Consider the following 69,022-nt stretch of genomic DNA (forward strand, 5'->3'; position numbering starts at 1 on the left):
AGTCCTATGACCGACATTGCCGATTAAATCCCTCAACACTGAATTAAACCGTAAAGTGCGCTCCGTAGTCTCTCTATGCACACAAACAGCCACAGCAGCCCTCTTGGAGTACACTGAATCACCCCGAAATGATCAAGCCTCGCTGCTCCAGCAAAGGTCTTCCGCTCCACAACTGAAGCACAAAGACTCACACAGTTCTGGGCTGTGAGCAGCACAGGACGAGCACAGGAAACGGGGTTTCCCATGGTGCCTTCCTTCCCCCAGTCCCCAGGCCCGCCAGCCCCTCCTCTAGCACAGTGTCTGCGGGAGGGGAACTGAGTGAGGGCACAGCAGCCCTTTTCTGTGGGCCATTACTAGCTAGAGCGCCCCGCCAAAGGAAAGAGCGAGCCACGTTATTCGTGGGCTCCGTTGCCGCATCCAGGCTGCTCTTTTCTGGGAGGACACCTGCAGCAGCCAGGTTCTCTGAAGGTGCGGAGGCAAACAAAGGCCAATAGATAAAGACACCGTGCTGCTGCAGCAGGGAAGTGCAGCTTTGGTGCAAGGTGAGGCAGCTGGAAGGCCAAAAGCCATTGCGGCGTAAAGTGCTGAGCGTAAGCAACGAATGGTATGCCTACGCCTCTGAGTGGCAGAGAGGCCCCTCAGCTAGCAGAAGTGGGCTCTGCCTGGCCACACAAGCATCACCTGGCAGACGATGCCAGTTGTCAGGGAGCACAGCAGGAGATGCTGGATGGGTGGAGTTTGTGGCCTTTTCCTTTTGTGTGAGAGAGGACACTCTGTGAGCCTTAGCCCTCCTGATTCCAAGAACAACCAGAGCATTTCCTGTAGCCCTGGGGCCCTGGGCCCATCCACATAGCAACTGTTGCAGTGCAGAGCAAAGCCTGTGGCAAAGTGGTGGAGCCGCAAGGGAGCTGGCGCCGATTCTGGGGGATGTGGAATTTCTGCGTCTGAGCTTTCTGGCTTTTCTGCCCGAGAGCAAGTTAGGGGCTAAGTCGGGAAGCGCAGGGGAGTGCCAAACAAGTTCTGTGTGGCTTGGGGCAACCTGGGCAAGGCAAGCCGTGCTTGCAGAGTCACCAAAGCACAGAACTGCTGCGGCTGGCAGGCCCCTGTGGAGACCACGGAGTCCAAGCCGGAGCTGGAAGCAGGCTCAGCTGCAGCAGGTTGCTCAGGGCCGTGTGCAGCTGGGTTTTGAACATCTCCAAGCAGGGAGCCTCCGCAAGCACACGGGGCAAGCTCTTCAGCTGGTCAGCCACGCTCACAGCAACGTCTGTGGCAAAGTGGTGGAGCCGCGAGGGAGCTGATCCCCGATTTTGGGGGATGTGGAATTTCTACGTCCGAGCTTTCTTTTTCTGCCCGAGAGAAAGTTTGGCCCTAACTCCACCTCGCAGGAGAGCCTGGCTCCCTCTTCTTTCCTGTCCCCCCGTCAGGTACTTAGACCCAGGGGGACAATCCCTTCCTGCAGCATCTCTTCTCCCGGCTGAGCAGTCAAAGCTCTCTCGGCCTCTGCTGCTAGCACAGATGCTCGAGGCCCTCGAACGAGGGGGCCCTTCACTGCACTTCCTCCAGGAAGGCCCCATCTCTCTGGGGCTGGGGAGCGCAGCACTGGGGGCAGCGGTGCAGGTGGGGCCTCCCCAGGGCTGAGCAGAGGGCAAGGGTCACCTGCCTCGACGCGCTGACTGCCCCGCTGCTCCGGCAGCCCCGCAGGCTCTTGGCCTTGTGAGCTGCAAGGGCACCTTGCTGGCTCACGCTCAACATCTGCAGCAGGACCCGACGAGGCCCGCCTTCTTGCGCAGCATGCTGGGCAAGAGCATCAGGTCAGCAGGCACGAGCAAGGCACATGGGGCAAGTCAGGCGACAAGCTCCCCTTGGTTCTGAGCTCGCTTCTCAGAGACCTCTCAAGGCCCAGCAACCTGAACGCCTCGCACGAGGACTCCCCAAGCCCCGTAGCCATCTGGGCCAGCACAACGGCATCAGCTCCCTGCTGTTGCCTACTGCCAGTAAGCCTGTGGTGCGCCTGTTCAAGCCTCCGGGTTTTGCATGTGGAGGGGTGATGACCGCCAATGTGTATGAGCCAAGCAAGAGCAAGAAGCATGCTGCTAAGGAGCAGCTTCGGGAAGGTGCAGTGTTGGGCAGTTCAACACTGGCCCGACGTGTCGGTGTTCAGCCATGAAGCACAAGAGTGCCCTGAGTGCTCTGCTCTCTCATTGTCTCCGACATGCAGCTGTGGAGCTGCAGAGGTGCAATGGGTTGCAGGGCTGCCGTGCGGAGCAGTAGCTCTGCCAGGTGGGGAGCTGAGGGATGCTAGCAGGGCTGCTGCAGCCCGCGCTGACCGAGGCTGCACTGCCGTGGGGGCGGCCATGCGGCGGGGACAGCGCCTGCGGGCGCCCCGGTGACAGCCGCCTGCCTTTGTGACCTGGGCACGCAGGGCCCTCGGCTGCCCTGGGCCCGTGGCCAAAAGCACCCACCAGCCCCGAGACGGGACAGGAGAAAAACAGGCCCTGCAGAAGGATGTCCTCGCCAGAGCAGGACAAGGTGAATCCTTGTTGAGCCGGCCGGCCGGCCTCCAGCTTGGCTGCCAAGCAACAGGCAAGAGCCTGTGGCAAGGGGCCCCCCAGGGACAGGCCCGCTTGTCCTTCCTCGCCCGCAGTTGCTCCTTCGCACCCTTCTGCTAAGAGCACCGAAGCAAAGAGCCGCAGCCTGGCCCAGGCAGCACTTCTTCCAGGTTGCCAAAAGAGTCTTTGCTGCGTTGCATTGCCAGCAGTTTTCTTCTCCCGTCTTCTGCCAGCCCGATTCTCGCCCCATGACAGGAGTTCTGGGGAGAACTCCAAGGACTGGGCTCAGCCCAGGCTGGCACCTACCGCCACTCTTGCTCCTCAGTGGTCAGCCGCAGCCTGATCCTTGTCCCCTGGACGTGCCCTTTCAAAAGCTCACCATTTCTTGAGGACAAATCCCTCTGAGGAGGAGAATGAATTCTTTCGGAGCTTGGAGTAGCTTGGAGCCTTTCGGGAGGCAGTAGCTGAACATGACAGCTACTGGAGAAGGAGCCAAGCCGTGTGGCCACTTGTGACCCTTTGGCAGTCTCTGGAGGACGCTTGGTGGTTTGGATGCCAGCAGTGCACTTCTCCATGCGCAAGTCTCTCCTCCCTCCCTCGCCTAGCTCTCTGAAGACAGCAAGTGCAAGGTGAGCTCTAGGGGCCTCTTCTACTGCCGCTTCAGTCAGCCCACCTCGAAGGGCTTCCTTTCCGTGGCTCTTCCAGGCTGCCGTGGCTGACCCCTTCAGCACAGAGACGCTCCTAGCTCCTAGAAGCTAGAGATGCTTGCTGGGCTCCTCATGCCACCTCCTGGCTAGGGGCTGCAAGAGCATGAGTTACACTCCAGTCTGTCCTACGGACAAGGTCGCAAACGGGAGCGGCAGGCGCTTGCTCTCGCCTCCTTCTGCCGTGCCTCTCACTGCTTCTTCCCAAACGGCGGCGTCTTCCTTTGGCTCGCATCAGTCGGGCTTCTGCACTTTCTCTTGGTCAGCCTCTTTCTCCTCCTCGGCGGGCTCCCGCAGGCTTTGCCACCTTCTCCGCTCCCTCTAGCCTCGCCCCGGCGCCTTCTCCTCAGCAGCAGAACATCCATCAGCCCTGCTCTGCTCTCTTCACATGCACCTTCTCCCCCCACCCCACGTGCCTCGCCTCTGCAGCGGATTCTCGAGCGCGGGCATTTCATCCTGCTTGCCTCAGCATTTCTTTGGAAAAGCAGCGGTCTTCTCTTGCTTTTCCCAGCCTCTGCCTGCTGCTTCCTTTGCTGCTTCCTTCATGTGCTGGGACTTCCAACCCCTCAGGCCCACAGCCTGTATTTCCTCTTCAGCCTTGCACCTTTCTGTAGAGACCCACCTCCTAAGGTCTCCCGAGGCCTCTACAGACTTGTTCTCCTTAACATGCCTCAGCGAGAGCATTGCCTTTCTCTCCCCTCAGCAAATGTCTCACCCTCTCCTTCCTCAGCATCCTCCAGCTCCTGCGCTTGACACGTCCTCTCTCCTCGGAGAGCACATCAAATTCTTGTGGCATTCCCATGCCAAGCCAGGTAGATTGAGGGCAGAAAGGCCCTAACAGGTCTTCAGAGGAAAAGCAATGTGTCTCCTGGGTATTTCCAAGCCGTCTTTTCCTGTTAACCAAATTGCCTGTGCTTATTGCCCAGTCCTGCCAAGTTTCAGACAGGATCTTCTTTCCTGAAAGCAGAAAAAAGGAAAACAAAGCGGAAGAAGTCATGAGAGGCACTGTGCAGCCTCCTTCCTGGCAGAGAACACCAAGTTCTTTTTGCCCCACCGGGCTCTCTTTAACTTTCAAGGACTTGGGCCTGCTCTTCTGAAGCAGCTTGACCTAAGAGTGCTTTTGCTTCAAGCTGCTACGCCTGGGAAGAAGACCACAGGGAAGAGGAAGAAGACTGTATGAAGGTGCTGGTCCTGGCATTCCTGACAGTGGGAAACCATCTACTGCAACAGATACTTGACACCTGGAACAGAAAACAGCGACGGACTTGTCTAGGAAAACGCCACACACCTCTGGTCGGCGAGCGGGCAAGGCCGGACAAATCGCCTTCCCCACAGTGCGCAGCCCTGCTTCACAGACAGTACGCTGAATGCTCTTTGGGCAGCGGTTAGATTCTTTGCTTCTGAGCCAACGGTTTGCCCACGTAGGCTATGAGCCAGGTCACCTCAGCCTTGACCTGGCGAGCAGGTGAAGTAGCATCCTGCCACCAGCCTGCAAGCCCCGCTGGCCAAGATCCCCTTTCTGATGCGGAAAGTGCATTAACGGCATCACTTCCCTACCAATGGTAAGCCAGCTGAGATGATCAAGCCTCTTTCCGCCTCCATCACACCGACAGGCTTCGCCCTGAGCCCTGGAAGAGCCAGCTTGCTTTGGATTGCTGATTCGCAGCCTCAGGTGGTGCAAGTGCCAGCACAGAGCTCATGCGAGAAGAGAAGTGGCGAGCGCGCACCTCCAGCAGGATGGGAGCAGAGTCGCCCAAGCTAGTTCGCTCTGGCAGCCGGCAGCCGGCAGCCGGCAGCGTGCAGTTCCCTCGGCCAACGGAAAGCCAAGAGATGGCAGACCCGCTAGAGGGAAGGTGGGAGAGGGGGGGAGCCAGGACTGTGGAGCTGAATGGTGAAAAGTGCGCGCCGCTGCTCTGTTGGGGCCCACCACTGGATCCTGAAAGAACTTCTGTTGGCTGGCGTCTGGAGTCACGGAAACATAAGAGCTGTACCAGAGAGCTGTGTTCACTGTCAGTCATGTCACCGTGCTTGCTGAGCTCCCCTCACCCCACCTCCAGTACTTCAAGGGTAGGGACCAGGAAGGGCAGCTGATGTCCATCTCCAGAGCTGAATTCACTTCCCGGGACTTCCCTGCCAGCTTAGCACATGCGACGATCCGCTCTCCCGCGACTTCCAGAAGCTCGCCATAGCCAGCGAGCCGTATTGTGTACCCGTATTGCTCGGGTGGGCGTGGGCCTCAGTCGTCGATGGGCAGCGCCACCCCCGCAGTGACAAGGGTCCTGTTGTCTGCAGAGACATTGCCCTGTGGCAAGCCAGCTGTGTTCCCCTGCGGAATGTCATAGGCACCTCCCCAGATGCTCATTGGAGCGGAGCCTCGACTCTCTGGAGGCTCTCAGCTTGGCCATTTCTTGACCCAAGGGTCTCTCTCTTTCTCGGCCGCACAAGAGAGAGGGCTGTTGAACAAGAGGCCAAGGCACTGCGTAGACGCCTTGCGGACAAGAGGGTCTTGAAGATAAACCTCGTGGGGACTGAAAGCTACTGCCATGGGCAGGCCCTGGCCTGCAGCAGGAAACCAAAAGCTGGTGGCTTCCTCGCAGGTCAGAGAAGACAGCTGTGTGCGGCTGGCTGAATGAGAAGGAACAGCACGCTGAGCAGCGCCGGCTCAGCTGGGCAGGCCTGCTTAGTTTGCTCGGCCCAGGCCTGGGGACGGAACGGTTCCTGTTCAAGTGCTACCAACGGACCTTGCCTACCTTCCACGGGAACTTTGGAGGCAGAAAGCACAGGAAGATTCTTCGCCCTCAGCAGCTTGCTGCCTAGCGCGGGCCAAACCCCACAGTAGGCCCCACAAGCAGCTGCCAGCAACACATTGGCTGTGCTGGCTGAACTGTCGCTTGCCACATCCTTGACGCTCTCCTCCTGTCGAACCTGTTCGCCGCCCTGTGCAACTCCCAGCTTTGCAGCTCGGATGTGACGAGCTGCAGCAAGTGGCATGGCCCTTGCGAAGCAATTGTGCAAACACCAGCTGGGGCTTTTTTTCAGGAGACAAGGCCGTTCGTTTGTTTGCTGACAACTGTATTTGCTAAGCTGCTGCTGCAGCCACCCTTGGCTCTCATGTTTCTTCCCAACCTCACCAGTAGGCGAGTGAGCGCTCCTGTTGACCGCCACGTTTTGCTTCCTTCTTACGGACAGCGAGAGGCAGACTGGAATCCATGCCTGCCGTTCCTCTCCCCTTCACCTTCCCAGCTCTTTCTGGCCCTACTATGCTTACCACAGCATTGGCTGTGGGAATCTGTGTGGGCCGGAAGAAGGTGTGGAAACAGCCGTCGGCTTTCGTTAAGCAGCAGCGGATCACCAGAAACGGGTGAGAAGGCCCGTGTGGAATCCGGCCTGGGAAGTCCCAGGATTCCCCTGGGAAGTCCCAGGGAAGTCTCCTGATTTTTGTGCCGTGGACTCAGGATTCGTGATGTTGTGAGACTGCCTGCAGGAGAGCTCCTGGGGCCGGAGGGGAGCATGGCCTGCTCGCGAGGTGCTCCAAGTACGAACAGGAAGGAGTTGTGTGCGACTTTAAAAGTGGGTCTCTACTTGTGGACACCAGCAAGCCAAGGCAAGGAGTGGCCGTCCGGCGGCGGCGAAGGGAGGCGACTCTTCACAGCAAGATAGAAGACGTGCAAAGAGGGAAAGGGGGCAGCAGCTCCTCTTTCCTCACCGGAAGCATCACCTGAAGGACGGGTATCACCGCTCCAGCTTTGCAGGAACCCGGGCAGACCTCGCAGAGGCAACCTGCCAGTGTGGCTTCTTCACTAGCAGAAGAGACCTTACGGCTTCCTGAGATGAACAAAGAATCTGCTCTCTGGAGACCGTTTGTTAACCAAAGGATTGGGCTTTGGTTTTCCTTCCCAGAAACATTGGGCATTTCTTAGCCTGCTTGCCGCACTCGAGAAAAGCAACAGTCGCATCCGGTCCGACTGCCCGCGTGGAGTCTAAGCTTTCTCCCAAGTTCCGCAAGCCGTGTGGAAAGCGGAATGGCCTGAGGTGAAACGCAAAGAGCGTCCGACTAGCGCTGCTGCCCTTTGGCCAAGGCGTGAGAAAGCGCTAAAGCCATAACGAGGGGGCAGGAGTAGCCCTCTTCTTGTGGCCCTGGTCTCCCGTCGTTCTCTCTTCTCTCCAGCAACACTTAGGAGTAGCACCGAGCGGCCAGGTTCAACGGCTGTGCCTGCTTTGCATGGGAATTGCTTCCATGAAGATTGACATTACACTGTGGACTGAGCGAGAACATTTGTGGACAACCTGCCTGTAGTGCAACAGAGGCCAGCCGTTGTGGAGACGGGCGCTGCAAAACCTTTTTCTCCTAGTACCATTGGTGTCTGAGGAAAGAAGGCCCGCAGTGGAGGCCAGGGCCGTGTCCTCCGCATGGCGGGGGAAGAATGGCTGGAGTGACTGAGCACAGCGCTTGCAAAGGAAGCCCAACTCCTCTCAGCACAAAGGGAAGCAGAGGGCGGCCGTCGTTGCTTGAGAGAAACGGCTGGGTCAGCTGAGGCAAGCGACCGGTGGTGTAGCTGTTCATCGCGGAGTGGATCGGAAGACCACCTACCTTCCTGAGTTAGCTGGGTGCGGCCGGGGGCTGGGGCTGTGTGACTAGAGGGCTGAGGCCAGTACGGAGACTAAAAGAAACCTGAACAAGCGCAAAGAAGAAGCTTTGAAGAGAGCAATCCTTCTGCTTCTGGCAGGCAGGACCAACGTGTTCTCCTCTAGTAAGTCTTGCCATGCGGCCATGGGAGAGGCTGCCCCCTCACAGCCCATGAGGAAATCACTGACCGCCTTCCCAACGCGCTTCCCTGGGGCAGGAAAGTAGTGCTGGAAAACGCTTCCGAGACTGTCCAAATGGAAGAGGCCTTTTGGCCGCTTTCTAGTCCTATGACCGACATTGCCGATTAAATCCCTCAACACTGAATTAAACCGTAAAGTGCGCTCCGTAGTCTCTCTATGCACACAAACAGCCACAGCAGCCCTCTTGGAGTACACTGAATCACCCCGAAATGATCAAGCCTCGCTGCTCCAGCAAAGGTCTTCCGCTCCACAACTGAAGCACAAAGACTCACACAGTTCTGGGCTGTGAGCAGCACAGGACGAGCACAGGAGACGGGGTTTCCCATGGTGCCTTCCTTCCCCCAGTCCCCAGGCCCGCCAGCCCCTCCTCTAGCACAGTGTCTGCGGGAGGGGAACTGAGTGAGGGCACAGCAGCCCTTTTCTGTGGGCCATTACTAGCTAGAGCGCCCCGCCAAAGGAAAGAGCGAGCCACGTTATTCGTGGGCTCCGTTGCCGCATCCAGGCTGCTCTTTTCTGGGAGGACACCTGCAGCAGCCAGGTTCTCTGAAGGTGCGGAGGCAAACAAAGGCCAATAGATAAAGACACCGTGCTGCTGCAGCAGGGAAGTGCAGCTTTGGTGCAAGGTGAGGCAGCTGGAAGGCCAAAAGCCATTGCGGCGTAAAGTGCTGAGCGTAAGCAACGAATGGTATGCCTACGCCTCTGAGTGGCAGAGAGGCCCCTCAGCTAGCAGAAGTGGGCTCTGCCTGGCCACACAAGCATCACCTGGCAGACGATGCCAGTTGTCAGGGAGCACAGCAGGAGATGCTGGATGGGTGGAGTTTGTGGCCTTTTCCTTTTGTGTGAGAGAGGACACTCTGTGAGCCTTAGCCCTCCTGATTCCAAGAACAACCAGAGCATTTCCTGTAGCCCTGGGGCCCTGGGCCCATCCACATAGCAACTGTTGCAGTGCAGAGCAAAGCCTGTGGCAAAGTGGTGGAGCCGCAAGGGAGCTGGCGCCGATTCTGGGGGATGTGGAATTTCTGCGTCTGAGCTTTCTGGCTTTTCTGCCCGAGAGCAAGTTAGGGGCTAAGTCGGGAAGCGCAGGGGAGTGCCAAACAAGTTCTGTGTGGCTTGGGGCAACCTGGGCAAGGCAAGCCGTGCTTGCAGAGTCACCAAAGCACAGAACTGCTGCGGCTGGCAGGCCCCTGTGGAGACCACGGAGTCCAAGCCGGAGCTGGAAGCAGGCTCAGCTGCAGCAGGTTGCTCAGGGCCGTGTGCAGCTGGGTTTTGAACATCTCCAAGCAGGGAGCCTCCGCAAGCACACGGGGCAAGCTCTTCAGCTGGTCAGCCACGCTCACAGCAACGTCTGTGGCAAAGTGGTGGAGCCGCGAGGGAGCTGATCCCCGATTTTGGGGGATGTGGAATTTCTACGTCCGAGCTTTCTTTTTCTGCCCGAGAGAAAGTTTGGCCCTAACTCCACCTCGCAGGAGAGCCTGGCTCCCTCTTCTTTCCTGTCCCCCCGTCAGGTACTTAGACCCAGGGGGACAATCCCTTCCTGCAGCATCTCTTCTCCCGGCTGAGCAGTCAAAGCTCTCTCGGCCTCTGCTGCTAGCACAGATGCTCGAGGCCCTCGAACGAGGGGGCCCTTCACTGCACTTCCTCCAGGAAGGCCCCATCTCTCTGGGGCTGGGGAGCGCAGCACTGGGGGCAGCGGTGCAGGTGGGGCCTCCCCAGGGCTGAGCAGAGGGCAAGGGTCACCTGCCTCGACGCGCTGACTGCCCCGCTGCTCCGGCAGCCCCGCAGGCTCTTGGCCTTGTGAGCTGCAAGGGCACCTTGCTGGCTCACGCTCAACATCTGCAGCAGGACCCGACGAGGCCCGCCTTCTTGCGCAGCATGCTGGGCAAGAGCATCAGGTCAGCAGGCACGAGCAAGGCACATGGGGCAAGTCAGGCGACAAGCTCCCCTTGGTTCTGAGCTCGCTTCTCAGAGACCTCTCAAGGCCCAGCAACCTGAACGCCTCGCACGAGGACTCCCCAAGCCCCGTAGCCATCTGGGCCAGCACAACGGCATCAGCTCCCTGCTGTTGCCTACTGCCAGTAAGCCTGTGGTGCGCCTGTTCAAGCCTCCGGGTTTTGCATGTGGAGGGGTGATGACCGCCAATGTGTATGAGCCAAGCAAGAGCAAGAAGCATGCTGCTAAGGAGCAGCTTCGGGAAGGTGCAGTGTTGGGCAGTTCAACACTGGCCCGACGTGTCGGTGTTCAGCCATGAAGCACAAGAGTGCCCTGAGTGCTCTGCTCTCTCATTGTCTCCGACATGCAGCTGTGGAGCTGCAGAGGTGCAATGGGTTGCAGGGCTGCCGTGCGGAGCAGTAGCTCTGCCAGGTGGGGAGCTGAGGGATGCTAGCAGGGCTGCTGCAGCCCGCGCTGACCGAGGCTGCACTGCCGTGGGGGCGGCCATGCGGCGGGGACAGCGCCTGCGGGCGCCCCGGTGACAGCCGCCTGCCTTTGTGACCTGGGCACGCAGGGCCCTCGGCTGCCCTGGGCCCGTGGCCAAAAGCACCCACCAGCCCCGAGACGGGACAGGAGAAAAACAGGCCCTGCAGAAGGATGTCCTCGCCAGAGCAGGACAAGGTGAATCCTTGTTGAGCCGGCCGGCCGGCCTCCAGCTTGGCTGCCAAGCAACAGGCAAGAGCCTGTGGCAAGGGGCCCCCCAGGGACAGGCCCGCTTGTCCTTCCTCGCCCGCAGTTGCTCCTTCGCACCCTTCTGCTAAGAGCACCGAAGCAAAGAGCCGCAGCCTGGCCCAGGCAGCACTTCTTCCAGGTTGCCAAAAGAGTCTTTGCTGCGTTGCATTGCCAGCAGTTTTCTTCTCCCGTCTTCTGCCAGCCCGATTCTCGCCCCATGACAGGAGTTCTGGGGAGAACTCCAAGGACTGGGCTCAGCCCAGGCTGGCACCTACCGCCACTCTTGCTCCTCAGTGGTCAGCCGCAGCCTGATCCTTGTCCCCTGGACGTGCCCTTTCAAAAGCTCACCATTTCTTGAGGACAAATCCCTCTGAGGAGGAGAATGAATTCTTTCGGAGCTTGGAGTAGCTTGGAGCCTTTCGGGAGGCAGTAGCTGAACATGACAGCTACTGGAGAAGGAGCCAAGCCGTGTGGCCACTTGTGACCCTTTGGCAGTCTCTGGAGGACGCTTGGTGGTTTGGATGCCAGCAGTGCACTTCTCCATGCGCAAGTCTCTCCTCCCTCCCTCGCCTAGCTCTCTGAAGACAGCAAGTGCAAGGTGAGCTCTAGGGGCCTCTTCTACTGCCGCTTCAGTCAGCCCACCTCGAAGGGCTTCCTTTCCGTGGCTCTTCCAGGCTGCCGTGGCTGACCCCTTCAGCACAGAGACGCTCCTAGCTCCTAGAAGCTAGAGATGCTTGCTGGGCTCCTCATGCCACCTCCTGGCTAGGGGCTGCAAGAGCATGAGTTACACTCCAGTCTGTCCTACGGACAAGGTCGCAAACGGGAGCGGCAGGCGCTTGCTCTCGCCTCCTTCTGCCGTGCCTCTCACTGCTTCTTCCCAAACGGCGGCGTCTTCCTTTGGCTCGCATCAGTCGGGCTTCTGCACTTTCTCTTGGTCAGCCTCTTTCTCCTCCTCGGCGGGCTCCCGCAGGCTTTGCCACCTTCTCCGCTCCCTCTAGCCTCGCCCCGGCGCCTTCTCCTCAGCAGCAGAACATCCATCAGCCCTGCTCTGCTCTCTTCACATGCACCTTCTCCCCCCACCCCACGTGCCTCGCCTCTGCAGCGGATTCTCGAGCGCGGGCATTTCATCCTGCTTGCCTCAGCATTTCTTTGGAAAAGCAGCGGTCTTCTCTTGCTTTTCCCAGCCTCTGCCTGCTGCTTCCTTTGCTGCTTCCTTCATGTGCTGGGACTTCCAACCCCTCAGGCCCACAGCCTGTATTTCCTCTTCAGCCTTGCACCTTTCTGTAGAGACCCACCTCCTAAGGTCTCCCGAGGCCTCTACAGACTTGTTCTCCTTAACATGCCTCAGCGAGAGCATTGCCTTTCTCTCCCCTCAGCAAATGTCTCACCCTCTCCTTCCTCAGCATCCTCCAGCTCCTGCGCTTGACACGTCCTCTCTCCTCGGAGAGCACATCAAATTCTTGTGGCATTCCCATGCCAAGCCAGGTAGATTGAGGGCAGAAAGGCCCTAACAGGTCTTCAGAGGAAAAGCAATGTGTCTCCTGGGTATTTCCAAGCCGTCTTTTCCTGTTAACCAAATTGCCTGTGCTTATTGCCCAGTCCTGCCAAGTTTCAGACAGGATCTTCTTTCCTGAAAGCAGAAAAAAGGAAAACAAAGCGGAAGAAGTCATGAGAGGCACTGTGCAGCCTCCTTCCTGGCAGAGAACACCAAGTTCTTTTTGCCCCACCGGGCTCTCTTTAACTTTCAAGGACTTGGGCCTGCTCTTCTGAAGCAGCTTGACCTAAGAGTGCTTTTGCTTCAAGCTGCTACGCCTGGGAAGAAGACCACAGGGAAGAGGAAGAAGACTGTATGAAGGTGCTGGTCCTGGCATTCCTGACAGTGGGAAACCATCTACTGCAACAGATACTTGACACCTGGAACAGAAAACAGCGACGGACTTGTCTAGGAAAACGCCACACACCTCTGGTCGGCGAGCGGGCAAGGCCGGACAAATCGCCTTCCCCACAGTGCGCAGCCCTGCTTCACAGACAGTACGCTGAATGCTCTTTGGGCAGCGGTTAGATTCTTTGCTTCTGAGCCAACGGTTTGCCCACGTAGGCTATGAGCCAGGTCACCTCAGCCTTGACCTGGCGAGCAGGTGAAGTAGCATCCTGCCACCAGCCTGCAAGCCCCGCTGGCCAAGATCCCCTTTCTGATGCGGAAAGTGCATTAACGGCATCACTTCCCTACCAATGGTAAGCCAGCTGAGATGATCAAGCCTCTTTCCGCCTCCATCACACCGACAGGCTTCGCCCTGAGCCCTGGAAGAGCCAGCTTGCTTTGGATTGCTGATTCGCAGCCTCAGGTGGTGCAAGTGCCAGCACAGAGCTCATGCGAGAAGAGAAGTGGCGAGCGCGCACCTCCAGCAGGATGGGAGCAGAGTCGCCCAAGCTAGTTCGCTCTGGCAGCCGGCAGCCGGCAGCCGGCAGCGTGCAGTTCCCTCGGCCAACGGAAAGCCAAGAGATGGCAGACCCGCTAGAGGGAAGGTGGGAGAGGGGGGGAGCCAGGACTGTGGAGCTGAATGGTGAAAAGTGCGCGCCGCTGCTCTGTTGGGGCCCACCACTGGATCCTGAAAGAACTTCTGTTGGCTGGCGTCTGGAGTCACGGAAACATAAGAGCTGTACCAGAGAGCTGTGTTCACTGTCAGTCATGTCACCGTGCTTGCTGAGCTCCCCTCACCCCACCTCCAGTACTTCAAGGGTAGGGACCAGGAAGGGCAGCTGATGTCCATCTCCAGAGCTGAATTCACTTCCCGGGACTTCCCTGCCAGCTTAGCACATGCGACGATCCGCTCTCCCGCGACTTCCAGAAGCTCGCCATAGCCAGCGAGCCGTATTGTGTACCCGTATTGCTCGGGTGGGCGTGGGCCTCAGTCGTCGATGGGCAGCGCCACCCCCGCAGTGACAAGGGTCCTGTTGTCTGCAGAGACATTGCCCTGTGGCAAGCCAGCTGTGTTCCCCTGCGGAATGTCATAGGCACCTCCCCAGATGCTCATTGGAGCGGAGCCTCGACTCTCTGGAGGCTCTCAGCTTGGCCATTTCTTGACCCAAGGGTCTCTCTCTTTCTCGGCCGCACAAGAGAGAGGGCTGTTGAACAAGAGGCCAAGGCACTGCGTAGACGCCTTGCGGACAAGAGGGTCTTGAAGATAAACCTCGTGGGGACTGAAAGCTACTGCCATGGGCAGGCCCTGGCCTGCAGCAGGAAACCAAAAGCTGGTGGCTTCCTCGCAGGTCAGAGAAGACAGCTGTGTGCGGCTGGCTGAATGAGAAGGAACAGCACGCTGAGCAGCGCCGGCTCAGCTGGGCAGGCCTGCTTAGTTTGCTCGGCCCAGGCCTGGGGACGGAACGGTTCCTGTTCAAGTGCTACCAACGGACCTTGCCTACCTTCCACGGGAACTTTGGAGGCAGAAAGCACAGGAAGATTCTTCGCCCTCAGCAGCTTGCTGCCTAGCGCGGGCCAAACCCCACAGTAGGCCCCACAAGCAGCTGCCAGCAACACATTGGCTGTGCTGGCTGAACTGTCGCTTGCCACATCCTTGACGCTCTCCTCCTGTCGAACCTGTTCGCCGCCCTGTGCAACTCCCAGCTTTGCAGCTCGGATGTGACGAGCTGCAGCAAGTGGCATGGCCCTTGCGAAGCAATTGTGCAAACACCAGCTGGGGCTTTTTTTCAGGAGACAAGGCCGTTCGTTTGTTTGCTGACAACTGTATTTGCTAAGCTGCTGCTGCAGCCACCCTTGGCTCTCATGTTTCTTCCCAACCTCACCAGTAGGCGAGTGAGCGCTCCTGTTGACCGCCACGTTTTGCTTCCTTCTTACGGACAGCGAGAGGCAGACTGGAATCCATGCCTGCCGTTCCTCTCCCCTTCACCTTCCCAGCTCTTTCTGGCCCTACTATGCTTACCACAGCATTGGCTGTGGGAATCTGTGTGGGCCGGAAGAAGGTGTGGAAACAGCCGTCGGCTTTCGTTAAGCAGCAGCGGATCACCAGAAACGGGTGAGAAGGCCCGTGTGGAATCCGGCCTGGGAAGTCCCAGGATTCCCCTGGGAAGTCCCAGGGAAGTCTCCTGATTTTTGTGCCGTGGACTCAGGATTCGTGATGTTGTGAGACTGCCTGCAGGAGAGCTCCTGGGGCCGGAGGGGAGCATGGCCTGCTCGCGAGGTGCTCCAAGTACGAACAGGAAGGAGTTGTGTGCGACTTTAAAAGTGGGTCTCTACTTGTGGACACCAGCAAGCCAAGGCAAGGAGTGGCCGTCCGGCGGCGGCGAAGGGAGGCGACTCTTCACAGCAAGATAGAAGACGTGCAAAGAGGGAAAGGGGGCAGCAGCTCCTCTTTCCTCACCGGAAGCATCACCTGAAGGACGGGTATCACCGCTCCAGCTTTGCAGGAACCTGGGCAGACCTCGCAGAGGCAACCTGCCAGCGTGGCTTCTTCACTAGCAGAAGAGACCTTACGGCTTCCTGAGATGAACAAAGAATCTGCTCTCTGGAGACCGTTTGTTAACCAAAGGATTGGGCTTTGGTTTTCCTTCCCAGAAACATTGGGCATTTCTTAGCCTGCTTGCCGCACTCGAGAAAAGCAACAGTCGCATTCGGTCCGACTGCCCGCGTGGAGTCTAAGCTTTCTCCCAAGTTCCGCAAGCCGTGTGGAAAGCGGAATGGCCTGAGGTGAAACGCAAAGAGCGTCCGACTAGCGCTGCTGCCCTTTGGCCAAGGCGTGAGAAAGCGCTAAAGCCATAACGAGGGGGCAGGAGTAGCCCTCTTCTTGTGGCCCTGGTCTCCCGTCGTTCTCTCTTCTCTCCAGCAACACTTAGGAGTAGCACCGAGCGGCCAGGTTCAACGGCTGTGCCTGCTTTGCATGGGAATTGCTTCCATGAAGATTGACATTACACTGTGGACTGAGCGAGAACATTTGTGGACAACCTGCCTGTAGTGCAACAGAGGCCAGCCGTTGTGGAGACGGGCGCTGCAAAACCTTTTTCTCCTAGTACCATTGGTGTCTGAGGAAAGAAGGCCCGCAGTGGAGGCCAGGGCCGTGTCCTCCGCATGGCGGGGGAAGAATGGCTGGAGTGACTGAGCACAGCGCTTGCAAAGGAAGCCCAACTCCTCTCAGCACAAAGGGAAGCAGAGGGCGGCCGTCGTTGCTTGAGAGAAACGGCTGGGTCAGCTGAGGCACGCGACCGGTGGTGTAGCTGTTCATCGCGGAGTGGATCGGAAGACCACCTACCTTCCTGAGTTAGCCGGGTGCGGCCGGGGGCTGGGGCTGTGTGACTAGAGGGCTGAGGCCAGTACGGAGACTAAAAGAAACCTGAACAAGCGCAAAGAAGAAGCTTTGAAGAGAGCAATCCTTCTGCTTCTGGCAGGCAGGACCAACGTGTTCTCCTCTAGTAAGTCTTGCCATGCGGCCATGGGAGAGGCTGCCCCCTCGCAGCCCATGAGGAAATCACTGACCGCCTTCCCAACGCGCTTCCCTGGGGCAGGAAAGTAGTGCTGGAAAACGCTTCCGAGACTGTCCAAATGGAAGAGGCCTTTTGGCCGCTTTCTAGTCCTATGACCGACATTGCCGACTAAATCCCTCAACACTGAATTAAACCGTAAAGTGCGCTCCGTAGTCTCTCTATGCACACAAACAGCCACAGCAGCCCTCTTGGAGTACACTGAATCACCCCGAAATGATCAAGCCTCGCTGCTCCAGCAAAGGTCTTCCGCTCCACAACTGAAGCACAAAGACTCACACAGTTCTGGGCTGTGAGCAGCACAGGACGAGCACAGGAGACGGGGTTTCCCATGGTGCCTTCCTTCCCCCAGTCCCCAGGCCCGCCAGCCCCTCCTCTAGCACAGTGTCTGCGGGAGGGGAACTGAGTGAGGGCACAGCAGCCCTTTTCTGTGGGCCATTACTAGCTAGAGCGCCCCGCCAAAGGAAAGAGCGAGCCACGTTATTCGTGGGCTCCGTTGCCGCATCCAGGCTGCTCTTTTCTGGGAGGACACCTGCAGCAGCCAGGTTCTCTGAAGGTGCGGAGGCAAACAAAGGCCAATAGATAAAGACACCGTGCTGCTGCAGCAGGGAAGTGCAGCTTTGGTGCAAGGTGAGGCAGCTGGAAGGCCAAAAGCCATTGCGGCGTAAAGTGCTGAGCGTAAGCAACGAATGGTATGCCTACGCCTCTGAGTGGCAGAGAGGCCCCTCAGCTAGCAGAAGTGGGCTCTGCCTGGCCACACAAGCATCACCTGGCAGACGATGCCAGTTGTCAGGGAGCACAGCAGGAGATGCTGGATGGGTGGAGTTTGTGGCCTTTTCCTTTTGTGTGAGAGAGGACACTCTGTGAGCCTTAGCCCTCCTGATTCCAAGAACAACCAGAGCATTTCCTGTAGCCCTGGGGCCCTGGGCCCATCCACACAGCAACTGTTGCAGTGCAGAGCAAAGCCTGTGGCAAAGTGGTGGAGCTGCAAGGGAGCTGGCGCCGATTCTGGGGGATGTGGAATTTCTGCGTCTGAGCTTTCTGGCTTTTCTGCCCGAGAGCAAGTTAGGGGCTAAGTCGGGAAGCGCAGGGGAGTGCCAAACAAGTTCTGTGCGGCTTGGGGCAACCTGGGCAAGGCAAGCCGTGCTTGCAGAGTCACCAAAGCACAGAACTGCTGCGGCTGGCAGGCCCCTGTGGAGACCACGGAGTCCAAGCCGGAGCTGGAAGCAGGCTCAGCTGCAGCAGGTTGCTCAGGGCCGTGTGCAGCTGGGTTTTGAACATCTCCAAGCAGGGAGCCTCCGCAAGCACACGGGGCAAGCTCTTCAGCTGGTCAGCCACGCTCACAGCAACGTCTGTGGCAAAGTGGTGGAGCCGCGAGGGAGCTGATCCCCGATTTTGGGGGATGTGGAATTTCTACGTCCGAGCTTTCTTTTTCTGCCCGAGAGAAAGTTTGGCCCTAACTCCACCTCGCAGGAGAGCCTGGCTCCCTCTTCTTTCCTGTCCCCCCGTCAGGTACTTAGACCCAGGGGGACAATCCCTTCCTGCAGCATCTCTTCTCCCGGCTGAGCAGTCAAAGCTCTCTCGGCCTCTGCTGCTAGCACAGATGCTCGAGGCCCTCGAACGAGGGGGCCCTTCACTGCACTTCCTCCAGGAAGGCCCCATCTCTCTGGGGCTGGGGAGCGCAGCACTGGGGGCAGCGGTGCAGGTGGGGCCTCCCCAGGGCTGAGCAGAGGGCAAGGGTCACCTGCCTCGACGCGCTGACTGCCCCGCTGCTCCGGCAGCCCCGCAGGCTCTTGGCCTTGTGAGCTGCAAGGGCACCCTGCTGGCTCACGCTCAACATCTGCAGCAGGACCCGACGAGGCCCGCCTTCTTGCGCAGCATGCTGGGCAAGAGCATCAGGTCAGCAGGCACGAGCAAGGCACATGGGGCAAGTCAGGCGACAAGCTCCCCTTGGTTCTGAGCTCGCTTCTCAGAGACCTCTCAAGGCCCAGCAACCTGAACGCCTCGCACGAGGACTCCCCAAGCCCCGTAGCCATCTGGGCCAGCACAACGGCATCAGCTCCCTGCTGTTGCCTACTGCCAGTAAGCCTGTGGTGCGCCTGTTCAAGCCTCCGGGTTTTGCATGTGGAGGGGTGATGACCGCCAATGTGTATGAGCCAAGCAAGAGCAAGAAGCATGCTGCTAAGGAGCAGCTTCGGGAAGGTGCAGTGTTGGGCAGTTCAACACTGGCCCGACGTGTCGGTGTTCAGCCATGAAGCACAAGAGTGCCCTGAGTGCTCTGCTCTCTCATTGTCTCCGACATGCAGCCGTGGAGCTGCAGAGGTGCAATGGGTTGCAGGGCTGCCGTGCGGAGCAGTAGCTCTGCCAGGTGGGGAGCTGAGGGATGCTAGCAGGGCTGCTGCAGCCCGCGCTGACCGAGGCTGCACTGCCGTGGGGGCGGCCATGCGGCGGGGACAGCGCCTGCGGGCGCCCCGGTGACAGCCGCCTGCCTTTGTGACCTGGGCACGCAGGGCCCTCGGCTGCCCTGGGCCCGTGGCCAAAAGCACCCACCAGCCCCGAGACGGGACAGGAGAAAAACAGGCCCTGCAGAAGGATGTCCTCGCCAGAGCAGGACAAGGTGAATCCTTGTTGAGGCCGGCCTCCAGCTTGGCTGCCAAGCAACAGGCAAGAGCCTGTGGCAAGGGGCCCCCCAGGGACAGGCCCGCTTGTCCTTCCTCGCCCGCAGTTGCTCCTTCGCACCCTTCTGCTAAGAGCACCGAAGCAAAGAGCCGCAGCCTGGCCCAGGCAGCACTTCTTCCAGGTTGCCAAAAGAGTCTTTGCTGCGTTGCATTGCCAGCAGTTTTCTTCTCCCGTCTTCTGCCAGCCCGATTCTCGCCCCATGACAGGAGTTCTGGGGAGAACTCCAAGGACTGGGCTCAGCCCAGGCTGGCACCTACCACCACTCTTGCTCCTCAGTGGTCAGCCGCAGCCTGATCCTTGTCCCCTGGACGTGCCCTTTCAAAAGCTCACCATTTCTTGAGGACAAATCCCTCTGAGGAGGAGAATGAATTCTTTCGGAGCTTGGAGTAGCTTGGAGCCTTTCGGGAGGCAGTAGCTGAACATGACAGCTACTGGAGAAGGAGCCAAGCCGTGTGGCCACTTGTGACCCTTTGGCAGTCTCTGGAGGACGCTTGGTGGTTTGGATGCCAGCAGTGCACTTCTCCATGCGCAAGTCTCTCCTCCCTCCCTCGCCTAGCTCTCTGAAGACAGCAAGTGCAAGGTGAGCTCTAAGGGCCTCTTCTACTGCCGCTTCAGTCAGCCCACCTCGAAGGGCTTCCTTTCCGTGGCTCTTCCAGGCTGCCGTGGCTGACCCCTTCAGCACAGAGACGCTCCTAGCTCCTAGAAGCTAGAGATGCTTGCTGGGCTCCTCATGCCACCTCCTGGCTAGGGGCTGCAAGAGCATGAGTTACACTCCAGTCTGTCCTACGGACAAGGTCGCAAACGGGAGCGGCAGGCGCTTGCTCTCGCCTCCTTCTGCCGTGCCTCTCACTGCTTCTTCCCAAACGGCGGCGTCTTCCTTTGGCTCGCATCAGTCGGGCTTCTGCACTTTCTCTTGGTCAGCCTCTTTCTCCTCCTCGGCGGGCTCCCGCAGGCTTTGCCACCTTCTCCGCTCCCTCTAGCCTCGCCCCGGCGCCTTCTCCTCAGCAGCAGAACATCCATCAGCCCTGCTCTGCTCTCTTCACATGCACCTTCTCCCCCCACCCCACGTGCCTCGCCTCTGCAGCGGATTCTCGAGCGCGGGCATTTCATCCTGCTTGCCTCAGCATTTCTTTGGAAAAGCAGCGGTCTTCTCTTGCTTTTCCCAGCCTCTGCCTGCTGCTTCCTTTGCTGCTTCCTTCATGTGCTGGGACTTCCAACCCCTCAGGCCCACAGCCTGTATTTCCTCTTCAGCCTTGCACCTTTCTGTAGAGACCCACCTCCTAAGGTCTCCCGAGGCCTCTACAGACTTGTTCTCCTTAACATGCCTCAGCGAGAGCATTGCCTTTCTCTCCCCTCAGCAAATGTCTCACCCTCTCCTTCCTCAGCATCCTCCAGCTCCTGCGCTTGACACGTCCTCTCTCCTCGGAGAGCACATCAAATTCTTGTGGCATTCCCATGCCAAGCCAGGTAGATTGAGGGCAGAAAGGCCCTAACAGGTCTTCAGAGGAAAAGCAATGTGTCTCCTGGGTATTTCCAAGCCGTCTTTTCCTGTTAACCAAATTGCCTGTGCTTATTGCCCAGTCCTGCCAAGTTTCAGACAGGATCTTCTTTCCTGAAAGCAGAAAAAAGGAAAACAAAGCGGAAGAAGTCATGAGAGGCACTGTGCAGCCTCCTTCCTGGCAGAGAACACCAAGTTCTTTTTGCCCCACCGGGCTCTCTTTAACTTTCAAGGACTTGGGCCTGCTCTTCTGAAGCAGCTTGACCTAAGAGTGCTTTTGCTTCAAGCTGCTACGCCTGGGAAGAAGACCACAGGGAAGAGGAAGAAGACTGTATGAAGGTGCTGGTCCTGGCATTCCTGACAGTGGGAAACCATCTACTGCAACAGATACTTGACACCTGGAACAGAAAACAGCGACGGACTTGTCTAGGAAAACGCCACACACCTCTGGTCGGCGAGCGGGCAAGGCCGGACAAATCGCCTTCCCCACAGTGCGCAGCCCTGCTTCACAGACAGTACGCTGAATGCTCTTTGGGCAGCGGTTAGATTCTTTGCTTCTGAGCCAACGGTTTGCCCACGTAGGCTATGAGCCAGGTCACCTCAGCCTTGACCTGGCGAGCAGGTGAAGTAGCATCCTGCCACCAGCCTGCAAGCCCCGCTGGCCAAGATCCCCTTTCTGATGCGGAAAGTGCATTAACGGCATCACTTCCCTACCAATGGTAAGCCAGCTGAGATGATCAAGCCTCTTTCCGCCTCCATCACACCGACAGGCTTCGCCCTGAGCCCTGGAAGAGCCAGCTTGCTTTGGATTGCTGATTCGCAGCCTCAGGTGGTGCAAGTGCCAGCACAGAGCTCATGCGAGAAGAGAAGTGGCGTGCGCGCACCTCCAGCAGGATGGGAGCAGAGTCGCCCAAGCTAGTTCGCTCTGGCAGCCGGCAGCCGGCAGCGTGCAGTTCCCTCGGCCAACGGAAAGCCAAGAGATGGCAGACCCGCTAGAGGGAAGGTGGGAGAGGGGGGGAGCCAGGACTGTGGAGCTGAATGGTGAAAAGTGCGCGCCGCTGCTCTGTTGGGGCCCACCACTGGATCCTGAAAGAACTTCTGTTGGCTGGCGTCTGGAGTCATGGAAACATAAGAGCTGTACCAGAGAGCTGTGTTCACTGTCAGTCATGTCACCGTGCTTGCTGAGCTCCCCTCACCCCACCTCCAGTACTTCAAGGGTAGGGACCAGGAAGGGCAGCTGATGTCCATCTCCAGAGCTGAATTCACTTCCCGGGACTTCCCTGCCAGCTTAGCACATGCGACGATCTGCTCTCCCGCGACTTCCAGAAGCTCGCCATAGCCAGCGAGCCGTATTGTGTACCCGTATTGCTCGGGTGGGCGTGGGCCTCAGTCGTCGATGGGCAGCGCCACCCCCGCAGTGACAAGGGTCCTGTTGTCTGCAGAGACATTGCCCTGTGGCAAGCCAGCTGTGTTCCCCTGCGGAATGTCATAGGCACCTCCCCAGATGCTCATTGGAGCGGAGCCTCGACTCTCTGGAGGCTCTCAGCTTGGCCATTTCTTGACCCAAGGGTCTCTCTCTTTCTCGGCCGCACAAGAGAGAGGGCTGTTGAACAAGAGGCCAAGGCACTGCGTAGACGCCTTGCGGACAAGAGGGTCTTGAAGATAAACCTCGTGGGGACTGAAAGCTACTGCCATGGGCAGGCCCTGGCCTGCAGCAGGAAACCAAAAGCTGGTGGCTTCCTCGCAGGTCAGAGAAGACAGCTGTGTGCGGCTGGCTGAATGAGAAGGAACAGCACGCTGAGCAGCGCCGGCTCAGCTGGGCAGGCCTGCTTAGTTTGCTCGGCCCAGGCCTGGGGACGGAACGGTTCCTGTTCAAGTGCTACCAACGGACCTTGCCTACCTTCCACGGGAACTTTGGAGGCAGAAAGCACAGGAAGATTCTTCGCCCTCAGCAGCTTGCTGCCTAGCGCGGGCCAAACCCCACAGTAGGCCCCACAAGCAGCTGCCAGCAACACATTGGCTGTGCTGGCTGAACTGTCGCTTGCCACATCCTTGACGCTCTCCTCCTGTCGAACCTGTTCGCCGCCCTGTGCAACTCCCAGCTTTGCAGCTCGGATGTGACGAGCTGCAGCAAGTGGCATGGCCCTTGCGAAGCAATTGTGCAAACACCAGCTGGGGCTTTTTTTCAGGAGACAAGGCCGTTCGTTTGTTTGCTGACAACTGTATTTGCTAAGCTGCTGCTGCAGCCACCCTTGGCTCTCATGTTTCTTCCCAACCTCACCAGTAGGCGAGTGAGCGCTCCTGTTGACCGCCACGTTTTGCTTCCTTCTTACGGACAGCGAGAGGCAGACTGGAATCCATGCCTGCCGTTCCTCTCCCCTTCACCTTCCCAGCTCTTTCTGGCCCTACTATGCTTACCACAGCATTGGCTGTGGGAATCTGTGTGGGCCGGAAGAAGGTGTGGAAACAGCCGTCGGCTTTCGTTAAGCAGCAGCGGATCACCAGAAACGGGTGAGAAGGCCCGTGTGGAATCCGGCCTGGGAAGTCCCAGGATTCCCCTGGGAAGTCCCAGGGAAGTCTCCTGATTTTTGTGCCGTGGACTCAGGATTCGTGATGTTGTGAGACTGCCTGCAGGAGAGCTCCTGGGGCCGGAGGGGAGCATGGCCTGCTCGCGAGGTGCTCCAAGTACGAACAGGAAGGAGTTGTGTGCGACTTTAAAAGTGGGTCTCTACTTGTGGACACCAGCAAGCCAAGGCAAGGAGTGGCCGTCCGGCGGCGGCGAAGGGAGGCGACTCTTCACAGCAAGATAGAAGACGTGCAAAGAGGGAAAGGGGGCAGCAGCTCCTCTTTCCTCACCGGAAGCATCACCTGAAGGACGGGTATCACCGCTCCAGCTTTGCAGGAACCCGGGCAGACCTCGCAGAGGCAACCTGCCAGCGTGGCTTCTTCACTAGCAGAAGAGACCTTACGGCTTCCTGAGATGAACAAAGAATCTGCTCTCTGGAGACCGTTTGTTAACCAAAGGATTGGGCTTTGGTTTTCCTTCCCAGAAACATTGGGCATTTCTTAGCCTGCTTGCCGCACTCGAGAAAAGCAACAGTCGCATTCGGTCCGACTGCCCGCGTGGAGTCTAAGCTTTCTCCCAAGTTCCGCAAGCCGTGTGGAAAGCGGAATGGCCTGAGGTGAAACGCAAAGAGCGTCCGACTAGCGCTGCTGCCCTTTGGCCAAGGCGTGAGAAAGCGCTAAAGCCATAACGAGGGGGCAGGAGTAGCCCTCTTCTTGTGGCCCTGGTCTCCCGTCGTTCTCTCTTCTCTCCAGCAACACTTAGGAGTAGCACCGAGCGGCCAGGTTCAACGGCTGTGCCTGCTTTGCATGGGAATTGCTTCCATGAAGATTGACATTACACTGTGGACTGAGCGAGAACATTTGTGGACAACCTGCCTGTAGTGCAACAGAGGCCAGCCGTTGTGGAGACGGGCGCTGCAAAACCTTTTTCTCCTAGTACCATTGGTGTCTGAGGAAAGAAGGCCCGCAGTGGAGGCCAGGGCCGTGTCCTCCGCATGGCGGGGGAAGAATGGCTGGAGTGACTGAGCACAGTGCTTGCAAAGGAAGCCCAACTCCTCTCAGCACAAAGGGAAGCAGAGGGCGGCCGTCGTTGCTTGAGAGAAACGGCTGGGTCAGCTGAGGCACGCGACCGGTGGTGTAGCTGTTCATCGCGGAGTGGATCGGAAGACCACCTAGCTTCCTGAGTTAGCCGGGTGCGGCCGGGGGCTGGGGCTGTGTGACTAGAGGGCTGAGGCCAGTACGGAGACTAAAAGAAACCTGAACAAGCGCAAAGAAGAAGCTTTGAAGAGAGCAATCCTTCTGCTTCTGGCAGGCAGGACCAACGTGTTCTCCTCTAGTAAGTCTTGCCATGCGGCCATGGGAGAGGCTGCCCCCTCGCAGCCCATGAGGAAATCACTGACCGCCTTCCCAACGCGCTTCCCTGGGGCAGGAAAGTAGTGCTTGAAAACGCTTCCGAGACTGTCCAAATGGAAGAGGCCTTTTGGCCGCTTTCTAGTCCTATGACCGACATTGCCGACTAAATCCCTCAACACTGAATTAAACCGTAAAGTGCGCTCCGTAGTCTCTCTATGCACACAAACAGCCACAGCAGCCCTCTTGGAGTACACTGAATCACCCCGAAATGATCAAGCCTCGCTGCTCCAGCAAAGGTCTTCCGCTCCACAACTGAAGCACAAAGACTCACACAGTTCTGGGCTGTGAGCAGCACAGGACGAGCACAGGAGACGGGGTTTCCCATGGTGCCTTCCTTCCCCCAGTCCCCAGGCCCGCCAGCCCCTCCTCTAGCACAGTGTCTGCGGGAGGGGAACTGAGTGAGGGCACAGCAGCCCTTTTCTGTGGGCCATTACTAGCTAGAGCGCCCCGCCAAAGGAAAGAGCGAGCCACGTTATTCGTGGGCTCCGTTGCCGCATCCAGGCTGCTCTTTTCTGGGAGGACACCTGCAGCAGCCAGGTTCTCTGAAGGTGCGGAGGCAAACAAAGGCCAATAGATAAAGACACCGTGCTGCTGCAGCAGGGAAGTGCAGCTTTGGTGCAAGGTGAGGCAGCTGGAAGGCCAAAAGCCATTGCGGCGTAAAGTGCTGAGCGTAAGCAACGAATGGTATGCCTACGCCTCTGAGTGGCAGAGAGGCCCCTCAGCTAGCAGAAGTGGGCTCTGCCTGGCCACACAAGCATCACCTGGCAGACGATGCCAGTTGTCAGGGAGCACAGCAGGAGATGCTGGATGGGTGGAGTTTGTGGCCTTTTCCTTTTGTGTGAGAGAGGACACTCTGTGAGCCTTAGCCCTCCTGATTCCAAGAACAACCAGAGCATTTCCTGTAGCCCTGGGGCCCTGGGCCCATCCACACAGCAACTGTTGCAGTGCAGAGCAAAGCCTGTGGCAAAGTGGTGGAGCCGCAAGGGAGCTGGCGCCGATTCTGGGGGATGTGGAATTTCTGCGTCTGAGCTTTCTGGCTTTTCTGCCCGAGAGCAAGTTAGGGGCTAAGTCGGGAAGCGCAGGGGAGTGCCAAACAAGTTCTGTGTGGCTTGGGGCAACCTGGGCAAGGCAAACTGTGCTTGCAGAGTCACCAAAGCACAGAACTGCTGCAGCTGGCAGGCCCCTGTGGAGACCACGGAGTCCAAGCCGGAGCTGGAAGCAGGCTCAGCTGCAGCAGGTTGCTCAGGGCCGTGTGCAGCTGGGTTTTGAACATCTCCAAGCAGGGAGCCTCCGCAAGCACACGGGGCAAGCTCTTCAGCTGGTCAGCCACGCTCACAGCAACGTCTGTGGCAAAGTGGTGGAGCCGCGAGGGAGCTGATCCCCGATTTTGGGGGATGTGGAATTTCTACGTCCGAGCTTTCTTTTTTTGCCCGAGAGAAAGTTTGGCCCTAACTCCACCTCGCAGGAGAGCCTGGCTCCCTCTTCTTTCCTGTCCCCCCGTCAGGTACTTAGACCCAGGGGGACAATCCCTTCCTGCAGCATCTCTTCTCCCGGCTGAGCAGTCAAAGCTCTCTCGGCCTCTGCTGCTAGCACAGATGCTCGAGGCCCTCGAACGAGGGGGCCCTTCACTGCACTTCCTCCAGGAAGGCCCCATCTCTCTGGGGCTGGGGAGCGCAGCACTGGGGGCAGCGGTGCAGGTGGGGCCTCCCCAGGGCTGAGCAGAGGGCAAGGGTCACCTGCCTCGACGCGCTGACTGCCCCGCTGCTCCGGCAGCCCCGCAGGCTCTTGGCCTTGTGAGCTGCAAGGGCACCTTGCTGGCTCACGCTCAACATCTGCAGCAGGACCCGACGAGGCCCGCCTTCTTGCGCAGCATGCTGGGCAAGAGCATCAGGTCAGCAGGCATGAGCAAGGCACATGGGGCAAGTCAGGCGACAAGCTCCCCTTGGTTCTGAGCTCGCTTCTCAGAGACCTCTCAAGGCCCAGCAACCTGAACGCCTCGCACGAGGACTCCCCAAGCCCCGTAGCCATCTGGGCCAGCACAACGGCATCAGCTCCCTGCTGTTGCCTACTGCCAGTAAGCCTGTGGTGCGCCTGTTCAAGCCTCCGGGTTTTGCATGTGGAGGGGTGATGACCGCCAATGTGTATGAGCCAAGCAAGAGCAAGAAGCATGCTGCTAAGGAGCAGCTTCGGGAAGGTGCAGTGTTGGGCAGTTCAACACTGGCCCGACGTGTCGGTGTTCAGCCATGAAGCACAAGAGTGCCCTGAGTGCTCTGCTCTCTCATTGTCTCCGACATGCAGCCGTGGAGCTGCAGAGGTGCAATGGGTTGCAGGGCTGCCGTGCGGAGCAGTAGCTCTGCCAGGTGGGGAGCTGAGGGATGCTAGCAGGGCTGCTGCAGCCCGCGCTGACCGAGGCTGCACTGCCGTGGGGGCGGCCATGCGGCGGGGACAGCGCCTGCGGGCGCCCCGGTGACAGCCGCCTGCCTTTGTGACCTGGGCACGCAGGGCCCTCGGCTGCCCTGGGCCCGTGGCCAAAAGCACCCACCAGCCCCGAGACGGGACAGGAGAAAAACAGGCCCTGCAGAAGGATGTCCTCGCCAGAGCAGGACAAGGTGAATCCTTGTTGAGCCGGCCGGCCGGCCTCCAGCTTGGCTGCCAAGCAACAGGCAGGAGCCTGTGGCAAGGGGCCCCCCAGGGACAGGCCCGCTTGTCCTTCCTCGCCCGCAGTTGCTCCTTCGCACCCTTCTGCTAAGAGCACCGAAGCAAAGAGCCGCAGCCTGGCCCAGGCAGCACTTCTTCCAGGTTGCCAAAAGAGTCTTTGCTGCGTTGCATTGCCAGCAGTTTTCTTCTCCCGTCTTCTGCCAGCCCGATTCTCGCCCCATGACAGGAGTTCTGGGGAGAACTCCAAGGACTGGGCTCAGCCCAGGCTGGCACCTACCGCCACTCTTGCTCCTCAGTGGTCAGCCGCAGCCTGATCCTTGTCCCCTGGGCGTGCCCTTTCAAAAGCTCACCATTTCTTGAGGACAAATCCCTCTGAGGAGGAGAATGAATTCTTTCGGAGCTTGGAGTAGCTTGGAGCCTTTCGGGAGGCAGTAGCTGAACATGACAGCTACTGGAGAAGGAGCCAAGCCGTGTGGCCACTTGTGACCCTTTGGCAGTCTCTGGAGGACGCTTGGTGGTTTGGATGCCAGCAGTGCACTTCTCCATGCGCAAGTCTCTCCTCCCTCCCTCGCCTAGCTCTCTGAAGACAGCAAGTGCAAGGTGAGCTCTAGGGGCCTCTTCTACTGCCGCTTCAGTCAGCCCACCTCGAAGGGCTTCCTTTCCGTGGCTCTTCCAGGCTGCCGTGGCTGACCCCTTCAGCACAGAGACGCTCCTAGCTCCTAGAAGCTAGAGATGCTTGCTGGGCTCCTCATGCCACCTCCTGGCTAGGGGCTGCAAGAGCATGAGTTACACTCCAGTCTGTCCTACGGACAAGGTCGCAAACGGGAGCGGCAGGCGCTTGCTCTCGCCTCCTTCTGCCGTGCCTCTCACTGCTTCTTCCCAAACGGCGGCGTCTTCCTTTGGCTCGCATCAGTCGGGCTTCTGCACTTTCTCTTGGTCAGCCTCTTTCTCCTCCTCGGCGGGCTCCCGCAGGCTTTGCCACCTTCTCCGCTCCCTCTAGCCTCGCCCCGGCGCCTTCTCCTCAGCAGCAGAACATCCATCAGCCCTGCTCTGCTCTCTTCACATGCACCTTCTCCCCCCACCCCACGTGCCTCGCCTCTGCAGCGGATTCTCGAGCGCGGGCATTTCATCCTGCTTGCCTCAGCATTTCTTTGGAAAAGCAGCGGTCTTCTCTTGCTTTTCCCAGCCTCTGCCTGCTGCTTCCTTTGCTGCTTCCTTCATGTGCTGGGACTTCCAACCCCTCAGGCCCACAGCCTGTATTTCCTCTTCAGCCTTGCACCTTTCTGTAGAGACCCACCTCCTAAGGTCTCCCGAGGCCTCTACAGACTTGTTCTCCTTAACATGCCTCAGCGAGAGCATTGCCTTTCTCTCCCCTCAGCAAATGTCTCACCCTCTCCTTCCTCAGCATCCTCCAGCTCCTGCGCTTGACACGTCCTCTCTCCTCGGAGAGCACATCAAATTCTTGTGGCATTCCCATGCCAAGCCAGGTAGACTGAGGGCAGAAAGGCCCTAACAGGTCTTCAGAGGAAAAGCAATGTGTCTCCTGGGTATTTCCAAGCCGTCTTTTCCTGTTAACCAAATTGCCTGTGCTTATTGCCCAGTCCTGCCAAGTTTCAGACAGGATCTTCTTTCCTGAAAGCAGAAAAAAGGAAAACAAAGCGGAAGAAGTCATGAGAGGCACTGTGCAGCCTCCTTCCTGGCAGAGAACACCAAGTTCTTTTTGCCCCACCGGGCTCTCTTTAACTTTCAAGGACTTGGGCCTGCTCTTCTGAAGCAGCTTGACCTAAGAGTGCTTTTGCTTCAAGCTGCTACGCCTGGGAAGAAGACCACAGGGAAGAGGAAGAAGACTGTATGAAGGTGCTGGTCCTGGCATTCCTGACAGTGGGAAACCATCTACTGCAACAGATACTTGACACCTGGAACAGAAAACAGCGACGGACTTGTCTAGGAAAACGCCACACACCTCTGGTCGGCGAGCGGGCAAGGCCGGACAAATCGCCTTCCCCACAGTGCGCAGCCCTGCTTCACAGACAGTACGCTGAATGCTCTTTGGGCAGCGGTTAGATTCTTTGCTTCTGAGCCAACGGTTTGCCCACGTAGGCTATGAGCCAGGTCACCTCAGCCTTGACCTGGCGAGCAGGTGAAGTAGCATCCTGCCACCAGCCTGCAAGCCCCGCTGGCCAAGATCCCCTTTCTGATGCGGAAAGTGCATTAACGGCATCACTTCCCTACCAATGGTAAGCCAGCTGAGATGATCAAGCCTCTTTCCGCCTCCATCACACCGACAGGCTTCGCCCTGAGCCCTGGAAGAGCCAGCTTGCTTTGGATTGCTGATTCGCAGCCTCAGGTGGTGCAAGTGCCAGCACAGAGCTCATGCGAGAAGAGAAGTGGCGAGCGCGCACCTCCAGCAGGATGGGAGCAGAGTCGCCCAAGCTAGTTCGCTCTGGCAGCCGGCAGCCGGCAGCCGGCAGCGTGCAGTTCCCTCGGCCAACGGAAAGCCAAGAGATGGCAGACCCGCTAGAGGGAAGGTGGGAGAGGGGGGGAGCCAGGACTGTGGAGCTGAATGGTGAAAAGTGCGCGCCACTGCTCTGTTGGGGCCCACCACTGGATCCTGAAAGAACTTCTGTTGGCTGGCGTCTGGAGTCACGGAAACATAAGAGCTGTACCAGAGAGCTGTGTTCACTGTCAGTCATGTCACCGTGCTTGCTGAGCTCCCCTCACCCCACCTCCAGTACTTCAAGGGTAGGGACCAGGAAGGGCAGCTGATGTCCATCTCCAGAGCTGAATTCACTTCCCGGGACTTCCCTGCCAGCTTAGCACATGCGACGATCCGCTCTCCCGCGACTTCCAGAAGCTCGCCATAGCCAGCGAGCCGTATTGTGTACCCGTATTGCTCGGGTGGGCGTGGGCCTCAGTCGTCGATGGGCAGCGCCACCCCCGCAGTGACAAGGGTCCTGTTGTCTGCAGAGACATTGCCCTGTGGCAAGCCAGCTGTGTTCCCCTGCGGAATGTCATAGGCACCTCCCCAGATGCTCATTGGAGCGGAGCCTCGACTCTCTGGAGGCTCTCAGCTTGGCCATTTCTTGACCCAAGGGTCTCTCTCTTTCTCGGCCGCACAAGAGAGAGGGCTGTTGAACAAGAGGCCAAGGCACTGCGTAGACGCCTTGCGGACAAGAGGGTCTTGAAGATAAACCTCGTGGGGACTGAAAGCTACTGCCATGGGCAGGCCCTGGCCTGCAGCAGGAAACCAAAAGCTGGTGGCTTCCTCGCAGGTCAGAGAAGACAGCTGTGTGCGGCTGGCTGAATGAGAAGGAACAGCACGCTGAGCAGCGCCGGCTCAGCTGGGCAGGCCTGCTTAGTTTGCTCGGCCCAGGCCTGGGGACGGAACGGTTCCTGTTCAAGTGCTACCAACGGACCTTGCCTACCTTCCACGGGAACTTTGGAGGCAGAAAGCACAGGAAGATTCTTCGCCCTCAGCAGCTTGCTGCCTAGCGCGGGCCAAACCCCACAGTAGGCCCCACAAGCAGCTGCCAGCAACACATTGGCTGTGCTGGCTGAACTGTCGCTTGCCACATCCTTGACGCTCTCCTCCTGTCGAACCTGTTCGCCGCCCTGTGCAACTCCCAGCTTTGCAGCTCGGATGTGACGAGCTGCAGCAAGTGGCATGGCCCTTGCGAAGCAATTGTGCAAACACCAGCTGGGGCTTTTTTTCAGGAGACAAGGCCGTTCGTTTGTTTGCTGACAACTGTATTTGCTAAGCTGCTGCTGCAGCCACCCTTGGCTCTCATGTTTCTTCCCAACCTCACCAGTAGGCGAGTGAGCGCTCCTGTTGACCGCCACGTTTTGCTTCCTTCTTACGGACAGCGAGAGGCAGACTGGAATCCATGCCTGCCGTTCCTCTCCCCTTCACCTTCCCAGCTCTTTCTGGCCCTACTATGCTTACCACAGCATTGGCTGTGGGAATCTGTGTGGGCCGGAAGAAGGTGTGGAAACAGCCGTCGGCTTTCGTTAAGCAGCAGCGGATCACCAGAAACGGGTGAGAAGGCCCGTGTGGAATCCGGCCTGGGAAGTCCCAGGATTCCCCTGGGAAGTCCCAGGGAAGTCTCCTGATTTTTGTGCCGTGGACTCAGGATTCGTGATGTTGTGAGACTGCCTGCAGGAGAGCTCCTGGGGCCGGAGGGGAGCATGGCCTGCTCGCGAGGTGCTCCAAGTACGAACAGGAAGGAGTTGTGTGCGACTTTAAAAGTGGGTCTCTACTTGTGGACACCAGCAAGCCAAGGCAAGGAGTGGCCGTCCGGCGGCGGCGAAGGGAGGCGACTCTTCACAGCAAGATAGAAGACGTGCAAAGAGGGAAAGGGGGCAGCAGCTCCTCTTTCCTCACCGGAAGCATCACCTGAAGGACGGGTATCACCGCTCCAGCTTTGCAGGAACCCGGGCAGACCTCGCAGAGGCAACCTGCCAGCGTGGCTTCTTCACTAGCAGAAGAGACCTTACGGCTTCCTGAGATGAACAAAGAATCTGCTCTCTGGAGACCGTTTGTTAACCAAAGGATTGGGCTTTGGTTTTCCTTCCCAGAAACATTGGGCATTTCTTAGCCTGCTTGCCGCACTCGAGAAAAGCAACAGTCGCATTCGGTCCGACTGCCCGCGTGGAGTCTAAGCTTTCTCCCAAGTTCCGCAAGCCGTGTGGAAAGCGGAATGGCCTGAGGTGAAACGCAAAGAGCGTCCGACTAGCGCTGCTGCCCTTTGGCCAAGGCGTGAGAAAGCGCTAAAGCCATAACGAGGGGGCAGGAGTAGCCCTCTTCTTGTGGCCCTGGTCTCCCGTCGTTCTCTCTTCTCTCCAGCAACACTTAGGAGTAGCACCGAGCGGCCAGGTTCAACGGCTGTGCCTGCTTTGCATGGGAATTGCTTCCATGAAGATTGACATTACACTGTGGACTGAGCGAGAACATTTGTGGACAACCTGCCTGTAGTGCAACAGAGGCCAGCCGTTGTGGAGACGGGCGCTGCAAAACCTTTTTCTCCTAGTACCATTGGTGTCTGAGGAAAGAAGGCCCGCAGTGGAGGCCAGGGCCGTGTCCTCCGCATGGCGGGGGAAGAATGGCTGGAGTGACTGAGCACAGTGCTTGCAAAGGAAGCCCAACTCCTCTCAGCACAAAGGGAAGCAGAGGGCGGCCGTCGTTGCTTGAGAGAAACGGCTGGGTCAGCTGAGGCACGCGACCGGTGGTGTAGCTGTTCATCGCGGAGTGGATCGGAAGACCACCTAGCTTCCTGAGTTAGCCGGGTGCGGCCGGGGGCTGGGGCTGTGTGACTAGAGGGCTGAGGCCAGTACGGAGACTAAAAGAAACCTGAACAAGCGCAAAGAAGAAGCTTTGAAGAGAGCAATCCTTCTGCTTCTGGCAGGCAGGACCAACGTGTTCTCCTCTAGTAAGTCTTGCCATGCGGCCATGGGAGAGGCTGCCCCCTCGCAGCCCATGAGGAAATCACTGACCGCCTTCCCAACGCGCTTCCCTGGGGCAGGAAAGTAGTGCTTGAAAACGCTTCCGAGACTGTCCAAATGGAAGAGGCCTTTTGGCCGCTTTCTAGTCCTATGACCGACATTGCCGATTAAATCCCTCAACACTGAATTAAACCGTAAAGTGCGCTCCGTAGTCTCTCTATGCACACAAACAGCCACAGCAGCCCTCTTGGAGTACACTGAATCACCCCGAAATGATCAAGCCTCGCTGCTCCAGCAAAGGTCTTCCGCTCCACAACTGAAGCACAAAGACTCACACAGTTCTGGGCTGTGAGCAGCACAGGACGAGCACAGGAGACGGGGTTTCCCATGGTGCCTTCCTTCCCCCAGTCCCCAGGCCCGCCAGCCCCTCCTCTAGCACAGTGTCTGCGGGAGGGGAACTGAGTGAGGGCACAGCAGCCCTTTTCTGTGGGCCATTACTAGCTAGAGCGCCCCGCCAAAGGAAAGAGCGAGCCACGTTATTCGTGGGCTCCGTTGCCGCATCCAGGCTGCTCTTTTCTGGGAGGACACCTGCAGCAGCCAGGTTCTCTGAAGGTGCGGAGGCAAACAAAGGCCAATAGATAAAGACACCGTGCTGCTGCAGCAGGGAAGTGCAGCTTTGGTGCAAGGTGAGGCAGCTGGAAGGCCAAAAGCCATTGCGGCGTAAAGTGCTGAGCGTAAGCAACGAATGGTATGCCTACGCCTCTGAGTGGCAGAGAGGCCCCTCAGCTAGCAGAAGTGGGCTCTGCCTGGCCACACAAGCATCACCTGGCAGACGATGCCAGTTGTCAGGGAGCACAGCAGGAGATGCTGGATGGGTGGAGTTTGTGGCCTTTTCCTTTTGTGTGAGAGAGGACACTCTGTGAGCCTTAGCCCTCCTGATTCCAAGAACAACCAGAGCATTTCCTGTAGCCCTGGGGCCCTGGGCCCATCCACATAGCAACTGTTGCAGTGCAGAGCAAAGCCTGTGGCAAAGTGGTGGAGCCGCAAGGGAGCTGGCGCCGATTCTGGGGGATGTGGAATTTCTGCGTCTGAGCTTTCTGGCTTTTCTGCCCGAGAGCAAGTTAGGGGCTAAGTCGGGAAGCGCAGGGGAGTGCCAAACAAGTTCTGTGTGGCTTGGGGCAACCTGGGCAAGGCAAACTGTGCTTGCAGAGTCACCAAAGCACAGAACTGCTGCAGCTGGCAGGCCCCTGTGGAGACCACGGAGTCCAAGCCGGAGCTGGAAGCAGGCTCAGCTGCAGCAGGTTGCTCAGGGCCGTGTGCAGCTGGGTTTTGAACATCTCCAAGCAGGGAGCCTCCGCAAGCACACGGGGCAAGCTCTTCAGCTGGTCAGCCACGCTCACAGCAACGTCTGTGGCAAAGTGGTGGAGCCGCGAGGGAGCTGATCCCCGATTTTGGGGGATGTGGAATTTCTACGTCCGAGCTTTCTTTTTTTGCCCGAGAGAAAGTTTGGCCCTAACTCCACCTCGCAGGAGAGCCTGGCTCCCTCTTCTTTCCTGTCCCCCCGTCAGGTACTTAGACCCAGGGGGACAATCCCTTCCTGCAGCATCTCTTCTCCCGGCTGAGCAGTCAAAGCTCTCTCGGCCTCTGCTGCTAGCACAGATGCTCGAGGCCCTCGAACGAGGGGGCCCTTCACTGCACTTCCTCCAGGAAGGCCCCATCTCTCTGGGGCTGGGGAGCGCAGCACTGGGGGCAGCGGTGCAGGTGGGGCCTCCCCAGGGCTGAGCAGAGGGCAAGGGTCACCTGCCTCGACGCGCTGACTGCCCCGCTGCTCCGGCAGCCCCGCAGGCTCTTGGCCTTGTGAGCTGCAAGGGCACCTTGCTGGCTCACGCTCAACATCTGCAGCAGGACCCGACGAGGCCCGCCTTCTTGCGCAGCATGCTGGGCAAGAGCATCAGGTCAGCAGGCACGAGCAAGGCACATGGGGCAAGTCAGGCGACAAGCTCCCCTTGGTTCTGAGCTCGCTTCTCAGAGACCTCTCAAGGCCCAGCAACCTGAACGCCTCGCACGAGGACTCCCCAAGCCCCGTAGCCATCTGGGCCAGCACAACGGCATCAGCTCCCTGCTGTTGCCTACTGCCAGTAAGCCTGTGGTGCGCCTGTTCAAGCCTCCGGGTTTTGCATGTGGAGGGGTGATGACCGCCAATGTGTATGAGCCAAGCAAGAGCAAGAAGCATGCTGCTAAGGAGCAGCTTCGGGAAGGTGCAGTGTTGGGCAGTTCAACACTGGCCCGACGTGTCGGTGTTCAGCCATGAAGCACAAGAGTGCCCTGAGTGCTCTGCTCTCTCATTGTCTCCGACATGCAGCCGTGGAGCTGCAGAGGTGCAATGGGTTGCAGGGCTGCCGTGCGGAGCAGTAGCTCTGCCAGGTGGGGAGCTGAGGGATGCTAGCAGGGCTGCTGCAGCCCGCGCTGACCGAGGCTGCACTGCCGTGGGGGCGGCCATGCGGCGGGGACAGCGCCTGCGGGCGCCCCGGTGACAGCCGCCTGCCTTTGTGACCTGGGCACGCAGGGCCCTCGGCTGCCCTGGGCCCGTGGCCAAAAGCACCCACCAGCCCCGAGACGGGACAGGAGAAAAACAGGCCCTGCAGAAGGATGTCCTCGCCAGAGCAGGACAAGGTGAATCCTTGTTGAGCCGGCCGGCCGGCCTCCAGCTTGGCTGCCAAGCAACAGGCAGGAGCCTGTGGCAAGGGGCCCCCCAGGGACAGGCCCGCTTGTCCTTCCTCGCCCGCAGTTGCTCCTTCGCACCCTTCTGCTAAGAGCACCGAAGCAAAGAGCCGCAGCCTGGCCCAGGCAGCACTTCTTCCAGGTTGCCAAAAGAGTCTTTGCTGCGTTGCATTGCCAGCAGTTTTCTTCTCCCGTCTTCTGCCAGCCCGATTCTCGCCCCATGACAGGAGTTCTGGGGAGAACTCCAAGGACTGGGCTCAGCCCAGGCTGGCACCTACCGCCACTCTTGCTCCTCAGTGGTCAGCCGCAGCCTGATCCTTGTCCCCTGGGCGTGCCCTTTCAAAAGCTCACCATTTCTTGAGGACAAATCCCTCTGAGGAGGAGAATGAATTCTTTCGGAGCTTGGAGTAGCTTGGAGCCTTTCGGGAGGCAGTAGCTGAACATGACAGCTACTGGAGAAGGAGCCAAGCCGTGTGGCCACTTGTGACCCTTTGGCAGTCTCTGGAGGACGCTTGGTGGTTTGGATGCCAGCAGTGCACTTCTCCATGCGCAAGTCTCTCCTCCCTCCCTCGCCTAGCTCTCTGAAGACAGCAAGTGCAAGGTGAGCTCTAGGGGCCTCTTCTACTGCCGCTTCAGTCAGCCCACCTCGAAGGGCTTCCTTTCCGTGGCTCTTCCAGGCTGCCGTGGCTGACCCCTTCAGCACAGAGACGCTCCTAGCTCCTAGAAGCTAGAGATGCTTGCTGGGCTCCTCATGCCACCTCCTGGCTAGGGGCTGCAAGAGCATGAGTTACACTCCAGTCTGTCCTACGGACAAGGTCGCAAACGGGAGCGGCAGGCGCTTGCTCTCGCCTCCTTCTGCCGTGCCTCTCACTGCTTCTTCCCAAACGGCGGCGTCTTCCTTTGGCTCGCATCAGTCGGGCTTCTGCACTTTCTCTTGGTCAGCCTCTTTCTCCTCCTCGGCGGGCTCCCGCAGGCTTTGCCACCTTCTCCGCTCCCTCTAGCCTCGCCCCGGCGCCTTCTCCTCAGCAGCAGAACATCCATCAGCCCTGCTCTGCTCTCTTCACATGCACCTTCTCCCCCCACCCCACGTGCCTCGCCTCTGCAGCGGATTCTCGAGCGCGGGCATTTCATCCTGCTTGCCTCAGCATTTCTTTGGAAAAGCAGCGGTCTTCTCTTGCTTTTCCCAGCCTCTGCCTGCTGCTTCCTTTGCTGCTTCCTTCATGTGCTGGGACTTCCAACCCCTCAGGCCCACAGCCTGTATTTCCTCTTCAGCCTTGCACCTTTCTGTAGAGACCCACCTCCTAAGGTCTCCCGAGGCCTCTACAGACTTGTTCTCCTTAACATGCCTCAGCGAGAGCATTGCCTTTCTCTCCCCTCAGCAAATGTCTCACCCTCTCCTTCCTCAGCATCCTCCAGCTCCTGCGCTTGACACGTCCTCTCTCCTCGGAGAGCACATCAAATTCTTGTGGCATTCCCATGCCAAGCCAGGTAGATTGAGGGCAGAAAGGCCCTAACAGGTCTTCAGAGGAAAAGCAATGTGTCTCCTGGGTATTTCCAAGCCGTCTTTTCCTGTTAACCAAATTGCCTGTGCTTATTGCCCAGTCCTGCCAAGTTTCAGACAGGATCTTCTTTCCTGAAAGCAGAAAAAAGGAAAACAAAGCGGAAGAAGTCATGAGAGGCACTGTGCAGCCTCCTTCCTGGCAGAGAACACCAAGTTCTTTTTGCCCCACCGGGCTCTCTTTAACTTTCAAGGACTTGGGCCTGCTCTTCTGAAGCAGCTTGACCTAAGAGTGCTTTTGCTTCAAGCTGCTACGCCTGGGAAGAAGACCACAGGGAAGAGGAAGAAGACTGTATGAAGGTGCTGGTCCTGGCATTCCTGACAGTGGGAAACCATCTACTGCAACAGATACTTGACACCTGGAACAGAAAACAGCGACGGACTTGTCTAGGAAAACGCCACACACCTCTGGTCGGCGAGCGGGCAAGGCCGGACAAATCGCCTTCCCCACAGTGCGCAGCCCTGCTTCACAGACAGTACGCTGAATGCTCTTTGGGCAGCGGTTAGATTCTTTGCTTCTGAGCCAACGGTTTGCCCACGTAGGCTATGAGCCAGGTCACCTCAGCCTTGACCTGGCGAGCAGGTGAAGTAGCATCCTGCCACCAGCCTGCAAGCCCCGCTGGCCAAGATCCCCTTTCTGATGCGGAAAGTGCATTAACGGCATCACTTCCCTACCAATGGTAAGCCAGCTGAGATGATCAAGCCTCTTTCCGCCTCCATCACACCGACAGGCTTCGCCCTGAGCCCTGGAAGAGCCAGCTTGCTTTGGATTGCTGATTCGCAGCCTCAGGTGGTGCAAGTGCCAGCACAGAGCTCATGCGAGAAGAGAAGTGGCGAGCGCGCACCTCCAGCAGGATGGGAGCAGAGTCGCCCAAGCTAGTTCGCTCTGGCAGCCGGCAGCCGGCAGCGTGCAGTTCCCTCGGCCAACGGAAAGCCAAGAGATGGCAGACCTGCTAGAGGGAAGGTGGGAGAGGGGGGGAGCCAGGACTGTGGAGCTGAATGGTGAAAAGTGCGCGCCGCTGCTCTGTTGGGGCCCACCACTGGATCCTGAAAGAACTTCTGTTGGCTGGCGTCTGGAGTCACGGAAACATAAGAGCTGTACCAGAGAGCTGTGTTCACTGTCAGTCATGTCACCGTGCTTGCTGAGCTCCCCTCACCCCACCTCCAGTACTTCAAGGGTAGGGACCAGGAAGGGCAGCTGATGTCCATCTCCAGAGCTGAATTCACTTCCCGAGACTTCCCTGCCAGCTTAGCACATGCGACGATCTGCTCTCCCGCGACTTCCAGAAGCTCGCCATAGCCAGCGAGCCGTATTGTGTACCCATATTGCTCGGGTGGGCGTGGGCCTCAGTCGTCGATGGGCAGCGCCACCCCCGCAGTGACAAGGGTCCTGTTGTCTGCAGAGACATTGCCCTGTGGCAAGCCAGCTGTGTTCCCCTGCGGAATGTCATAGGCACCTCCCCAGATGCTCATTGGAGCGGAGCCTCGACTCTCTGGAGGCTCTCAGCTTGGCCATTTCTTGACCCAAGGGTCTCTCTCTTTCTCGGCCGCACAAGAGAGAGGGCTGTTGAACAAGAGGCCAAGGCACTGCGTAGACGCCTTGCGGACAAGAGGGTCTTGAAGATAAACCTCGTGGGGACTGAAAGCTACTGCCATGGGCAGGCCCTGGCCTGCAGCAGGAAACCAAAAGCTGGTGGCTTCCTCGCAGGTCAGAGAAGACAGCTGTGTGCGGCTGGCTGAATGAGAAGGAACAGCACGCTGAGCAGCGCCGGCTCAGCTGGGCAGGCCTGCTTAGTTTGCTCGGCCCAGGCCTGGGGACGGAACGGTTCCTGTTCAAGTGCTACCAACGGACCTTGCCTACCTTCCACGGGAACTTTGGAGGCAGAAAGCACAGGAAGATTCTTCGCCCTCAGCAGCTTGCTGCCTAGCGCGGGCCAAACCCCACAGTAGGCCCCACAAGCAGCTGCCAGCAACACATTGGCTGTGCTGGCTGAACTGTCGCTTGCCACATCCTTGACGCTCTCCTCCTGTCGAACCTGTTCGCCGCCCTGTGCAACTCCCAGCTTTGCAGCTCGGATGTGACGAGCTGCAGCAAGTGGCATGGCCCTTGCGAAGCAATTGTGCAAACACCAGCTGGGGCTTTTTTTCAGGAGACAAGGCCGTTCGTTTGTTTGCTGACAACTGTATTTGCTAAGCTGCTGCTGCAGCCACCCTTGGCTCTCATGTTTCTTCCCAACCTCACCAGTAGGCGAGTGAGCGCTCCTGTTGACCGCCACGTTTTGCTTCCTTCTTACGGACAGCGAGAGGCAGACTGGAATCCATGCCTGCCGTTCCTCTCCCCTTCACCTTCCCAGCTCTTTCTGGCCCTACTATGCTTACCACAGCATTGGCTGTGGGAATCTGTGTGGGCCGGAAGAAGGTGTGGAAACAGCCGTCGGCTTTCGTTAAGCAGCAGCGGATCACCAGAAACGGGTGAGAAGGCCCGTGTGGAATCCGGCCTGGGAAGTCCCAGGATTCCCCTGGGAAGTCCCAGGGAAGTCTCCTGATTTTTGTGCCGTGGACTCAGGATTCGTGATGTTGTGAGACTGCCTGCAGGAGAGCTCCTGGGGCCGGAGGGGAGCATGGCCTGCTCGCGAGGTGCTCCAAGTACGAACAGGAAGGAGTTGTGTGCGACTTTAAAAGTGGGTCTCTACTTGTGGACACCAGCAAGCCAAGGCAAGGAGTGGCCGTCCGGCGGCAGCGAAGGGAGGCGACTCTTCACAGCAAGATAGAAGACGTGCAAAGAGGGAAAGGGGGCAGCAGCTCCTCTTTCCTCACCGGAAGCATCACCTGAAGGACGGGTATCACCGCTCCAGCTTTGCAGGAACCCGGGCAGACCTCGCAGAGGCAACCTGCCAGCGTGGCTTCTTCACTAGCAGAAGAGACCTTACGGCTTCCTGAGATGAACAAAGAATCTGCTCTCTGGAGACCGTTTGTTAACCAAAGGATTGGGCTTTGGTTTTCCTTCCCAGAAACATTGGGCATTTCTTAGCCTGCTTGCCGCACTCGAGAAAAGCAACAGTCGCATCCGGTCCGACTGCCCGCGTGGAGTCTAAGCTTTCTCCCAAGTTCCGCAAGCCGTGTGGAAAGCGGAATGGCCTGAGGTGAAACGCAAAGAGCGTCCGACTAGCGCTGCTGCCCTTTGGCCAAGGCGTGAGAAAGCGCTAAAGCCATAACGAGGGGGCAGGAGTAGCCCTCTTCTTGTGGCCCTGGTCTCCCGTCGTTCTCTCTTCTCTCCAGCAACACTTAGGAGTAGCACCGAGCGGCCAGGTTCAACGGCTGTGCCTGCTTTGCATGGGAATTGCTTCCATGAAGATTGACATTACACTGTGGACTGAGCGAGAACATTTGTGGACAACCTGCCTGTAGTGCAACAGAGGCCAGCCGTTGTGGAGACGGGCGCTGCAAAACCTTTTTCTCCTAGTACCATTGGTGTCTGAGGAAAGAAGGCCCGCAGTGGAGGCCAGGGCCGTGTCCTCCGCATGGCGGGGGAAGAATGGCTGGAGTGACTGAGCACAGTGCTTGCAAAGGAAGCCCAACTCCTCTCAGCACAAAGGGAAGCAGAGGGCGGCCGTCGTTGCTTGAGAGAAACGGCTGGGTCAGCTGAGGCACGCGACCGGTGGTGTAGCTGTTCATCGCGGAGTGGATCGGAAGACCACCTAGCTTCCTGAGTTAGCCGGGTGCGGCCGGGGGCTGGGGCTGTGTGACTAGAGGGCTGAGGCCAGTACGGAGACTAAAAGAAACCTGAACAAGCGCAAAGAAGAAGCTTTGAAGAGAGCAATCCTTCTGCTTCTGGCAGGCAGGACCAACGTGTTCTCCTCTAGTAAGTCTTGCCATGCGGCCATGGGAGAGGCTGCCCCCTCGCAGCCCATGAGGAAATCACTGACCGCCTTCCCAACGCGCTTCCCTGGGGCAGGAAAGTAGTGCTGGAAAACGCTTCCGAGACTGTCCAAATGGAAGAGGCCTTTTGGCCGCTTTCTAGTCCTATGACCGACATTGCCGATTAAATCCCTCAACACTGAATTAAACCGTAAAGTGCGCTCCGTAGTCTCTCTATGCACACAAACAGCCACAGCAGCCCTCTTGGAGTACACTGAATCACCCCGAAATGATCAAGCCTCGCTGCTCCAGCAAAGGTCTTCCGCTCCACAACTGAAGCACAAAGACTCACACAGTTCTGGGCTGTGAGCAGCACAGGACGAGCACAGGAGACGGGGTTTCCCATGGTGCCTTCCTTCCCCCAGTCCCCAGGCCCGCCAGCCCCTCCTCTAGCACAGTGTCTGCGGGAGGGGAACTGAGTGAGGGCACAGCAGCCCTTTTCTGTGGGCCATTACTAGCTAGAGCGCCCCGCCAAAGGAAAGAGCGAGCCACATTATTCGTGGGCTCCGTTGCCGCATCCAGGCTGCTCTTTTCTGGGAGGACACCTGCAGCAGCCAGGTTCTCTGAAGGTGCGGAGGCAAACAAAGGCCAATAGATAAAGACACCGTGCTGGTGCAGCAGGGAAGTGCAGCTTTGGTGCAAGGTGAGGCAGCTGGAAGGCCAAAAGCCATTGCGGCGTAAAGTGCTGAGCGTAAGCAACGAATGGTATGCCTACGCCTCTGAGTGGCAGAGAGGCCCCTCAGCTAGCAGAAGTGGGCTCTGCCTGGCCACACAAGCATCACCTGGCAGACGATGCCAGTTGTCAGGGAGCACAGCAGGAGATGCTGGATGGGTGGAGTTTGTGGCCTTTTCCTTTTGTGTGAGAGAGGACACTCTGTGAGCCTTAGCCCTCCTGATTCCAAGAACAACCAGAGCATTTCCTGTAGCCCTGGGGCCCTGGGCCCATCCACACAGCAACTGTTGCAGTGCAGAGCAAAGCCTGTGGCAAAGTGGTGGAGCCGCAAGGGAGCTGGCGCCGATTCTGGGGGATGTGGAATTTCTGCGTCTGAGCTTTCTGGCTTTTCTGCCCGAGAGCAAGTTAGGGGCTAAGTCGGGAAGCGCAGGGGAGTGCCAAACAAGTTCTGTGCGGCTTGGGGCAACCTGGGCAAGGCAAGCCGTGCTTGCAGAGTCACCAAAGCACAGAACTGCTGCGGCTGGCAGGCCCCTGTGGAGACCACGGAGTCCAAGCCGGAGCTGGAAGCAGGCTCAGCTGCAGCAGGTTGCTCAGGGCCGTGTGCAGCTGGGTTTTGAACATCTCCAAGCAGGGAGCCTCCGCAAGCACACGGGGCAAGCTCTTCAGCTGGTCAGCCACGCTCACAGCAACGTCTGTGGCAAAGTGGTGGAGCCGCGAGGGAGCTGATCCCCGATTTTGGGGGATGTGGAATTTCTACGTCCGAGCTTTCTTTTTCTGCCCGAGAGAAAGTTTGGTCCTAACTCCACCTCGCAGGAGAGCCTGGCTCCCTCTTCTTTCCTGTCCCCCCGTCAGGTACTTAGACCCAGGGGGACAATCCCTTCCTGCAGCATCTCTTCTCCCGGCTGAGCAGTCAAAGCTCTCTCGGCCTCTGCTGCTAGCACAGATGCTCGAGGCCCTCGAACGAGGGGGCCCTTCACTGCACTTCCTCCAGGAAGGCCCCATCTCTCTGGGGCTGGGGAGCGCAGCACTGGGGGCAGCGGTGCAGGTGGGGCCTCCCCAGGGCTGAGCAGAGGGCAAGGGTCACCTGCCTCGACGCGCTGACTGCCCCGCTGCTCCGGCAGCCCCGCAGGCTCTTGGCCTTGTGAGCTGCAAGGGCACCTTGCTGGCTCACGCTCAACATCTGCAGCAGGACCCGACGAGGCCCGCCTTCTTGCGCAGCATGCTGGGCAAGAGCATCAGGTCAGCAGGCACGAGCAAGGCACATGGGGCAAGTCAGGCGACAAGCTCCCCTTGGTTCTGAGCTCGCTTCTCAGAGACCTCTCAAGGCCCAGCAACCTGAACGCCTCGCACGAGGACTCCCCAAGCCCCGTAGCCATCTGGGCCAGCACAACGGCATCAGCTCCCTGCTGTTGCCTACTGCCAGTAAGCCTGTGGTGCGCCTGTTCAAGCCTCCGGGTTTTGCATGTGGAGGGGTGATGACCGCCAATGTGTATGAGCCAAGCAAGAGCAAGAAGCATGCTGCTAAGGAGCAGCTTCGGGAAGGTGCAGTGTTGGGCAGTTCAACACTGGCCCGACGTGTCGGTGTTCAGCCATGAAGCACAAGAGTGCCCTGAGTGCTCTGCTCTCTCATTGTCTCCGACATGCAGCCGTGGAGCTGCAGAGGTGCAATGGGTTGCAGGGCTGCCGTGCGGAGCAGTAGCTCTGCCAGGTGGGGAGCTGAGGGATGCTAGCAGGGCTGCTGCAGCCCGCGCTGACCGAGGCTGCACTGCCGTGGGGGCGGCCATGCGGCGGGGACAGCGCCTGCGGGCGCCCCGGTGACAGCCGCCTGCCTTTGTGACCTGGGCACGCAGGGCCCTCGGCTGCCCTGGGCCCGTGGCCAAAAGCACCCACCAGCCCCGAGACGGGACAGGAGAAAAACAGGCCCTGCAGAAGGATGTCCTCGCCAGAGCAGGACAAGGTGAATCCTTGTTGAGCCGGCCGGCCGGCCTCCAGCTTGGCTGCCAAGCAACAGGCAGGAGCCTGTGGCAAGGGGCCCCCCAGGGACAGGCCCGCTTGTCCTTCCTCGCCCGCAGTTGCTCCTTCGCACCCTTCTGCTAAGAGCACCGAAGCAAAGAGCCGCAGCCTGGCCCAGGCAGCACTTCTTCCAGGTTGCCAAAAGAGTCTTTGCTGCGTTGCATTGCCAGCAGTTTTCTTCTCCCGTCTTCTGCCAGCCCGATTCTCGCCCCATGACAGGAGTTCTGGGGAGAACTCCAAGGACTGGGCTCAGCCCAGGCTGGCACCTACCGCCACTCTTGCTCCTCAGTGGTCAGCCGCAGCCTGATCCTTGTCCCCTGGGCGTGCCCTTTCAAAAGCTCACCATTTCTTGAGGACAAATCCCTCTGAGGAGGAGAATGAATTCTTTCGGAGCTTGGAGTAGCTTGGAGCCTTTCGGGAGGCAGTAGCTGAACATGACAGCTACTGGAGAAGGAGCCAAGCCGTGTGGCCACTTGTGACCCTTTGGCAGTCTCTGGAGGACGCTTGGTGGTTTGGATGCCAGCAGTGCACTTCTCCATGCGCAAGTCTCTCCTCCCTCCCTCGCCTAGCTCTCTGAAGACAGCAAGTGCAAGGTGAGCTCTAGGGGCCTCTTCTACTGCCGCTTCAGTCAGCCCACCTCGAAGGGCTTCCTTTCCGTGGCTCTTCCAGGCTGCCGTGGCTGACCCCTTCAGCACAGAGACGCTCCTAGCTCCTAGAAGCTAGAGATGCTTGCTGGGCTCCTCATGCCACCTCCTGGCTAGGGGCTGCAAGAGCATGAGTTACACTCCAGTCTGTCCTACGGGACAAGGTCGCAAACGGGAGCGGCAGGCGCTTGCTCTCGCCTCCTTCTGCCGTGCCTCTCACTGCTTCTTCCCAAACGGCGGCGTCTTCCTTTGGCTCGCATCAGTCGGGCTTCTGCACTTTCTCTTGGTCAGCCTCTTTCTCCTCCTCGGCGGGCTCCCGCAGGCTTTGCCACCTTCTCCGCTCCCTCTAGCCTCGCCCCGGCGCCTTCTCCTCAGCAGCAGAACATCCATCAGCCCTGCTCTGCTCTCTTCACATGCACCTTCTCCCCCCACCCCACATGCCTCGCCTCTGCAGCGGATTCTCGAGCGCGGGCATTTCATCCTGCTTGCCTCAGCATTTCTTTGGAAAAGCAGCGGTCTTCTCTTGCTTTTCCCAGCCTCTGCCTGCTGCTTCCTTTGCTGCTTCCTTCATGTGCTGGGACTTCCAACCCCTCAGGCCCACAGCCTGTATTTCCTCTTCAGCCTTGCACCTTTCTGTAGAGACCCACCTCCTAAGGTCTCCCGAGGCCTCTACAGACTTGTTCTCCTTAACATGCCTCAGCGAGAGCATTGCCTTTCTCTCCCCTCAGCAAATGTCTCACCCTCTCCTTCCTCAGCATCCTCCAGCTCCTGCGCTTGACACGTCCTCTCTCCTCGGAGAGCACATCAAATTCTTGTGGCATTCCCATGCCAAGCCAGGTAGATTGAGGGCAGAAAGGCCCTAACAGGTCTTCAGAGGAAAAGCAATGTGTCTCCTGGGTATTTCCAAGCCGTCTTTTCCTGTTAACCAAATTGCCTGTGCTTATTGCCCAGTCCTGCCAAGTTTCAGACAGGATCTTCTTTCCTGAAAGCAGAAAAAAGGAAAACAAAGCGGAAGAAGTCATGAGAGGCACTGTGCAGCCTCCTTCCTGGCAGAGAACACCAAGTTCTTTTTGCCCCACCGGGCTCTCTTTAACTTTCAAGGACTTGGGCCTGCTCTTCTGAAGCAGCTTGACCTAAGAGTGCTTTTGCTTCAAGCTGCTACGCCTGGGAAGAAGACCACAGGGAAGAGGAAGAAGACTGTATGAAGGTGCTGGTCCTGGCATTCCTGACAGTGGGAAACCATCTACTGCAACAGATACTTGACACCTGGAACAGAAAACAGCGACGGACTTGTCTAGGAAAACGCCACACACCTCTGGTCGGCGAGCGGGCAAGGCCGGACAAATCGCCTTCCCCACAGTGCGCAGCCCTGCTTCACAGACAGTACGCTGAATGCTCTTTGGGCAGCGGTTAGATTCTTTGCTTCTGAGCCAACGGTTTGCCCACGTAGGCTATGAGCCAGGTCACCTCAGCCTTGACCTGGCGAGCAGGTGAAGTAGCATCCTGCCACCAGCCTGCAAGCCCCGCTGGCCAAGATCCCCTTTCTGATGCGGAAAGTGCATTAACGGCATCACTTCCCTACCAATGGTAAGCCAGCTGAGATGATCAAGCCTCTTTCCGCCTCCATCACACCGACAGGCTTCGCCCTGAGCCCTGGAAGAGCCAGCTTGCTTTGGATTGCTGATTCGCAGCCTCAGGTGGTGCAAGTGCCAGCACAGAGCTCATGCGAGAAGAGAAGTGGCGTGCGCGCACCTCCAGCAGGATGGGAGCAGAGTCGCCCAAGCTAGTTCGCTCTGGCAGCCGGCAGCCGGCAGCGTGCAGTTCCCTCGGCCAACGGAAAGCCAAGAGATGGCAGACCTGCTAGAGGGAAGGTGGGAGAGGGGGGGAGCCAGGACTGTGGAGCTGAATGGTGAAAAGTGCGCGCCGCTGCTCTGTTGGGGCCCACCACTGGATCCTGAAAGAACTTCTGTTGGCTGGCGTCTGGAGTCACGGAAACATAAGAGCTGTACCAGAGAGCTGTGTTCACTGTCAGTCATGTCACCGTGCTTGCTGAGCTCCCCTCACCCCACCTCCAGTACTTCAAGGGTAGGGACCAGGAAGGGCAGCTGATGTCCATCTCCAGAGCTGAATTCACTTCCCGAGACTTCCCTGCCAGCTTAGCACATGCGACGATCTGCTCTCCCGCGACTTCCAGAAGCTCGCCATAGCCAGCGAGCCGTATTGTGTACCCATATTGCTCGGGTGGGCGTGGGCCTCAGTCGTCGATGGGCAGCGCCACCCCCGCAGTGACAAGGGTCCTGTTGTCTGCAGAGACATTGCCCTGTGGCAAGCCAGCTGTGTTCCCCTGCGGAATGTCATAGGCACCTCCCCAGATGCTCATTGGAGCGGAGCCTCGACTCTCTGGAGGCTCTCAGCTTGGCTATTTCTTGACCCAAGGGTCTCTCTCTTTCTCGGCCGCACAAGAGAGAGGGCTGTTGAACAAGAGGCCAAGGCACTGCGTAGACGCCTTGCGGACAAGAGGGTCTTGAAGATAAACCTCGTGGGGACTGAAAGCTACTGCCATGGGCAGGCCCTGGCCTGCAGCAGGAAACCAAAAGCTGGTGGCTTCCTCGCAGGTCAGAGAAGACAGCTGTGTGCGGCTGGCTGAATGAGAAGGAACAGCACGCTGAGCAGCGCCGGCTCAGCTGGGCAGGCCTGCTTAGTTTGCTCGGCCCAGGCCTGGGGACGGAACGGTTCCTGTTCAAGTGCTACCAACGGACCTTGCCTACCTTCCACGGGAACTTTGGAGGCAGAAAGCACAGGAAGATTCTTCGCCCTCAGCAGCTTGCTGCCTAGCGCGGGCCAAACCCCACAGTAGGCCCCACAAGCAGCTGCCAGCAACACATTGGCTGTGCTGGCTGAACTGTCGCTTGCCACATCCTTGACGCTCTCCTCCTGTCGAACCTGTTCGCCGCCCTGTGCAACTCCCAGCTTTGCAGCTCGGATGTGACGAGCTGCAGCAAGTGGCATGGCCCTTGCGAAGCAATTGTGCAAACACCAGCTGGGGCTTTTTTTCAGGAGACAAGGCCGTTCGTTTGTTTGCTGACAACTGTATTTGCTAAGCTGCTGCTGCAGCCACCCTTGGCTCTCATGTTTCTTCCCAACCTCACCAGTAGGCGAGTGAGCGCTCCTGTTGACCGCCACGTTTTGCTTCCTTCTTACGGACAGCGAGAGGCAGACTGGAATCCATGCCTGCCGTTCCTCTCCCCTTCACCTTCCCAGCTCTTTCTGGCCCTACTATGCTTACCACAGCATTGGCTGTGGGAATCTGTGTGGGCCGGAAGAAGGTGTGGAAACAGCCGTCGGCTTTCGTTAAGCAGCAGCGGATCACCAGAAACGGGTGAGAAGGCCCGTGTGGAATCCGGCCTGGGAAGTCCCAGGATTCCCCTGGGAAGTCCCAGGGAAGTCTCCTGATTTTTGTGCCGTGGACTCAGGATTCGTGATGTTGTGAGACTGCCTGCAGGAGAGCTCCTGGGGCCGGAGGGGAGCATGGCCTGCTCGCGAGGTGCTCCAAGTACGAACAGGAAGGAGTTGTGTGCGACTTTAAAAGTGGGTCTCTACTTGTGGACACCAGCAAGCCAAGGCAAGGAGTGGCCGTCCGGCGGCGGCGAAGGGAGGCGACTCTTCACAGCAAGATAGAAGACGTGCAAAGAGGGAAAGGGGGCAGCAGCTCCTCTTTCCTCACCGGAAGCATCACCTGAAGGACAGGTATCACCGCTCCAGCTTTGCAGGAACCCGGGCAGACCTCGCAGAGGCAACCTGCCAGCGTGGCTTCTTCACTAGCAGAAGAGACCTTACGGCTTCCTGAGATGAACAAAGAATCTGCTCTCTGGAGACCGTTTGTTAACCAAAGGATTGGGCTTTGGTTTTCCTTCCCAGAAACATTGGGCATTTCTTAGCCTGCTTGCCGCACTCGAGAAAAGCAACAGTCGCATCCGGTCCGACTGCCCGCGTGGAGTCTAAGCTTTCTCCCAAGTTCCGCAAGCCGTGTGGAAAGCGGAATGGCCTGAGGTGAAACGCAAAGAGCGTCCGACTAGCGCTGCTGCCCTTTGGCCAAGGCGTGAGAAAGCGCTAAAGCCATAACGAGGGGGCAGGAGTAGCCCTCTTCTTGTGGCCCTGGTCTCCCGTCGTTCTCTCTTCTCTCCAGCAACACTTAGGAGTAGCACCGAGCGGCCAGGTTCAACGGCTGTGCCTGCTTTGCATGGGAATTGCTTCCATGAAGATTGACATTACACTGTGGACTGAGCGAGAACATTTGTGGACAACCTGCCTGTAGTGCAACAGAGGCCAGCCGTTGTGGAGACGGGCGCTGCAAAACCTTTTTCTCCTAGTACCATTGGTGTCTGAGGAAAGAAGGCCCGCAGTGGAGGCCAGGGCCGTGTCCTCCGCATGGCGGGGGAAGAATGGCTGGAGTGACTGAGCACAGTGCTTGCAAAGGAAGCCCAACTCCTCTCAGCACAAAGGGAAGCAGAGGGCGGCCGTCGTTGCTTGAGAGAAACGGCTGGGTCAGCTGAGGCACGCGACCGGTGGTGTAGCTGTTCATCGCGGAGTGGATCGGAAGACCACCTACCTTCCTGAGTTAGCCGGGTGCGGCCGGGGGCTGGGGCTGTGTGACTAGAGGGCTGAGGCCAGTACGGAGACTAAAAGAAACCTGAACAAGCGCAAAGAAGAAGCTTTGAAGAGAGCAATCCTTCTGCTTCTGGCAGGCAGGACCAACGTGTTCTCCTCTAGTAAGTCTTGCCATGCGGCCATGGGAGAGGCTGCCCCCTCGCAGCCCATGAGGAAATCACTGACCGCCTTCCCAACGCGCTTCCCTGGGGCAGGAAAGTAGTGCTGGAAAACGCTTCCGAGACTGTCCAAATGGAAGAGGCCTTTTGGCCGCTTTCTAGTCCTATGACCGACATTGCCGATTAAATCCCTCAACACTGAATTAAACCGTAAAGTGCGCTCCGTAGTCTCTCTATGCACACAAACAGCCACAGCAGCCCTCTTGGAGTACACTGAATCACCCCGAAATGATCAAGCCTCGCTGCTCCAGCAAAGGTCTTCCGCTCCACAACTGAAGCACAAAGACTCACACAGTTCTGGGCTGTGAGCAGCACAGGACGAGCACAGGAGACGGGGTTTCCCATGGTGCCTTCCTTCCCCCAGTCCCCAGGCCTGCCAGCCCCTCCTCTAGCACAGTGTCTGCGGGAGGGGAACTGAGTGAGGGCACAGCAGCCCTTTTCTGTGGGCCATTACTAGCTAGAGCGCCCCGCCAAAGGAAAGAGCGAGCCACATTATTCGTGGGCTCCGTTGCCGCATCCAGGCTGCTCTTTTCTGGGAGGACACCTGCAGCAGCCAGGTTCTCTGAAGGTGCGGAGGCAAACAAAGGCCAATAGATAAAGACACCGTGCTGGTGCAGCAGGGAAGTGCAGCTTTGGTGCAAGGTGAGGCAGCTGGAAGGCCAAAAGCCATTGCGGCGTAAAGTGCTGAGCGTAAGCAACGAATGGTATGCCTACGCCTCTGAGTGGCAGAGAGGCCCCTCAGCTAGCAGAAGTGGGCTCTGCCTGGCCACACAAGCATCACCTGGCAGACGATGCCAGTTGTCAGGGAGCACAGCAGGAGATGCTGGATGGGTGGAGTTTGTGGCCTTTTCCTTTTGTGTGAGAGAGGACACTCTGTGAGCCTTAGCCCTCCTGATTCCAAGAACAACCAGAGCATTTCCTGTAGCCCTGGGGCCCTGGGCCCATCCACACAGCAACTGTTGCAGTGCAGAGCAAAGCCTGTGGCAAAGTGGTGGAGCTGCAAGGGAGCTGGCGCCGATTCTGGGGGATGTGGAATTTCTGCGTCTGAGCTTTCTGGCTTTTCTGCCCGAGAGCAAGTTAGGGGCTAAGTCGGGAAGCGCAGGGGAGTGCCAAACAAGTTCTGTGCGGCTTGGGGCAACCTGGGCAAGGCAAGCCGTGCTTGCAGAGTCACCAAAGCACAGAACTGCTGCGGCTGGCAGGCCCCTGTGGAGACCACGGAGTCCAAGCCGGAGCTGGAAGCAGGCTCAGCTGCAGCAGGTTGCTCAGGGCCGTGTGCAGCTGGGTTTTGAACATCTCCAAGCAGGGAGCCTCCGCAAGCACACGGGGCAAGCTCTTCAGCTGGTCAGCCACGCTCACAGCAACGTCTGTGGCAAAGTGGTGGAGCCGCGAGGGAGCTGATCCCCGATTTTGGGGGATGTGGAATTTCTACGTCCGAGCTTTCTTTTTCTGCCCGAGAGAAAGTTTGGTCCTAACTCCACCTCGCAGGAGAGCCTGGCTCCCTCTTCTTTCCTGTCCCCCCGTCAGGTACTTAGACCCAGGGGGACAATCCCTTCCTGCAGCATCTCTTCTCCCGGCTGAGCAGTCAAAGCTCTCTCGGCCTCTGCTGCTAGCACAGATGCTCGAGGCCCTCGAACGAGGGGGCCCTTCACTGCACTTCCTCCAGGAAGGCCCCATCTCTCTGGGGCTGGGGAGCGCAGCACTGGGGGCAGCGGTGCAGGTGGGGCCTCCCCAGGGCTGAGCAGAGGGCAAGGGTCACCTGCCTCGACGCGCTGACTGCCCCGCTGCTCCGGCAGCCCCGCAGGCTCTTGGCCTTGTGAGCTGCAAGGGCACCTTGCTGGCTCACGCTCAACATCTGCAGCAGGACCCGACGAGGCCCGCCTTCTTGCGCAGCATGCTGGGCAAGAGCATCAGGTCAGCAGGCACGAGCAAGGCACATGGGGCAAGTCAGGCGACAAGCTCCCCTTGGTTCTGAGCTCGCTTCTCAGAGACCTCTCAAGGCCCAGCAACCTGAACGCCTCGCACGAGGACTCCCCAAGCCCCGTAGCCATCTGGGCCAGCACAACGGCATCAGCTCCCTGCTGTTGCCTACTGCCAGTAAGCCTGTGGTGCGCCTGTTCAAGCCTCCGGGTTTTGCATGTGGAGGGGTGATGACCGCCAATGTGTATGAGCCAAGCAAGAGCAAGAAGCATGCTGCTAAGGAGCAGCTTCGGGAAGGTGCAGTGTTGGGCAGTTCAACACTGGCCCGACGTGTCGGTGTTCAGCCATGAAGCACAAGAGTGCCCTGAGTGCTCTGCTCTCTCATTGTCTCCGACATGCAGCCGTGGAGCTGCAGAGGTGCAATGGGTTGCAGGGCTGCCGTGCGGAGCAGTAGCTCTGCCAGGTGGGGAGCTGAGGGATGCTAGCAGGGCTGCTGCAGCCCGCGCTGACCGAGGCTGCACTGCCGTGGGGGCGGCCATGCGGCGGGGACAGCGCCTGCGGGCGCCCCGGTGACAGCCGCCTGCCTTTGTGACCTGGGCACGCAGGGCCCTCGGCTGCCCTGGGCCCGTGGCCAAAAGCACCCACCAGCCCCGAGACGGGACAGGAGAAAAACAGGCCCTGCAGAAGGATGTCCTCGCCAGAGCAGGACAAGGTGAATCCTTGTTGAGCCGGCCGGCCGGCCTCCAGCTTGGCTGCCAAGCAACAGGCAGGAGCCTGTGGCAAGGGGCCCCCCAGGGACAGGCCCGCTTGTCCTTCCTCGCCCGCAGTTGCTCCTTCGCACCCTTCTGCTAAGAGCACCGAAGCAAAGAGCCGCAGCCTGGCCCAGGCAGCACTTCTTCCAGGTTGCCAAAAGAGTCTTTGCTGCGTTGCATTGCCAGCAGTTTTCTTCTCCCGTCTTCTGCCAGCCCGATTCTCGCCCCATGACAGGAGTTCTGGGGAGAACTCCAAGGACTGGGCTCAGCCCAGGCTGGCACCTACCGCCACTCTTGCTCCTCAGTGGTCAGCCGCAGCCTGATCCTTGTCCCCTGGGCGTGCCCTTTCAAAAGCTCACCATTTCTTGAGGACAAATCCCTCTGAGGAGGAGAATGAATTCTTTCGGAGCTTGGAGTAGCTTGGAGCCTTTCGGGAGGCAGTAGCTGAACATGACAGCTACTGGAGAAGGAGCCAAGCCGTGTGGCCACTTGTGACCCTTTGGCAGTCTCTGGAGGACGCTTGGTGGTTTGGATGCCAGCAGTGCACTTCTCCATGCGCAAGTCTCTCCTCCCTCCCTCGCCTAGCTCTCTGAAGACAGCAAGTGCAAGGTGAGCTCTAAGGGCCTCTTCTACTGCCGCTTCAGTCAGCCCACCTCGAAGGGCTTCCTTTCCGTGGCTCTTCCAGGCTGCCGTGGCTGACCCCTTCAGCACAGAGACGCTCCTAGCTCCTAGAAGCTAGAGATGCTTGCTGGGCTCCTCATGCCACCTCCTGGCTAGGGGCTGCAAGAGCATGAGTTACACTCCAGTCTGTCCTACGGGACAAGGTCACAAACGGGAGCGGCAGGCGCTTGCTCTCGCCTCCTTCTGCCGTGCCTCTCACTGCTTCTTCCCAAACGGCGGCGTCTTCCTTTGGCTCGCATCAGTCGGGCTTCTGCACTTTCTCTTGGTCAGCCTCTTTCTCCTCCTCGGCGGGCTCCCGCAGGCTTTGCCACCTTCTCCGCTCCCTCTAGCCTCGCCCCGGCGCCTTCTCCTCAGCAGCAGAACATCCATCAGCCCTGCTCTGCTCTCTTCACATGCACCTTCTCCCCCCACCCCACGTGCCTCGCCTCTGCAGCGGATTCTCGAGCGCGGGCATTTCATCCTGCTTGCCTCAGCATTTCTTTGGAAAAGCAGCGGTCTTCTCTTGCTTTTCCCAGCCTCTGCCTGCTGCTTCCTTTGCTGCTTCCTTCATGTGCTGGGACTTCCAACCCCTCAGGCCCACAGCCTGTATTTCCTCTTCAGCCTTGCACCTTTCTGTAGAGACCCACCTCCTAAGGTCTCCCGAGGCCTCTACAGACTTGTTCTCCTTAACATGCCTCAGCGAGAGCATTGCCTTTCTCTCCCCTCAGCAAATGTCTCACCCTCTCCTTCCTCAGCATCCTCCAGCTCCTGCGCTTGACACGTCCTCTCTCCTCGGAGAGCACATCAAATTCTTGTGGCATTCCCATGCCAAGCCAGGTAGACTGAGGGCAGAAAGGCCCTAACAGGTCTTCAGAGGAAAAGCAATGTGTCTCCTGGGTATTTCCAAGCCGTCTTTTCCTGTTAACCAAATTGCCTGTGCTTATTGCCCAGTCCTGCCAAGTTTCAGACAGGATCTTCTTTCCTGAAAGCAGAAAAAAGGAAAACAAAGCGGAAGAAGTCATGAGAGGCACTGTGCAGCCTCCTTCCTGGCAGAGAACACCAAGTTCTTTTTGCCCCACCGGGCTCTCTTTAACTTTCAAGGACTTGGGCCTGCTCTTCTGAAGCAGCTTGACCTAAGAGTGCTTTTGCTTCAAGCTGCTACGCCTGGGAAGAAGACCACAGGGAAGAGGAAGAAGACTGTATGAAGGTGCTGGTCCTGGCATTCCTGACAGTGGGAAACCATCTACTGCAACAGATACTTGACACCTGGAACAGAAAACAGCGACGGACTTGTCTAGGAAAACGCCACACACCTCTGGTCGGCGAGCGGGCAAGGCCGGACAAATCGCCTTCCCCACAGTGCGCAGCCCTGCTTCACAGACAGTACGCTGAATGCTCTTTGGGCAGCGGTTAGATTCTTTGCTTCTGAGCCAACGGTTTGCCCACGTAGGCTATGAGCCAGGTCACCTCAGCCTTGACCTGGCGAGCAGGTGAAGTAGCATACTGCCACCAGCCTGCAAGCCCCGCTGGCCAAGATCCCCTTTCTGATGCGGAAAGTGTATTAACGGCATCACTTCCCTACCAATGGTAAGCCAGCTGAGATGATCAAGCCTCTTTCCGCCTCCATCACACCGACAGGCTTCGCCCTGAGCCCTGGAAGAGCCAGCTTGCTTTGGATTGCTGATTCGCAGCCTCAGGTGGTGCAAGTGCCAGCACAGAGCTCATGCGAGAAGAGAAGTGGCGAGTGCGCACCTCCAGCAGGATGGGAGCAGAGTCGCTCAAGCTAGTTCGCTCTGGCAGCCGGCAGCCAGCAGCGTGCAGTTCCCTCGGCCAACGGAAAGCCAAGAGATGGCAGACCCGCTAGAGGGAAGGTGGGAGAGGGGGGGAGCCAGGACTGTGGAGCTGAATGGTGAAAAGTGCGCGCCGCTGCTCTGTTGGGGCCCACCACTGGATCCTGAAAGAACTTCTGTTGGCTGGCGTCTGGAGTCACGGAAACATAAGAGCTGTACCAGAGAGCTGTGTTCACTGTCAGTCATGTCACCGTGCTTGCTGAGCTCCCCTCACCCCACCTCCAGTACTTCAAGGGTAGGGACCAGGAAGGGCAGCTGATGTCCATCTCCAGAGCTGAATTCACTTCCCGGGACTTCCCTGCCAGCTTAGCACATGCGACGATCCGCTCTCCCGCGACTTCCAGAAGCTCGCCATAGCCAGCGAGCCGTATTGTGTACCCGTATTGCTCGGGTGGGCGTGGGCCTCAGTCGTCGATGGGCAGCGCCACCCCCGCAGTGACAAGGGTCCTGTTGTCTGCAGAGACATTGCCCTGTGGCAAGCCAGCTGTGTTCCCCTGCGGAATGTCATAGGCACCTCCCCAGATGCTCATTGGAGCGGAGCCTCGACTCTCTGGAGGCTCTCAGCTTGGCCATTTCTTGACCCAAGGGTCTCTCTCTTTCTCGGCCGCACAAGAGAGAGGGCTGTTGAACAAGAGGCCAAGGCACTGCGTAGACGCCTTGCGGACAAGAGGGTCTTGAAGATAAACCTCGTGGGGACTGAAAGCTACTGCCATGGGCAGGCCCTGGCCTGCAGCAGGAAACCAAAAGCTGGTGGCTTCCTCGCAGGTCAGAGAAGACAGCTGTGTGCGGCTGGCTGAATGAGAAGGAACAGCACGCTGAGCAGCGCCGGCTCAGCTGGGCAGGCCTGCTTAGTTTGCTCGGCCCAGGCCTGGGGACGGAACGGTTCCTGTTCAAGTGCTACCAACGGACCTTGCCTACCTTCCACGGGAACTTTGGAGGCAGAAAGCACAGGAAGATTCTTCGCCCTCAGCAGCTTGCTGCCTAGCGCGGGCCAAACCCCACAGTAGGCCCCACAAGCAGCTGCCAGCAACACATTGGCTGTGCTGGCTGAACTGTCGCTTGCCACATCCTTGACGCTCTCCTCCTGTCGAACCTGTTCGCCGCCCTGTGCAACTCCCAGCTTTGCAGCTCGGATGTGACGAGCTGCAGCAAGTGGCATGGCCCTTGCGAAGCAATTGTGCAAACACCAGCTGGGGCTTTTTTTCAGGAGACAAGGCCGTTCGTTTGTTTGCTGACAACTGTATTTGCTAAGCTGCTGCTGCAGCCACCCTTGGCTCTCATGTTTCTTCCCAACCTCACCAGTAGGCGAGTGAGCGCTCCTGTTGACCGCCACGTTTTGCTTCCTTCTTACGGACAGCGAGAGGCAGACTGGAATCCATGCCTGCCGTTCCTCTCCCCTTCACCTTCCCAGCTCTTTCTGGCCCTACTATGCTTACCACAGCATTGGCTGTGGGAATCTGTGTGGGCCGGAAGAAGGTGTGGAAACAGCCGTCGGCTTTCGTTAAGCAGCAGCGGATCACCAGAAACGGGTGAGAAGGCCCGTGTGGAATCCGGCCTGGGAAGTCCCAGGATTCCCCTGGGAAGTCCCAGGGAAGTCTCCTGATTTTTGTGCCGTGGACTCAGGATTCGTGATGTTGTGAGACTGCCTGCAGGAGAGCTCCTGGGGCCGGAGGGGAGCATGGCCTGCTCGCGAGGTGCTCCAAGTACGAACAGGAAGGAGTTGTGTGCGACTTTAAAAGTGGGTCTCTACTTGTGGACACCAGCAAGCCAAGGCAAGGAGTGGCCGTCCGGCGGCGGCGAAGGGAGGCGACTCTTCACAGCAAGATAGAAGACGTGCAAAGAGGGAAAGGGGGCAGCAGCTCCTCTTTCCTCACCGGAAGCATCACCTGAAGGACGGGTATCACCGCTCCAGCTTTGCAGGAACCCGGGCAGACCTCGCAGAGGCAACCTGCCAGCGTGGCTTCTTCACTAGCAGAAGAGACCTTACGGCTTCCTGAGATGAACAAAGAATCTGCTCTCTGGAGACCGTTTGTTAACCAAAGGATTGGGCTTTGGTTTTCCTTCCCAGAAACATTGGGCATTTCTTAGCCTGCTTGCCGCACTCGAGAAAAGCAACAGTCGCATCCGGTCCGACTGCCCGCGTGGAGTCTAAGCTTTCTCCCAAGTTCCGCAAGCCGTGTGGAAAGCGGAATGGCCTGAGGTGAAACGCAAAGAGCGTCCGACTAGCGCTGCTGCCCTTTGGCCAAGGCGTGAGAAAGCGCTAAAGCCATAACGAGGGGGCAGGAGTAGCCCTCTTCTTGTGGCCCTGGTCTCCCGTCGTTCTCTCTTCTCTCCAGCAACACTTAGGAGTAGCACCGAGCGGCCAGGTTCAACGGCTGTGCCTGCTTTGCATGGGAATTGCTTCCATGAAGATTGACATTACACTGTGGACTGAGCGAGAACATTTGTGGACAACCTGCCTGTAGTGCAACAGAGGCCAGCCGTTGTGGAGACGGGCGCTGCAAAACCTTTTTCTCCTAGTACCATTGGTGTCTGAGGAAAGAAGGCCCGCAGTGGAGGCCAGGGCCGTGTCCTCCGCATGGCGGGGGAAGAATGGCTGGAGTGACTGAGCACAGCGCTTGCAAAGGAAGCCCAACTCCTCTCAGCACAAAGGGAAGCAGAGGGCGGCCGTCGTTGCTTGAGAGAAACGGCTGGGTCAGCTGAGGCACGCGACCGGTGGTGTAGCTGTTCATCGCGGAGTGGATCGGAAGACCACCTACCTTCCTGAGTTAGCCGGGTGCGGCCGGGGGCTGGGGCTGTGTGACTAGAGGGCTGAGGCCAGTACGGAGACTAAAAGAAACCTGAACAAGCGCAAAGAAGAAGCTTTGAAGAGAGCAATCCTTCTGCTTCTGGCAGGCAGGACCAACGTGTTCTCCTCTAGTAAGTCTTGCCATGCGGCCATGGGAGAGGCTGCCCCCTCGCAGCCCATGAGGAAATCACTGACCGCCTTCCCAACGCGCTTCCCTGGGGCAGGAAAGTAGTGCTGGAAAACGCTTCCGAGACTGTCCAAATGGAAGAGGCCTTTTGGCCGCTTTCTAGTCCTATGACTGACATTGCCGATTAAATCCCTCAACACTGAATTAAACCGTAAAGTGCGCTCCGTAGTCTCTCTATGCACACAAACAGCCACAGCAGCCCTCTTGGAGTACACTGAATCACCCCGAAATGATCAAGCCTCGCTGCTCCAGCAAAGGTCTTCCGCTCCACAACTGAAGCACAAAGACTCACACAGTTCTGGGCTGTGAGCAGCACAGGACGAGCACAGGAGACGGGGTTTCCCATGGTGCCTTCCTTCCCCCAGTCCCCAGGCCCGCCAGCCCCTCCTCTAGCACAGTGTCTGCGGGAGGGGAACTGAGTGAGGGCACAGCAGCCCTTTTCTGTGGGCCATTACTAGCTAGAGCGCCCCGCCAAAGGAAAGAGCGAGCCACGTTATTCGTGGGCTCCGTTGCCGCATCCAGGCTGCTCTTTTCTGGGAGGACACCTGCAGCAGCCAGGTTCTCTGAAGGTGCGGAGGCAAACAAAGGCCAATAGATAAAGACACCGTGCTGGTGCAGCAGGGAAGTGCAGCTTTGGTGCAAGGTGAGGCAGCTGGAAGGCCAAAAGCCATTGCGGCGTAAAGTGCTGAGCGTAAGCAACGAATGGTATGCCTACGCCTCTGAGTGGCAGAGAGGCCCCTCAGCTAGCAGAAGTGGGCTCTGCCTGGCCACACAAGCATCACCTGGCAGACGATGCCAGTTGTCAGGGAGCACAGCAGGAGATGCTGGATGGGTGGAGTTTGTGGCCTTTTCCTTTTGTGTGAGAGAGGACACTCTGTGAGCCTTAGCCCTCCTGATTCCAAGAACAACCAGAGCATTTCCTGTAGCCCTGGGGCCCTGGGCCCATCCACACAGCAACTGTTGCAGTGCAGAGCAAAGCCTGTGGCAAAGTGGTGGAGCCGCAAGGGAGCTGGCGCCGATTCTGGGGGATGTGGAATTTCTGCGTCTGAGCTTTCTGGCTTTTCTGCCCGAGAGCAAGTTAGGGGCTAAGTCGGGAAGCGCAGGGGAGTGCCAAACAAGTTCTGTGCGGCTTGGGGCAACCTGGGCAAGGCAAGCCGTGCTTGCAGAGTCACCAAAGCACAGAACTGCTGTGGCTGGCAGGCCCCTGTGGAGACCACGGAGTCCAAGCCGGAGCTGGAAGCAGGCTCAGCTGCAGCAGGTTGCTCAGGGCCGTGTGCAGCTGGGTTTTGAACATCTCCAAGCAGGGAGCCTCCGCAAGCACACGGGGCAAGCTCTTCAGCTGGTCAGCCACGCTCACAGCAACGTCTGTGGCAAAGTGGTGGAGCCGCGAGGGAGCTGATCCCCGATTTTGGGGGATGTGGAATTTCTACGTCCGAGCTTTCTTTTTCTGCCCGAGAGAAAGTTTGGCCCTAACTCCACCTCGCAGGAGAGCCTGGCTCCCTCTTCTTTCCTGTCCCCCCGTCAGGTACTTAGACCCAGGGGGCAATCCCTTCCTGCAGCATCTCTTCTCCCGGCTGAGCAGTCAAAGCTCTCTCGGCCTCTGCTGCTAGCACAGATGCTCGAGGCCCTCGAACGAGGGGGCCCTTCGCTGCACTTCCTCCAGGAAGGCCCCATCTCTCTGGGGCTGGGGAGCGCAGCACTGGGGGCAGCGGTGCAGGTGGGGCCTCCCCAGGGCTGAGCAGAGGGCAAGGGTCACCTGCCTCGACGCGCTGACTGCCCCGCTGCTCCGGCAGCCCCGCAGGCTCTTGGCCTTGTGAGCTGCAAGGGCACCTTGCTGGCTCACGCTCAACATCTGCAGCAGGACCCGACGAGGCCCGCCTTCTTGCGCAGCATGCTGGGCAAGAGCATCAGGTCAGCAGGCACGAGCAAGGCACATGGGGCAAGTCAGGCGACAAGCTCCCCTTGGTTCTGAGCTCGCTTCTCAGAGACCTCTCAAGGCCCAGCAACCTGAACGCCTCGCACGAGGACTCCCCAAGCCCCGTAGCCATCTGGGCCAGCACAACGGCATCAGCTCCCTGCTGTTGCCTACTGCCAGTAAGCCTGTGGTGCGCCTGTTCAAGCCTCCGGGTTTTGCATGTGGAGGGGTGATGACCGCCAATGTGTATGAGCCAAGCAAGAGCAAGAAGCATGCTGCTAAGGAGCAGCTTCGGGAAGGTGCAGTGTTGGGCAGTTCAACACTGGCCCGACGTGTCGGTGTTCAGCCATGAAGCACAAGAGTGCCCTGAGTGCTCTGCTCTCTCATTGTCTCCGACATGCAGCCGTGGAGCTGCAGAGGTGCAATGGGTTGCAGGGCTGCCGTGCGGAGCAGTAGCTCTGCCAGGTGGGGAGCTGAGGGATGCTAGCAGGGCTGCTGCAGCCCGCGCTGACCGAGGCTGCACTGCCGTGGGGGCGGCCATGCGGCGGGGACAGCGCCTGCGGGCGCCCCGGTGACAGCCGCCTGCCTTTGTGACCTGGGCACGCAGGGCCCTCGGCTGCCCTGGGCCCGTGGCCAAAAGCACCCACCAGCCCCGAGACGGGACAGGAGAAAAACAGGCCCTGCAGAAGGATGTCCTCGCCAGAGCAGGACAAGGTGAATCCTTGTTGAGCCGGCCGGCCGGCCTCCAGCTTGGCTGCCAAGCAACAGGCAGGAGCCTGTGGCAAGGGGCCCCCCAGGGACAGGCCCGCTTGTCCTTCCTCGCCCGCAGTTGCTCCTTCGCACCCTTCTGCTAAGAGCACCGAAGCAAAGAGCCGCAGCCTGGCCCAGGCAGCACTTCTTCCAGGTTGCCAAAAGAGTCTTTGCTGCGTTGCATTGCCAGCAGTTTTCTTCTCCCGTCTTCTGCCAGCCCGATTCTCGCCCCATGACAGGAGTTCTGGGGAGAACTCCAAGGACTGGGCTCAGCCCAGGCTGGCACCTACCGCCACTCTTGCTCCTCAGTGGTCAGCCGCAGCCTGATCCTTGTCCCCTGGGCGTGCCCTTTCAAAAGCTCACCATTTCTTGAGGACAAATCCCTCTGAGGAGGAGAATGAATTCTTTCGGAGCTTGGAGTAGCTTGGAGCCTTTCGGGAGGCAGTAGCTGAACATGACAGCTACTGGAGAAGGAGCCAAGCCGTGTGGCCACTTGTGACCCTTTGGCAGTCTCTGGAGGACGCTTGGTGGTTTGGATGCCAGCAGTGCACTTCTCCATGCGCAAGTCTCTCCTCCCTCCCTCGCCTAGCTCTCTGAAGACAGCAAGTGCAAGGTGAGCTCTAGGGGCCTCTTCTACTGCCGCTTCAGTCAGCCCACCTCGAAGGGCTTCCTTTCCGTGGCTCTTCCAGGCTGCCGTGGCTGACCCCTTCAGCACAGAGACGCTCCTAGCTCCTAGAAGCTAGAGATGCTTGCTGGGCTCCTCATGCCACCTCCTGGCTAGGGGCTGCAAGAGCATGAGTTACACTCCAGTCTGTCCTACGGGACAAGGTCGCAAACGGGAGCGGCAGGCGCTTGCTCTCGCCTCCTTCTGCCGTGCCTCTCACTGCTTCTTCCCAAACGGCGGCGTCTTCCTTTGGCTCGCATCAGTCGGGCTTCTGCACTTTCTTTTGGTCAGCCTCTTTCTCCTCCTCGGCGGGTTCCCGCAGGCTTTGCTACCTTCTCCGCTCCCTCTAGCCTCGCCCCGGCGCCTTCTCCTCAGCAGCAGAACATCCATCAGCCCTGCTCTGCTCTCTTTACATGCACCTTCTCCCCCCACCCCACGTGCCTCGCCTCTGCAGCGGATTCTCGAGCGCGGGCATTTCATCCTGCTTGCCTCAGCATTTCTTTGGAAAAGCAGCGGTCTTCTCTTGCTTTTCCCAGCCTCTGCCTGCTGCTTCCTTTGCTGCTTCCTTCATGTGCTGGGACTTCCAACCCCTCAGGCCCACAGCCTGTATTTCCTCTTCAGCCTTGCACCTTTCTGTAGAGACCCACCTCCTAAGGTCTCCCGAGGCCTCTACAGACTTGTTCTCCTTAACATGCCTCAGCGAGAGCATTGCCTTTCTCTCCCCTCAGCAAATGTCTCACCCTCTCCTTCCTCAGCATCCTCCAGCTCCTGCGCTTGACACGTCCTCTCTCCTCGGAGAGCACATCAAATTCTTGTGGCATTCCCATGCCAAGCCAGGTAGACTGAGGGCAGAAAGGCCCTAACAGGTCTTCAGAGGAAAAGCAATGTGTCTCCTGGGTATTTCCAAGCCGTCTTTTCCTGTTAACCAAATTGCCTGTGCTTATTGCCCAGTCCTGCCAAGTTTCAGACAGGATCTTCTTTCCTGAAAGCAGAAAAAAGGAAAACAAAGCGGAAGAAGTCATGAGAGGCACTGTGCAGCCTCCTTCCTGGCAGAGAACACCAAGTTCTTTTTGCCCCACCGGGCTCTCTTTAACTTTCAAGGACTTGGGCCTGCTCTTCTGAAGCAGCTTGACCTAAGAGTGCTTTTGCTTCAAGCTGCTACGCCTGGGAAGAAGACCACAGGGAAGAGGAAGAAGACTGTATGAAGGTGCTGGTCCTGGCATTCCTGACAGTGGGAAACCATCTACTGCAACAGATACTTGACACCTGGAACAGAAAACAGCGACGGACTTGTCTAGGAAAACGCCACACACCTCTGGTCGGCGAGCGGGCAAGGCCGGACAAATCGCCTTCCCCACAGTGCGCAGCCCTGCTTCACAGACAGTACGCTGAATGCTCTTTGGGCAGCGGTTAGATTCTTTGCTTCTGAGCCAACGGTTTGCCCACGTAGGCTATGAGCCAGGTCACCTCAGCCTTGACCTGGCGAGCAGGTGAAGTAGCATACTGCCACCAGCCTGCAAGCCCCGCTGGCCAAGATCCCCTTTCTGATGCGGAAAGTGCATTAACGGCATCACTTCCCTACCAATGGTAAGCCAGCTGAGATGATCAAGCCTCTTTCCGCCTCCATCACACCGACAGGCTTCGCCCTGAGCCCTGGAAGAGCCAGCTTGCTTTGGATTGCTGATTCGCAGCCTCAGGTGGTGCAAGTGCCAGCACAGAGCTCATGCGAGAAGAGAAGTGGCGTGCGCGCACCTCCAGCAGGATGGGAGCAGAGTCGCCCAAGCTAGTTCGCTCTGGCAGCCGGCAGCCGGCAGCGTGCAGTTCCCTCGGCCAACGGAAAGCCAAGAGATGGCAGACCCGCTAGAGGGAAGGTGGGAGAGGGGGGGGAGCCAGGACTGTGGAGCTGAATGGTGAAAAGTGCGCGCCGCTGCTCTGTTGGGGCCCACCACTGGATCCTGAAAGAACTTCTGTTGGCTGGCGTCTGGAGTCACGGAAACATAAGAGCTGTACCAGAGAGCTGTGTTCACTGTCAGTCATGTCACCGTGCTTGCTGAGCTCCCCTCACCCCACCTCCAGTACTTCAAGGGTAGGGACCAGGAAGGGCAGCTGATGTCCATCTCCAGAGCTGAATTCACTTCCCGGGACTTCCCTGCCAGCTTAGCACATGCGACGATCCGCTCTCCCGCGACTTCCAGAAGCTCGCCATAGCCAGCGAGCCGTATTGTGTACCCGTATTGCTCGGGTGGGCGTGGGCCTCAGTCGTCGATGGGCAGCGCCACCCCCGCAGTGACAAGGGTCCTGTTGTCTGCAGAGACATTGCCCTGTGGCAAGCCAGCTGTGTTCCCCTGCGGAATGTCATAGGCACCTCCCCAGATGCTCATTGGAGCGGAGCCTCGACTCTCTGGAGGCTCTCAGCTTGGCCATTTCTTGACCCAAGGGTCTCTCTCTTTCTCGGCCGCACAAGAGAGAGGGCTGTTGAACAAGAGGCCAAGGCACTGCGTAGACGCCTTGCGGACAAGAGGGTCTTGAAGATAAACCTCGTGGGGACTGAAAGCTACTGCCATGGGCAGGCCCTGGCCTGCAGCAGGAAACCAAAAGCTGGTGGCTTCCTCGCAGGTCAGAGAAGACAGCTGTGTGCGGCTGGCTGAATGAGAAGGAACAGCACGCTGAGCAGCGCCGGCTCAGCTGGGCAGGCCTGCTTAGTTTGCTCGGCCCAGGCCTGGGGACGGAACGGTTCCTGTTCAAGTGCTACCAACGGACCTTGCCTACCTTCCACGGGAACTTTGGAGGCAGAAAGCACAGGAAGATTCTTCGCCCTCAGCAGCTTGCTGCCTAGCACGGGCCAAACCCCACAGTAGGCCCCACAAGCAGCTGCCAGCAACACATTGGCTGTGCTGGCTGAACTGTCGCTTGCCACATCCTTGACGCTCTCCTCCTGTCGAACCTGTTCGCCGCCCTGTGCAACTCCCAGCTTTGCAGCTCGGATGTGACGAGCTGCAGCAAGTGGCATGGCCCTTGCGAAGCAATTGTGCAAACACCAGCTGGGGCTTTTTTTCAGGAGACAAGGCCGTTCGTTTGTTTGCTGACAACTGTATTTGCTAAGCTGCTGCTGCAGCCACCCTTGGCTCTCATGTTTCTTCCCAACCTCACCAGTAGGCGAGTGAGCGCTCCTGTTGACCGCCACGTTTTGCTTCCTTCTTACGGACAGCGAGAGGCAGACTGGAATCCATGCCTGCCGTTCCTCTCCCCTTCACCTTCCCAGCTCTTTCTGGCCCTACTATGCTTACCACAGCATTGGCTGTGGGAATCTGTGTGGGCCGGAAGAAGGTGTGGAAACAGCCGTCGGCTTTCGTTAAGCAGCAGCGGATCACCAGAAACGGGTGAGAAGGCCCGTGTGGAATCCGGCCTGGGAAGTCCCAGGATTCCCCTGGGAAGTCCCAGGGAAGTCTCCTGATTTTTGTGCCGTGGACTCAGGATTCGTGATGTTGTGAGACTGCCTGCAGGAGAGCTCCTGGGGCCGGAGGGGAGCATGGCCTGCTCGCGAGGTGCTCCAAGTACGAACAGGAAGGAGTTGTGTGCGACTTTAAAAGTGGGTCTCTACTTGTGGACACCAGCAAGCCAAGGCAAGGAGTGGCCGTCCGGCGGCGGCGAAGGGAGGCGACTCTTCACAGCAAGATAGAAGACGTGCAAAGAGGGAAAGGGGGCAGCAGCTCCTCTTTCCTCACCGGAAGCATCACCTGAAGGACGGGTATCACCGCTCCAGCTTTGCAGGAACCCGGGCAGACCTCGCAGAGGCAACCTGCCAGCGTGGCTTCTTCACTAGCAGAAGAGACCTTACGGCTTCCTGAGATGAACAAAGAATCTGCTCTCTGGAGACCGTTTGTTAACCAAAGGATTGGGCTTTGGTTTTCCTTCCCAGAAACATTGGGCATTTCTTAGCCTGCTTGCCGCACTCGAGAAAAGCAACAGTCGCATTCGGTCCGACTGCCCGCGTGGAGTCTAAGCTTTCTCCCAAGTTCCGCAAGCCGTGTGGAAAGCGGAATGGCCTGAGGTGAAACGCAAAGAGCGTCCGACTAGCGCTGCTGCCCTTTGGCCAAGGCGTGAGAAAGCGCTAAAGCCATAACGAGGGGGCAGGAGTAGCCCTCTTCTTGTGGCCCTGGTCTCCCGTCGTTCTCTCTTCTCTCCAGCAACACTTAGGAGTAGCACCGAGCGGCCAGGTTCAACGGCTGTGCCTGCTTTGCATGGGAATTGCTTCCATGAAGATTGACATTACACTGTGGACTGAGCGAGAACATTTGTGGACAACCTGCCTGTAGTGCAACAGAGGCCAGCCGTTGTGGAGACGGGCGCTGCAAAACCTTTTTCTCCTAGTACCATTGGTGTCTGAGGAAAGAAGGCCCGCAGTGGAGGCCAGGGCCGTGTCCTCCGCATGGCGGGGGAAGAATGGCTGGAGTGACTGAGCACAGCGCTTGCAAAGGAAGCCCAACTCCTCTCAGCACAAAGGGAAGCAGAGGGCGGCCGTCGTTGCTTGAGAGAAACGGCTGGGTCAGCTGAGGCACGCGACCGGTGGTGTAGCTGTTCATCGCGGAGTGGATCGGAAGACCACCTACCTTCCTGAGTTAGCCGGGTGCGGCCGGGGGCTGGGGCTGTGTGACTAGAGGGCTGAGGCCAGTACGGAGACTAAAAGAAACCTGAACAAGCGCAAAGAAGAAGCTTTGAAGAGAGCAATCCTTCTGCTTCTGGCAGGCAGGACCAACGTGTTCTCCTCTAGTAAGTCTTGCCATGCGGCCATGGGAGAGGCTGCCCCCTCGCAGCCCATGAGGAAATCACTGACCGCCTTCCCAACGCGCTTCCCTGGGGCAGGAAAGTAGTGCTGGAAAACGCTTCCGAGACTGTCCAAATGGAAGAGGCCTTTTGGCCGCTTTCTAGTCCTATGACCGACATTGCCGATTAAATCCCTCAACACTGAATTAAACCGTAAAGTGCGCTCCGTAGTCTCTCTATGCACACAAACAGCCACAGCAGCCCTCTTGGAGTACACTGAATCACCCCGAAATGATCAAGCCTCGCTGCTCCAGCAAAGGTCTTCCGCTCCACAACTGAAGCACAAAGACTCACACAGTTCTGGGCTGTGAGCAGCACAGGACGAGCACAGGAGACGGGGTTTCCCATGGTGCCTTCCTTCCCCCAGTCCCCAGGCCCGCCAGCCCCTCCTCTAGCACAGTGTCTGCGGGAGGGGAACTGAGTGAGGGCACAGCAGCCCTTTTCTGTGGGCCATTACTAGCTAGAGCGCCCCGCCAAAGGAAAGAGCGAGCCACGTTATTCGTGGGCTCCGTTGCCGCATCCAGGCTGCTCTTTTCTGGGAGGACACCTGCAGCAGCCAGGTTCTCTGAAGGTGCGGAGGCAAACAAAGGCCAATAGATAAAGACACCGTGCTGGTGCAGCAGGGAAGTGCAGCTTTGGTGCAAGGTGAGGCAGCTGGAAGGCCAAAAGCCATTGCGGCGTAAAGTGCTGAGCGTAAGCAACGAATGGTATGCCTACGCCTCTGAGTGGCAGAGAGGCCCCTCAGCTAGCAGAAGTGGGCTCTGCCTGGCCACACAAGCATCACCTGGCAGACGATGCCAGTTGTCAGGGAGCACAGCAGGAGATGCTGGATGGGTGGAGTTTGTGGCCTTTTCCTTTTGTGTGAGAGAGGACACTCTGTGAGCCTTAGCCCTCCTGATTCCAAGAACAACCAGAGCATTTCCTGTAGCCCTGGGGCCCTGGGCCCATCCACACAGCAACTGTTGCAGTGCAGAGCAAAGCCTGTGGCAAAGTGGTGGAGCTGCAAGGGAGCTGGCGCCGATTCTGGGGGATGTGGAATTTCTGCGTCTGAGCTTTCTGGCTTTTCTGCCCGAGAGCAAGTTAGGGGCTAAGTCGGGAAGCGCAGGGGAGTGCCAAACAAGTTCTGTGCGGCTTGGGGCAACCTGGGCAAGGCAAGCCGTGCTTGCAGAGTCACCAAAGCACAGAACTGCTGCGGCTGGCAGGCCCCTGTGGAGACCACGGAGTCCAAGCCGGAGCTGGAAGCAGGCTCAGCTGCAGCAGGTTGCTCAGGGCCGTGTGCAGCTGGGTTTTGAACATCTCCAAGCAGGGAGCCTCCGCAAGCACACGGGGCAAGCTCTTCAGCTGGTCAGCCACGCTCACAGCAACGTCTGTGGCAAAGTGGTGGAGCCGCGAGGGAGCTGATCCCCGATTTTGGGGGATGTGGAATTTCTACGTCCGAGCTTTCTTTTTCTGCCCGAGAGAAAGTTTGGCCCTAACTCCACCACGCAGGAGAGCCTGGCTCCCTCTTCTTTCCTGTCCCCCCGTCAGGTACTTAGACCCAGGGGGACAATCCCTTCCTGCAGCATCTCTTCTCCCGGCTGAGCAGTCAAAGCTCTCTCGGCCTCTGCTGCTAGCACAGATGCTCGAGGCCCTCGAACGAGGGGGCCCTTCGCTGCACTTCCTCCAGGAAGGCCCCATCTCTCTGGGGCTGGGGAGCGCAGCACTGGGGGCAGCGGTGCAGGTGGGGCCTCCCCAGGGCTGAGCAGAGGGCAAGGGTCACCTGCCTCGACGCGCTGACTGCCCCGCTGCTCCGGCAGCCCCGCAGGCTCTTGGCCTTGTGAGCTGCAAGGGCACCTTGCTGGCTCACGCTCAACATCTGCAGCAGGACCCGACGAGGCCCGCCTTCTTGCGCAGCATGCTGGGCAAGAGCATCAGGTCAGCAGGCACGAGCAAGGCACATGGGGCAAGTCAGGCGACAAGCTCCCCTTGGTTCTGAGCTCGCTTCTCAGAGACCTCTCAAGGCCCAGCAACCTGAACGCCTCGCACGAGGACTCCCCAAGCCCCGTAGCCATCTGGGCCAGCACAACGGCATCAGCTCCCTGCTGTTGCCTACTGCCAGTAAGCCTGTGGTGCGCCTGTTCAAGCCTCCGGGTTTTGCATGTGGAGGGGTGATGACCGCCAATGTGTATGAGCCAAGCAAGAGCAAGAAGCATGCTGCTAAGGAGCAGCTTCGGGAAGGTGCAGTGTTGGGCAGTTCAACACTGGCCCGACGTGTCGGTGTTCAGCCATGAAGCACAAGAGTGCCCTGAGTGCTCTGCTCTCTCATTGTCTCCGACATGCAGCCGTGGAGCTGCAGAGGTGCAATGGGTTGCAGGGCTGCCGTGCGGAGCAGTAGCTCTGCCAGGTGGGGAGCTGAGGGATGCTAGCAGGGCTGCTGCAGCCCGCGCTGACCGAGGCTGCACTGCCGTGGGGGCGGCCATGCGGCGGGGACAGCGCCTGCGGGCGCCCCGGTGACAGCCGCCTGCCTTTGTGACCTGGGCACGCAGGGCCCTCGGCTGCCCTGGGCCCGTGGCCAAAAGCACCCACCAGCCCCGAGACGGGACAGGAGAAAAACAGGCCCTGCAGAAGGATGTCCTCGCCAGAGCAGGACAAGGTGAATCCTTGTTGAGCCGGCCGGCCGGCCTCCAGCTTGGCTGCCAAGCAACAGGCAGGAGCCTGTGGCAAGGGGCCCCCCAGGGACAGGCCCGCTTGTCCTTCCTCGCCCGCAGTTGCTCCTTCGCACCCTTCTGCTAAGAGCACCGAAGCAAAGAGCCGCAGCCTGGCCCAGGCAGCACTTCTTCCAGGTTGCCAAAAGAGTCTTTGCTGCGTTGCATTGCCAGCAGTTTTCTTCTCCCGTCTTCTGCCAGCCCGATTCTCGCCCCATGACAGGAGTTCTGGGGAGAACTCCAAGGACTGGGCTCAGCCCAGGCTGGCACCTACCGCCACTCTTGCTCCTCAGTGGTCAGCCGCAGCCTGATCCTTGTCCCCTGGGCGTGCCCTTTCAAAAGCTCACCATTTCTTGAGGACAAATCCCTCTGAGGAGGAGAATGAATTCTTTCGGAGCTTGGAGTAGCTTGGAGCCTTTCGGGAGGCAGTAGCTGAACATGACAGCTACTGGAGAAGGAGCCAAGCCGTGTGGCCACTTGTGACCCTTTGGCAGTCTCTGGAGGACGCTTGGTGGTTTGGATGCCAGCAGTGCACTTCTCCATGCGCAAGTCTCTCCTCCCTCCCTCGCCTAGCTCTCTGAAGACAGCAAGTGCAAGGTGAGCTCTAGGGGCCTCTTCTACTGCCGCTTCAGTCAGCCCACCTCGAAGGGCTTCCTTTCCGTGGCTCTTCCAGGCTGCCGTGGCTGACCCCTTCAGCACAGAGACGCTCCTAGCTCCTAGAAGCTAGAGATGCTTGCTGGGCTCCTCATGCCACCTCCTGGCTAGGGGCTGCAAGAGCATGAGTTACACTCCAGTCTGTCCTACGGGACAAGGTCGCAAACGGGAGCGGCAGGCGCTTGCTCTCGCCTCCTTCTGCCGTGCCTCTCACTGCTTCTTCCCAAACGGCGGCGTCTTCCTTTGGCTCGCATCAGTCGGGCTTCTGCACTTTCTCTTGGTCAGCCTCTTTCTCCTCCTCGGCGGGTTCCCGCAGGCTTTGCTACCTTCTCCGCTCCCTCTAGCCTCGCCCCGGCGCCTTCTCCTCAGCAGCAGAACATCCATCAGCCCTGCTCTGCTCTCTTTACATGCACCTTCTCCCCCCACCCCACATGCCTCGCCTCTGCAGCGGATTCTCGAGCGCGGGCATTTCATCCTGCTTGCCTCAGCATTTCTTTGGAAAAGCAGCGGTCTTCTCTTGCTTTTCCCAGCCTCTGCC

This window comes from Struthio camelus, chromosome Z, assembly GCF_040807025.1.
Source record: "Struthio camelus isolate bStrCam1 chromosome Z, bStrCam1.hap1, whole genome shotgun sequence".
In the NCBI taxonomy this organism is placed as follows: domain Eukaryota; kingdom Metazoa; phylum Chordata; class Aves; order Struthioniformes; family Struthionidae; genus Struthio; species Struthio camelus.